At 43.7% G+C, this 70,465-nt stretch overlaps 4 protein-coding genes across 5 annotated transcripts; 2 read left to right on the forward strand and 2 right to left on the reverse strand.

Moving 5' to 3' along the window:
- Positions 1-7,196: 7,196 nt before the first annotated feature.
- On the reverse strand, positions 7,197-12,302 carry TATDN3 (TatD DNase domain containing 3). The gene is made up of 10 exons (XM_059835917.1): positions 12,234-12,302; positions 12,122-12,154; positions 11,956-12,029; positions 11,684-11,768; positions 10,976-11,038; positions 9,759-9,868; positions 9,336-9,391; positions 9,015-9,127; positions 7,765-7,845; positions 7,197-7,409 (listed from the first exon to the last, which is right to left on the reverse strand). Exons 1-10 carry the CDS (start codon positions 12,300-12,302, stop codon positions 7,266-7,268), a joined length of 828 nt encoding a protein of 275 aa, XP_059691900.1. The 3' UTR covers positions 7,197-7,265.
- Positions 12,301-24,627, forward strand: NSL1 (NSL1 component of MIS12 kinetochore complex). Its single transcript, XM_059833913.1, has 6 exons — positions 12,301-12,612; positions 12,871-12,955; positions 16,925-17,055; positions 19,586-19,640; positions 22,425-22,492; positions 23,098-24,627. The coding sequence occupies exons 1-6, from the start codon at positions 12,301-12,303 to the stop codon at positions 23,374-23,376; spliced, it is 930 nt and encodes a 309-aa protein (XP_059689896.1). The 3' UTR covers positions 23,377-24,627.
- Positions 24,628-28,213: 3,586 nt separating this feature from the next.
- On the forward strand, positions 28,214-32,639 carry BATF3 (basic leucine zipper ATF-like transcription factor 3). Its single transcript, XM_059835767.1, has 3 exons — positions 28,214-28,325; positions 29,893-29,999; positions 32,454-32,639. Exons 1-3 carry the CDS (start codon positions 28,214-28,216, stop codon positions 32,637-32,639), a joined length of 405 nt encoding a protein of 134 aa, XP_059691750.1.
- Positions 32,640-60,505: 27,866 nt separating this feature from the next.
- ATF3 (activating transcription factor 3) lies at positions 60,506-69,381 on the reverse strand. 2 transcript variants are annotated; one of them, XM_059833931.1, is made up of 6 exons: positions 69,367-69,381; positions 64,767-64,809; position 64,726; positions 64,566-64,678; positions 63,526-63,633; positions 60,506-62,577 (listed from the first exon to the last, which is right to left on the reverse strand). In XM_059833931.1, the coding sequence occupies exons 2-6, from the start codon at positions 64,803-64,805 to the stop codon at positions 62,380-62,382; spliced, it is 459 nt and encodes a 152-aa protein (XP_059689914.1). In that variant the 5' UTR covers positions 64,806-64,809; positions 69,367-69,381; the 3' UTR covers positions 60,506-62,379. The 2 variants fall into 2 exon arrangements, with proteins under 2 accessions (XP_059689914.1, XP_059689907.1); XM_059833924.1 differs by having other exon boundaries at positions 64,566-64,809.
- Positions 69,382-70,465: the final 1,084 nt, after the last annotated feature.

A 70,465-nucleotide genomic window follows, 5' to 3' on the forward strand; every position in this document is an offset into this window, starting at 1 on the left:
CCTGACTTTCCAAGGCAGGAATAATGACCCCTAAAGAGAAGGGAAGTTATCTAGTGATGCTTTGAATGGAACTCCCCACATAGTGCTCCATTTAACTTCTTCCCACAGTGCTCGCTCCATTTGTTTGCTTCCTCCCCCTTTGTTGTGTGTCCAAAAATGTTCTGAGCACAAAAATGCTCTCTATATATTTATAGCAATAAGCCAGTGCCAATCAGGACTTCAAAGCTGCCCTCTCCAGGCAGTGCACTTCACAAAGGCAGACCTTCCTGACAGATAATCCCAGGTCTTTTCCATTTCATGGGTTCACCAGTGGTCATGTGCTGAGCAGACCCGGGAGGCCCCAAGCAGCAGGTCCAATTCCACCCAGGAGACACAGCATCCAACATTCACACATTCCCATGGAAATCAGTTAACATGGTTGTGCTGCCTCCTAGCCCACATCCACAGCTCACAGTTTTTGACAATGGCCAACAAAATCTGGCAGACGGACAGAGCTCTTGGAGATACAAAGTTCCTACAAGGTTTGTGAGAGTTGGTGGCCATGTAGATGACACCGACCCTCTCCATTCCCCCTCGAGGCTACCAAGAGGAGGCACACACCCAGCTGCTGAGTCTGACGCCAGCAGCTATCCAAACACAACCTACCCAGCTCCGGACTAATCTCAACAGATGCTATTTCTTGCCTAAGTGGCAATCCAACAAGCGCAGGGAGGCAACACAGAAGAGAGCTGGGGAATTACAGGGAGGCCACAGGGACACAGAAGAAAGCCGAGGTACTGTGGTGGGCAGAGCCCAGAGGGCATGCAGAAGAGCTGCTGGTACCATGGCAGGGATCAGGGAGACACACAGGGAGCTGGAAATGCAGCACGGGGAGTGCTGGGCTGTAATGGGAGCATCACAGGACATGGGTAGGAGACTGGGATTGCTGTGGTGAGGCGGTCATAAACCCCTGGGGGAAAGAAGATGTATTGGTTGTGCTGCTTGCAAGATAACTTGTCTTCTATCAACACAGGACACGTGTACTTTATCTAAGCTGCGGTTGGGCACTGACAAGGAGCCAAGTGTCTGTTTGCACACTCTGGTGACAGACTATACAGCCCTGGCACAGTCAAAATAGCGGACGCAAAATCTGAACGTGCATATTAAAGAAGTTAAACCCAGTGTCCACACCCTCTCACAGAAATACAAAATACACGTGGGAAGGAGCCAGGCACCTCACCTGGACCGTGGCGCGGCGTTGCGCTGCCCATCTGCTCCGCTCCGAATCAGATGAACCCCAAAACACACAGTGATGAGCCAGCATGCCTTTGGGGGGCAGGAGGAGGCAGGGACGTGTCAGCTGTTACTCACCAGCAGCAAGCACAGCCCAGGTGCAATAAATGGCAGCAGGGGCAGGGACCTTGCAGCACATGGGGAGGACAGCCGTCACAGTGCCACGGAGCACAGCTCTGCTGCTGTTTAGCACTACGGGCTTCGTTGATGGGGATTAAGCAGGGTTGGGAGCACAAACAGCTCTCCCACCTCTGCAGGCAGGCTTTAACAGCCAGCCCCAGACACAGTCTGTGTGCTGACCCAGCCTGCCTGCCAGGTGATACCTCTGCGGCATCACAGGTTCAATCACACTGCCAATGTTGTGACTTTTCCATGTCTCACCCCCTGCACTTCCAAAACAGGGGGACGTGGCCCTGCTTCCCCCTATGTCAGTGCTGCTTGGTGGTCTTTCAGGCAGCTGTACTCGCTCCCGTGCTGGGAAGCTGAAGGTTTGCTCAGCCACACCGCGGTGCTGGTGCTCTGCAGTGGCAGGCTGGGCTCATCTGTATGCAGCTGCTGACCGCGGACACCACCCAGCCACCTCGCCTGCCCTTGAAGGCAGTGCACATAGACATATTACCTTGCCCAGGCATTGCAGACAAAAATCCGTATCTTTTGATGTTGACTGTCACTTTGGTAGGATATCAGATATATCCCCAAGCCCCGTTGCAGAAGGAGCTTGCTCTTCAGACCACAGCCCTTTGAAAACAGGCCACATCTTCCTGTTCTGGGTATGTGCCACTTCTCTACACTTTTTTTCAGCTTTGCCTTAAGTTGCTTGATGCCACCTGCGCACTTGCTACATGACAAGTGCTCCACGCACCAGTGGCTCCGTGCACTAAAGCCCTCTGCAGCAGCCAAGCCAAACACTGGCACTGCTCATTATGCTGTTTTCTAGGGCAGAGGGGGGCTACACCTTGCTCCTACAGGCTCCTTTTCCCAGTGCCTCATTATTTCTGCTTTTTCAGGTGAACCACACCACCATTTTCATCAGCAGACCCAGGCGTGGTAGTGGCACTGATCTCCTGTGTTTGCATTGAGCACCTCGTTGGCAGCATCCCTTTGTACGCAGCACAAAGAGCATTTGGGGAGATGGGTATCAGTTCCTGCCCCATGCACAGGTTCGTCAGGGCCATGATCCTCCCTATGTTTTCTCACTGTTTTGTCATTCACAGCAGCTCAAAGAGGGGCATAAAAATTTGCCAGGCCCTGGAGGGGATACTTTGCACTCACTGCACAGTGGGGCCACCATGCAGTGCAGTGAGTGTTATGGCCGTGCCCCAACTGATTGACACCAATAGAAAAGCCAGACCCAGCAGGGGAAATGAATGGATGGATAACCACCTGCTGAAGGAGATAATGCTGAGACAACTAGGTGCTATGGCAGTTCGTATCCTTTCTTTGATCTCAGCTGTATCTTTGTACTGCATATAGAAAGCAAGGAGAAGAACAACAAACCTTTCTGCTAAGCCAGTGACACTCTAAAATTCATTTTCCTGCTCTGTAACAGGAACAGAGGATCAAACCCCAGCCTGCATTAATGAAAAAACAAACAAAAGCAGACGTTCATTAGTGATGAAAGTTGCATTTCCAGCCAATTATTTATATGTTTTTGCCTCTAAAGAGCCTATCTATGCATTGCATAGGAGCCTGTTGGAAGCACCTCCAATAAAAGTCTTTGGTCAATTCGTTTAAACTCTTACCACAATAAACAGCAGCATTAAGCAGCATATCATCCACTTGGCCTCATCACCATCTCCTCACATTTTCCCACGTTGAAATCTGGAAAAACTCATCACCCTCGCAGTTTGTCCCAGAGTTCAGCAGATTCAGGCCCTATTAGTCTATTTGAGTGAGCACAGATAGAGCCCTTAGACAGGCTCTTAGCTGTCAGTCCTGAACTCAGAGGGGATTTCCAGGATCTGAGGAGTTCAAGTGACTTACGCTGAACTTTTTAGTTCTACCATACCTACTCTACTCTTGCAAGTCAGTTGGCCGTCAGGCAAAAATCACTTCAGTCTTGTTCCATGAGTCCTGCAAACAGCTTGGCATGGGTGGCGAAAGGGTGACGACACCAGTCAGCCGAGGAATTGCAATTTCAGCATCCTTCCAGCCCTTGCTACTGATTCAAGGTGCTCATTGAACAAGGAACGTGCAAAGTACCTTTGTGTGATTTGGTAGCCATTGACAGCATACACTGGACCACTGTTTTGTCTCTATCAGACAAATCCACTTTAGAAGCTCTCTAGATCTACCAGCTCCTCTTCTCAGCCTATGGAAAGTACCTTCACATTATTACTGCCACCCTGCATCCCCCTCATTATTTATGCCTGGTGTTAAGCTATGCACTCACTGTAAGTCCTTGCACGTGTGGGAGTCCCTAGTGCACACAGTGCATCTGTGTGCATTATTTTAAGCCTGGAAAGAACCGAGCAACATGGGGCTTTTTTTTTTCTGGCAGACGCTGTACCAGCCAGAGCTGCATCAATAACAGAGTACTGACTAACGAGCGAGGCACTCTGAAGGCACTAATTTTGCCAAAGAAATCACAAACCTTTCTTCAATTTTCTATCACTTCATGTACATCCTGCAAGATAAAGAGACATGAGGAGTCATACAAAGCACAATCAGATCTGTTGTTTGTAGCATTCTAGGGAAAGGTGATGGCTAAAGGTATCAGATGGAGCTTGGGACCTACCGATTTCCATACTGCTGCAGACCATCTGTGCCATTCCATCTCTGTGAGACAGAGGTCACTGGAGCTGTTAGTGTCCCCCAAAATTAATGGCATGACTGAAAAGAAAACCTGGGTCTCGACTAACTCTTGTGCTTTCTCTCTCATTTCCGCTCAGGTTTCCCGAAAGCTAAACACGGCATCCAGCTAAATTTGCACTGGGTCCTTCCCCCAGTACATCCCTAGCCACTCCAGTGTCCTATGCTCTGTAGGAGGGGGCACGGCTTGTCCAGACAACCTGAGAGGCTGCAACAGGGTTCAGCAAACACACTTACATTGCAAAGGCCAGCCTCGGTGGGGATGGAGGGTTTCATGGCATGCAGCCACATGGCTCCCCCATGAGTCCTCCTGCCTTCCCGAGCTCCTCTGGACCAGCCTGGGACTGCAGGCAGAAATGCAAGCCCTCTGTTAAATTCCCCTTTCAAGGTAAAGGCACAGGATGATTGCTGAGGGATCAACGATGTTTTGCATCTCGGAAACCACACTTTTTCCCCCCACACATTAGCTACCACCAGTTCCGAGTGAGCGCCTTAAAAAGCTGGGTTTCCTGTGCAAAGCAACGACTATTTCCACCGCCTGCCACTCCCCCTGGCACTGGCTGCAGGGGGCTGGGGCACAGCAAAACCAACGGCACCGGGGAAAGGGTGCTGCTTCTGACCCTTGTTTGGTGTTAGGGATGCCAAGACAGGGTGGGAAGGACACCGTGTTTTCCTTTTCTGGAGCGCCAGGCCACCTACGCCATGACTTAGCTCAGGCGCCGCAGGTGTAAGGAGAAGACAAAGTCGGACTGTTTTGCCGTGGGCACCCTGGCAGGCTCGCCCTACCCATGGCTGCTGCATGCCAGGTTTCTCTCGCCTGGGGGGAAGCAACCCCGTGCCTCCTTCCCCAGCCCCAACCGCACTCCTGTGCCATCGCAAGCACCTCTGGGCCCTGCTGCTGCAGGGACAGGGGGCACAGGCGGTCCCACAGAGTGCCCCACAGCCCATGTGGGGCTGGCCACCCTAAGCAGTGCCCGGCCCAGCTGGGAGCTGCCGGATGTAAGCATGTCTACAGGTTTTTGCAGCGCTGCAGCAGCAAAAGAGATTCAAGAGCTCAGGCCAGGTATCACCTGCCTGTGAGGCTAAGCCTGAACCAGAGCAATGTTACCCCCTTGCAGAGAGAGGGATTTTGAGCAGACTAAATACTTGATATTCCCCTTTTTGCAAAACCAGTGTTTTCATCCAAGGCTAGGAATTTTGTAGAGAATAAGGCCAAAACTCTGCAAATATTTGGACACTGCCTGACTTGTTACCAGGAGCATCTCCATACATAATTGCATTCCCATGCAATACTGGGAGCCTTCCCATCAACACAGGCAGCAGGAAGCACATGTAAGGCTGCCTGGTATCACCTGTTTAGCATCTCCGATGACAACATGATTATTAATCGTTAATGTCAATCACATTAATATTCTTGACTATTGCACACCTGTTCCCTAGCACCATCTGGAGGCAAACTCTGTCCTTCACCCAATTTAGTGGAAATGGTGCCTGTAGATCCAGGATAACAAATGGCTCCAAGTACTCTGGGTCAAACATTCAGCGAAGAGGCAGGTGTTTGCTGCTCTGAATACACGTTGTAAGAAACCAATTATTCAAGTTTAGTTGTTTGCTGCAGGCTGAACACTGTTTAGGAACATGTGTTTCAGCTTAATAAGCTAACTCTAGGCAAAGAGCAGAACAACAGACCTGCTCTGCTGAAGACAGGAGGAAAAACCCCTCAAACTCCTGACTATGTGGTTTTAAGAAATTGGGGGAAAAAATGTAGAGGAAACCAAAAGTTTAAGATGGGTACTTCTTACATTACAAGCTTTTGATCCTTTTGTGGTTCCCCTCCCCTCCATCTGGGAGCTGATACCTTCTCCACCTGCATCCTCCTCAAAACAGGAAAAAAACCAAACCCTTGCCTTGCAGTCCTACACCCCAGAAGGCAAACATCAGATGATTTCAGAACAGGGCATTACAAACCATTCTGCAAAGGGGCAACCAGTAAAAGGCTCTAACCGGGAAGACAGGAAGGCATTTAATCCGAAAAAAAAATAATCACATAGGCACCTAAGACATGGAAGACATGTGCCCAAATCTTAAAGCCAAAATGCTCTCATCATTGGCTGGTATGATGCATGATTTTGTACCTGAGGTGATCATGGACTAAGCTAACACTTGTGTATTTTCTTCACTGAGCTTGTAGAGCTCCCCCTAGGGAGACAAAGCCCTCAGAACAATTGAGTGTCGTATATAACTCCCCTCGTTCATTGCTGGTTTATAGTCAGCAAAATTTTGATCAGTATTTCAACAGGCCCACATCCACACAGGTGCTGTGAGGGAGCACAAGATTCAGTTTTTAGGACACTGGCCAACATAGCAGAATCCACAGCAGACAGGTACCTCCAAGATCTCACAATTCTCCCTTTCACATCCCGTATCTCCTGATACTGAGCAGTCAGAAGAATAAGTCCTTGAAATAAGGCCAATAGACTTTTTCCTTTGAGTATGATTCAAAAAATAAAATACAAAAAAATCAAAGCAAATCCTTCTCAAAATAGCCAAGATCTGAGCAACTGTTAAGTTACGGTATACAAAGGAAAAGGAGAGAAGGAGCAGAAGGACTAGAATTCTTTCCTTCCAACTGTATTTGGAAGGAAATCAGGTGCTGCTTCTGCACCCCTCACAGAGCCTAGCCAACACAACATACAGAGAATGTCCATCCAGCTAGGTTTTTTTAATGGCTCTGAAAGGGACGTGCAGTCTGCAAATCCTAACAGAGGCTTTCATATCAAGAGTGGGCCCACAACCATGATTTTCAGCCAGCAGAAATTAAGGAATGAGGGGGACATTAAGCACTGCTCATTAGCCATCTCCCAGACTAGGAGCAGCTGAGCAAGGAGTCTGAGAAACTAAACTGGCAATTTTATTGTGCTCTTTTTCACAACGTATTCATTCAGAGACATGAGAGATGCAAATGAACAACCTGTCTTTATCATATCCAAGAGATGACAATGGTGCATACCAAAGGTCTTTGAGAAATTCCCTATATTCATCCTATGCATCTATATAACAGTCTGCTCACTTTTTGAACTTTCCAACAGAAAAACTCCACTTCAAGACAAGATGCACATTGGTTTTATTAATTACACCATAAATAATAGTTTCTGCAATACCATATATTTCAGTTTCTGAATCTATATCCGAAGAAAGTTCCGAAGTTTGGGGAATACTTTCAGTGCATTCTGTGTAGTCACTTCTATAACTTCTTCCACTGGAATTCCTTTAATTTTGGCAATATATTCTGCAGCAATGTAAATATTTTTTGGTTCATTTCTCACCTGAAAACAAACAAACAAAAAACCATACCAAATTACAGATCCTTACAGATCACAGGTGTTTCAGATTCAGTTCTTCCTGACACAACTTCAGTCACATTGCGGCATGCGTGCCAGAGAAGTTACACTTATCTATTCTTCTTAGATTACTTTCCCCTTTGGCCATTCCTGGAATTTCTTCTCCCTTCCCAGCTTCAGGAACACTGACTTGTTCCACCTCAAATTTTCACTTGGCAACCTCTTACATCCTTTGTACCCACGCTTACATTACACTTCAGTCTCCCGTGACAGTAACTGACCTCCATAAGGTGTGGGTTTGGATATACATACATAGAAGTCCCTCCTCCCCATCATTTACCTGTTTTTCAGGCCCCAGAGCAGGAGAGTCAGTTTCCAAGCACATACTCTCCAGAGGTAACAGTTTCACAAGCTTCTGCTTCTTGAAGAAAATAAGACAGCTATTAAACGCTTTATGCATTTAGATCTGTGGGAAAAAAATGTATGAAGGGAAGATATCATCTGCACTTAAAAGCAACATCAAAAGACTTTAGTGCCACTGTCTGCATTTTACCAAAAACTTCAGAAAGGAAGCAAGAATACCAGGAGCTGCTCAAGAAGTCCCTTCAAATTAGGATTATCCTGTTTTCTAAATATCTGAGGTACTATTACCTAAACACTGAATCCATTGTTATTTATTAAATCATGTAGTTACAATGCACAAAACACCCTATATTTAGAGTTGCCAATGCAATTTTATTTTGCTATTTTTCTGTATATATTTGTGTACCTTTTCCCCATCTCTGCTTTCACCCCTCAACCCCAGTCTGCTTTCCTCTCTCCAAGTTCCTAACCTCATCCTCATCTATGTTGACCCCTCACATGCCCTCTACTTGAATCATGCCTTTTGCTTTCTTACATTTCCTGAGCTTATCACAGGAAGTGATGATGGTGCAGGATGGAAACAGACTCCTACCCCAAAATAAGAAGTGAGCATAGCTTGCAGCAGCCCAGAGTAGAAATTAAAAGAGCAGTCTCAAATCAAGGGCTTAACCTGACCAATGCTGTCTTTAAGCAATTTAGCTGCTTCTTTGCTGGGGGTACCATGTGATAATCACAATTTTTCCAAAGGTCTGTAACTTAGCCAATTGTGAGCAGATTTCCTTTTGAACAGAAAGTGCCATAGCACTGAGATAGAAACTAGTCCTTTTCCATGTGTCATGTCCCTACTCTAAAACAGTTCAGTGACAGAAGCTTCCGAAGACTTCACCAGAAAGCACATTAAAATAAGAAAAGAATGCCTATTTTCTTAACCCTTGTTTCTCAGGAATAGCTGAAATGTATTAGCCAAAATTTCCCCCTGAAAAAGCCCCAGGGAGAAGTCTAGCCACAGTAAAGATGCACAATGACGTAAGCAACTGAAACTTCTATTGAGACGTGTCAGGTGACAGCAACCATACGTGGGTACTGCTTCAAACTGTACAGACTTAAAAAACAAGCATATTCTTGAGCTGCACCATGAAAAGAGTCATGTTTGCCACCATAATAAGCTGTCAGCTATTACCTGCAATCCCCAAGCACCAAGAATGAGCAAACCCCTTTAAACGTTACCTGTTCACTCCTTATAATGGAAGGAGGAATGGAGAAGAAGTATCCAGCTTTCACCCCTTCCATTGCTACAGATGGCTTCCCATCAAATGCATGGAGCAACACCTTTGTAGCACCTCAAAGAAGCAAACCGAATCATTAGCAGTGTTTACAGTAGGTCTGCGATGTCAGCTTCCAATGGGACCTCGGTCCCATGAAGAATGAACAGAGAATCTCTGCAGCATCCCTCCCAAGTTTCATGTACACAAACTGATGTGAGGACATGGCACAACTGAAGAAATTCTGTTGACAAAAGCCACAACAGAAAATGCATTAAAAACATACCTTGTTCCTTCAAGAGATTAATGGTTGGTCTTCCAGCTGAGCGGGAATGAACATTTCTGCGCAGCAAGGAGAGGCCCAGCATTAGGAAATTCAGCAAAATACTTTTTTTGTAAACAAACAAACTAACAGCAGCTTGGGAAGAAAATAATAAATCTGTATTACACCTTTTATCAGGAAAAAAAAAAATCTAGAGACTTACACATGAATCATTTTAGCTACAGTGAAGATACAGAACAACATAGCAAGGACAGGACACAGAAGACCACCATATTCAAGTGCAAACATAAGGAAAATTCTATAATTAAATCTCAAACTGGAGACTGACAGGACACTAATGCCAGTTAATCCATGGAAGAAAAGTTCTGTGGGCTCTTAGTAACTATAAATTCTGGGACATATTTCCACATGTTACTGAAAACCTACAAAGGCAAATCCAGTCTTCTTGCTAACTCAATCTGCTTGATCAAAACCTGTCTTTGTCCTTCCTTCTGTTCATCCGTGCTGGCAAATCTGGGAGTGAAATCTAGGCCAACCTAGAGTACAAGAAGAGAAGTGAAAAAATTTTACAGACCTAATGCTTGACTAAACCACAATACCATATATAAAGGCAAAAAATGCTTTGAAACTAGAGACTGCAATTAAAATGAGCTCAGCTGTAGCTTAACTCAGAAAGGAATCCATTCTCAACCATAAGCTTTTCAACTGTGAAAGTATTTGTGGGCAGATAGTTACTAACAAGTGCATTTAACATTTTAATCTGTAACTAGTTTTCTGGGGGTTTTATGTTCAATTGAGTATTATTTCAGATTAAATCTCAAATCTGGATCTCCAATACAAGTAGAATTTCTGACCTAAACCTGTAGCTTTAGTCCTATCTCTAGCAAAAATTACCCATTAATTCTATGCTTTTTTTGATTTAAACCTGTTTAGGCAAAATCTAAAGTTTCTCAAAGCAGCCCCATTCACAGTTACACCAACCAAAGTCCTCAATATACAGTACCACATGGCAAGTTTAACTACAAAGCTCTGCCAGTAACTGCTTTTTCTGCAGCCACCGCAGAACCAGCATCAGTCCCTCTGGTACCAACACACAGAAGAGGCAGACTCTACCCTAAAGCTTTCAAGCCTCAATTAGTTTATAAACAAATCTAAGACAGGAGACAACACATGGATACAGACAGATGAGGGATCACAAGAAAAAAGTACCGTACAAGTTGTGTACTGAAATCATAGCTTAGCCTAACTTTGTCAGGGAAGAAGGCAGGAAGGGTCTGAATGAGGATATCAATGTGACTTGACACTTCACTGTGTCAGAGAACAACAGGTCAAAAGACATTTGGGTATAAGATGATAAAGCATAAATGAGATGGTATAAGATGATAAATGCAATTCTTCCTACTAAATCCACCAGCATAAATGCCATCTAATACCTAATAATTATAATGACGGAAAAGAGGGATTCAGGCAAATCTATGAAGGAAAGCACATTAAGAGAATTACAAATCAGACTTAGCGTTTGTTCAGACTGATAGCAATACTTATTGCATACCAAAACCAAGTATTCACTAAGTTTTTGTAACTCTAGTGACAGATACTGCTGAAGCCATAGACATTTAAACAAATTACAGAATTCTACTTACTTCTCCAATCCCCACCAATTTATCTTTGTAGAGTTCTATAAGCGGCAATGCAGCATCCAGATCCTGCAAGGACAAATTAAAGATGCAACCCTCACTGCCCTTACAAGATGGAAGGGGTATGAACTCAGCATTATGATTAAATTGGAGTTTCCTTCATTGTTCTTAAATTCTGTACCTTAACATTTACTATTACTGCAAGTTGTGCAGTCAGACAGATTTTAAAAACCTTCAGGATTTCCCTTCTTTACTTAATGGCCCTTCCTTTCAAGTTATCTTTCCACAAGAGCAGAAGAGGTAATTAAAACAAGGCCCATAAAAAGCCTGGTAACATTAAATGGCTGCAGACAGCTCTCCAAGTTTTTCAGGTCACCTTCCACTTCCCATGCTAACAAAGGGACATCTGCAAACACACACGCATGCTGTTCGCTGTAAGCAAAGCACTCCCTTGGGATTTTTAAAACTGTTTCACTGCAGTAACATGGCCAGATGACTGCAGTGAACAATTCTGCTTTACGATTAACACGGACAAATGGATGTGCTAAGAGACCCTGGGATTTGGTCTGCTGGGTCTTCTGTATTACAGCAGCGCAGAAAAATCAGTGAGCAGATCTGAAGGTAAATCAGGCAGACTAGAGCATCCCATCGTCTGCCCTGAGCAGTCCCAGCAGTACTTTATAGCCGTGCTAATCTAACTTGCCTGCGTTTTACCTTCAAAGTAACGCTGCGCTGCTCCTCTGGAGAAACCTCTTGAACGGGGTGAACTCCCAGGCACGGGAAAACAAACCCTGGGAATCTAGACACGGAGTAGATATCAGTAGTGAGGGAGACCACAGAGAAAACAAGTTTGAAGTAGAAAAAGAATGGCCGGCCTGACCAAGGAAGAGGGCAGCGCGTCCCTCGTCAGCTCCCACGCCGACAGTCACTCCCCGCGGCCGGGACACGGGTGGGCGCCGGGCCCTCCCCCCCCGCCGGCCTCGCACCTCTCCGACAGCGCCACGACGCTCCCGAACTCCCCCGCCTGCTCCGACACCGCCACCAGCGCCGACACCGCCGCCTGCGGCAGACAGAACGCCCCGTCCCGCTGAGGCGGGGCCGGGCGGCGGGGCCGGGCAGGAGCGGGGAGAGGGTCGCTGCCGGCCGCCTCACCTGCTCCGCCGCCCGCACCACGGCCGCCACGTCCTGCAAGAGAGACGCACCGCCTTAGCGCCGGGGCCGCCGCGCCACCACCAACACCCCCGCCCACCCCTCCGCGCCTCACCGTCTGGAAGCACGGCGCGGCGAGGTGGCAGTGGCAGTCCACCGACCCTACCGCTACCGCCACCGCCATGCCGCGCCGAGGGCTGAGGGGAAGAGGGGGGAAGGCCGCGGGTTCCGCTTCCGGGCCGGCATTTTCCCTGCGTCCAAGGCGGGAAATGGCGGCCGGCCCGGCGCCGCCGTTGTTGCCGCCGGTGCCGCCGCCGGGGGAGGCGGGTGCGGGGCCGCCGCTGAGCCCGGCCGCCGGCGCCCGGCGGGACCCGCGGGTGCGGTGCTGCTCGCGGCGCGGCCTGGGCGAGGTGATAGCGCTCTGCGCGCCTTTCGTGCGGGCGCTGGCCCAGGGGCAGCCGGGCGGACCCGCCGCCGCGGGAGACGCGCTCTGGGTGAGGCTGAGGGGGGAGCGGGGAGGGCCGGCGCTGCTGGATCTCGTCTCTGAGCGCTTGTGCCCGCTCCTGCCGGGGGCCCGGCACAAAGCTGAGGCACCCCATGGCGTCAGCCCTTAGCTTACCGCGTTTCTGTAGCTGTTCCCCCCGAGGTGGCCAACCCGGGCAGGGCGGTGAGGCAGGAGGGGCATTTCCAGCGGCAGGTGATGCCTTGCTGTGCCTGAAGGACGGCTTCTCAAGCTCTCCCATGTCTTGCAGAACTTTGAAACAGCGGTACGGGAGAACGTTACCATTAATGGACAGCCCTGGGAGGAGACTTCGGATGACTCCCAGCTGCAGAGTGGTATGTGTTGGTTTCCATTAATTTCCTGCGGGGTGGTTTTGTTTTGGTTTCTGCATGTGGTATTTTTAATTGGGAAGTTTTCCCCCCAGCTGTCTGTGGTGGTAAGGATGCTCACGCAGCAGGTAAGGTCAAACTCCAGCTCAGATGTGCCTGTGTAAAGCTCAGAAGTGCTGCACTGCAGGAGCACAGTTCTTGCGGAGCAGTGTTCATAAACAAAAAGAAGGGTAACCAAGACGTGTAGGGACCTGTATCCAAGAGAAAAGGGAAGGGGAAAGTGCTTTATCTGAAGAACTGTTGCTTGTTTGACACTTCTGTCAAGATCGTTACAGATCTTGAGGCACAAGTTCCGGGTATCACTAGTATGGTGCCTGCCTAACTTAAAGGATCTGCTCTTGACTGCTAGAGAAAGGTAGCTTAGAGACTCCCAGAGTATCTCGTATTAACATGGGAAAATAAAGGTTTAACTAAGTTTAATGGCAGCTGCCTTGCTGGAAAGTCTACAGCAAGCTTGTAGAAAGTCAGTATTTCAAAGCCAGATTTTTCATTTGGGAGATTGAGGAAGAGTGTGTTCTATTTCATCAGCTTCTCTTATCAGAATAAAGGGAATATACAACATTTAATGGAATAGGGTAAGGTGATCTATTTTTAAAGCTAGAACACAGCAACAGGATCCAAGTCCGGAGGCTTCCTGCCCTCTCTGGGCAGTCAGTTTCTGTGTTTGACTGCCCTGGTGGTGAATTTTTTTTCCTGTGGCCTATTGGAATGTCCTTTACTGTAATGTATCTGTTGCCTCTCATCCTTTTGCTGCACACCTCTGAGAAGAGCCTGCCTCTGTCCTCTCTAGAACCAGCCTTTAGGTAGCTGAAGGTAGCAGTTAAATTACCCCCCAGCCTTCTCTACTCCAGGCTGAACAAACCCAGCTCCCTCAGCTCCTTCTCATACATCATGTGCTCCGGATGCCAACCTTCTTGGTGTCCTTCCATTGGAATTGCTCCAGTACTCAATGACAGTCTCCCAGAGCGTCCGAGCTAGGATGTTATGGTGTAGGTAGGGTTTAATTGTTCATACTTTTACCTCAGGGTGGATTACAAGCAGAGTTCCTCGGGTGTCTATTCTGCGATGCATTCTGTTTAATGTCTTTAACTGTGACTTGGAGGAGGAGATGGAAGGTGTCTTCACCCATTCAGGGGAATGTAAACAGGCTGGAGAAACACATCTATGGGAATCTCGTGAAATTCAACAAGGACAAAAAGCAAAGCCCTAAATCTGGGAAGGGGTAACCCCCTGCAGGGGCAGAGAATGAAAAGGACCTGGAGGTCCTGGCAGGCTAACCCTGAGCCAGCCTAGTGTATTGTGTTAACAGGAACGTAGGCAGTAGATCCAAGGGAGCGATTATTTGCCTTCACTCTGCAATCACTAGAGCACATCTGGAGTAGTGCACTCATTTTTTGACTCCCCAGTATAGGGAAATTGTTGATAAACTGGAGTGAGTTCATCAGAGGTTGCCAAGATGGCCAGGGGACTGGAGCACTTGCCCTATGAATTGAGACTGAAGGAACTGGGCTTCTTTAGCCCAGAGAAGACAAGTCAGCCTTCCAGTACTTACGAGGAGGTTACTGAGAATATGGAGCCAGGCTATTTATTGAGGTGCACAGATGCAAGGGTCAGAAATTAAAAGGGGAGGTTCTGAGTTGATGTAAGGAAGTAGTAATTCACTATTAGGATAACTGACCATTGGAAAAGGTTGCCCAGAGAGCTTGTGTAGTCTTCAGCACTGGAGGCTTCCAAGAACCAACAGGATGAAAGTCTTGAGCAACCTGGATTGAACGGGGTGTTGACCCTGCTGTGAGCAGGAGGCTTGACTCAGAAGAGACCGCCTGAGAACCCTTCCAGTCTGAGTGATTTTGTGCTAGGGACATTGGCCAATATCTCTTCCTGTCAAGAGATCCTAGTAGTATGTCTGTTGCTACTATTTAATACACAAATTAAGTAATTTTTTATAGTTATTGCTATATAGTCATATATTTATATGCACTATATACAATATTTTTATAATTACTGTCTTTTGAATAATAGTAGTGGAGATTCTTGCTAGTCTGGTGTCTAAAGAAAATTTCAGTGCAATTCATTTGCTCGCCTGTGTTAGTGTTAGATGTTCTTTGCCTGTAACTTGATGCTTTTTACAGTTGCATAAAGCCGAAAATACAGATATATTGAACTGGCTATGGAGAAGGAGCTCCTTGAACTGTTTTTTGCTCAGGAAGCTTCTGCAGTTGTAGTTCTAGAATGATAAAACTCCAACTCCTTTGACTGCAAAGTCAAAAATGCACTGGTCTCACAATGCAAAATGCTGAACTCATCCAGGCTCACTTAACTAGTTCCAGTTTGTTCAAAAATTCGTAAGAGGACTGTCTTAACAGGAAAACTTTTTCCAGTTGGATGTTATTTTCAGTAAGTTAGCCTTTGTCTGTACAAGTCTAACTTTATGCCAGCTGACATACAGCTGGCCATCTTCCTACAGCTGGCATAATGCAGGTGTAAGGACTGTATTGTGCTTTTTAAATTGACATAAATTTTCTCATTTGCCTATCTCTGATCCAGTTGGAATCACCAAGTGCTCTGGCATTTTGTGCCTTCGGTGTTTACGTTGACCAGAGGCTTAAGTCTTTCCTGTCTATACTTAAATGATTTCATGGTGATCCTAAAACAAACAAACAAAACAAACCCACAGACTCTTAAAACCTTGATTTTACCTTTCTGAGGTTTACAATCACCTGATTCTGCACAGATTGACCAAGAGGGGGAGCTCAAAACCCATTCTTTATCACTAGATTGAAAACCTTGCATGGCTTGGAAGTTGTGCTCTAGACATTAGTGGGGACAGTGAATTTAAATGCTAAGGAGTTTGCAAAATTAAATTAAAAAAATAAAAAAGCAAGACTGTTGTCAATGTTTCCAATCTCCACCAGGGGATTAAAATTATAGGAGTGTGCAGATGGAAGAATATAGAAATATGCACTACCTTTCAGTTAGGATAGAAGATTGAGTGGTTAATTCTGTTTTCTTCTATAACTCTTAATTTTTATAGTTTGTAATGATGGCGTGTGATGTCAAGGCAGCGCAGGCATTTACTAAATTTGAAACCAGTTTTAAAATACTGTCTTAAGCTTTTAAAATTGTTGAGTTTAATTGCAATCTTGAAGAAGCTGAGTACCTGTAGTAGGGTAGCAGTAGTCAAAATACTTCAGTCGAGCTGAAACTACGTTCTAGGTATTTTGATTGGAAAAGCAAGCTATGAAGGTTAGCTTCTACCAGATACAGTCTCTTGGGCCTCAGATGTTGAAAGCAGACATGTTTTGGTTTTTTGCAAACTCCGTATGACTAGTAATTACAGATGTCCTCAGGTTGTAGAGTATTTCTGGGAACCCTGTTTGATTAAAGTGGCATTGCATATTGTCAAAAATTCATTGCTGGATTTTTAAATTAAACTGCATATCTGTGCTCTATATGATATAAAATCAGTTAGGCTTCGAATTACTGTTGGACAGTTGGTGTTTGTTTAAAGCTTGTAAGTTACACAGATAAACCATTTTTCTTGCTGCATCTTGCATTGCTTTTCTTCAGTTGAAAAACAAATTTTCTCAAAAGAAAACCATTTCTTTGTGAGATTTTCTTTATAGATTCAGAGTGCATAGAGAAAAATACATTTTGGGTTTTTCCCCAGATTGTTCCCTGCCTCCCCTGTTCTCACTGGCTCCCTTACTTCAAAAGTAACTGGTCAACGTCAAGTTGTGCTCCAATTTCTGTATCACCTTAACAAAGAGGTCCAAGACAGATGTTTTTATCTTCATTGATAATCACGCGTGATTTCTTATTTCAGATCTAAAGCTGTCTTTCTCCTTATAACTTTGTCTCAAAAAAAATTGTAGGAGAATTCCTACAATAACTTTGTGTGTTTGTAATTTTTAGGTTCCAACATCAAAATTCTTGAAGATCAATTTGATGAACTAATAGTAGAGACAACAACAAAGCGTAAGCAGTGGCCTAAAAAGATACTGATGCATGCTATCCAAACCATGAAAGCAGAGCAAGAGATGTTGGTGAGTAACCTAAGATTTTCAGAAAACCTTTGCATATGGTAGCTGCTGACCACGTGTAACTTGAACAAATAAATCATCAAATGTTGATCTTTAAGCTCCTTCCCATGGTTGCTTTTGATTCTTCGTCATATAATGGAATTGTTTCTTTGTATTAATTTGTTCTTCAGTAAAATGAGGATTACTACAAAGTGGTGTGACTATGAGTGAATAAGCAAATTACTTAAGCAGATTGCTTCAACGTGATGACTCATGATTTACAAGCCAGTATACACCTATTTATCTTGTCAAATCCGGGTTTCTGAAATCCTTGGCTGAAGGCTGGTTGAAGTACTAAATGTTATGATACATACAGATATTATCATGTGCAGTATATGACTTTTTAAAAGATGTCTGTGTTTTCCTAAGCACTTTTGTTGAGCTAATGACTACACTGAGTAAGTACTTTCAGTAAAGAAAGAAAAAAAAAAAAAGTAGTGTGCGTTAATTAATAGGTAAAGTAATTTCTCTGGGTTTTTTTGACACTGAGTGTAAAGTAATTACTGGCATTAAGCAACCCAGTCATGTCCTTGGTTGCTAAATTTCTTCCCTGCAGTTACGTTAAGCCTGCCTTTTGCTTACCTGCTGATTAATTAGGAGTCAGTTTTCTAGGGGAAAAAAAAAGGACAAGAGGTAATGGGCACAAATGGAAATGCAGGAAATTCCATTTAACCATTTAAAAATAAAGATTAAAAAGGACTGTGAGGATAGTCAAACACTGGCATAGGTTGCCCAGCGAGACTGTGGAGTCTCCATCCTTGGAGATACTCAAAACCTGACAGCATGGGGCCCTGCTCTAGTTGGCCCTGCTTTCAGGAGGGGGTTGGACTAGACCATCTTTAGAGGCCCTTTCTAACCTCAGCTATTCTATGATTCTATACTAAAGAAGACAGGGATTTTTTTTAGAAAGTTGTTTAAGAGCCTGTATTGCATTTCTGAGGACTAAAATTGACAAAAGTAAGTAACTCTCAGGGTTAGCCAGGCATAGATGATTTACAGTAAGTCAAAGTGCATGGGTATATGTTTGTCTTAAATCTGATAATTGCTTTTTGTGATCTCTCTGTTTTGTCAATATACCAAGTATGTAAAACAAACAAACAAACAAACAAACAAAAAACTAAAATAAAATATGCTATTGCATAACACCAAGATTTAACAAGACCTTTTAACCTTTCTGCAAAAGGACAGCTATGTTCTACCTGAGTCCCGAAGTGAATTAGTTATTTAGAATGCCTCTCATGCTACCTTTTTTCTGTTGCTGTCCTCTTCAAATTTTACACCACCACAACTAGGTGATTATTTTAATCAAAAGTGTCTGCAAAATACAGAAAGTTTTTTGTTTATCTCTGTAAATGAAGTGGCTTTTTTTCCCCTCTCAGCTACTTCTGCGAAGGTACTAGTGGTTTCTCTGCTTTTGGTTGAGGAATTTTTATGTTCTTTTCTGACCCTAGCTATTCCTGTGATGCATGTTTTCTGAGGCATAAAGTGCAGCTATGAAGACGCGGTAATTAACTGCAGTTTATCTGGAGAAAACCACTCATTTGGTGTGGTGATCTCCCTATAATTGCCAAAGGAAGAGATCATCCTGTAGGTTTTCAGTCAATACATTCTGTTATGTTTGAGGATAATGCAAGCAATGTTTGTTCTTCTGCTTGGAGCTGTTACCGTAAACTTGCTAAGAACATGTGTGAACTGTGAAAAATTTGCTCTGGTAAAACTACAGGGAGGAATAATTTACTTATCTCCTACTTGTTTTTGGTTGAAGAAGGTTGAGGAACAGCTCCTGAAATGGAGAAAAATACTAACTTGCAGATGATATAACTTACGTTCCCATGTCTTTGCTTTGTTTGCTTCTTCCCTGGTAGTTAATTCTAATTCCACCTTTAATATAACTAAATATTAGTTGTATTCATTATTTATTATTAGTTAATGTCACAATTAACTGATGTCAAGTCACAAGACTAACAGTAGAACCAAAAAGCCAGAGAGCCTGGTCGGTGAAGGAGAGTGTTCTTACTCATGTATAAGTAATTGCAGGGCTAGAATGTAGTCATTTAAATAGTTTTCTTTTTCTTAGCTTTTTATCTTAATGTACCCTTTGTTCAAATTTGCTCCTCTGTGAAAGCATACTGTTTTTGTGAATGGCTCCTTAGAAGCCAGAGCAGCTCTTTTTCCTCAGTTGTGCAGCAGGTGGCAATGCTTCTTCCAAAATGCCTGGATTTCAGTTTAGTTGTCATGCTGTAATAATTAGAATTCTGAAAACTAAAGCAGATTTTGGAGACGTGTTTGCAGTGAACTTAACTGTGTTAGCCAGAACACTATTTCCAGTAACAGAGTATCTATAAACAGTACCTCTAATACATTCTTTATCTAAATAATACCACCACCATCTCCTTGTATTAGCCTTTCTCCATTGTTCTGACTGCTGTGTGTATATTAGATATCTATTAAACCAAGAGAGTATTTCAGAATTCTTCTTTTTTTGAATATGCAGAAGCTCTACCAGCCTTTTGTAACACCAGAAGAGATAAGATCACAGCCTTCTCAAGGTAAAGATTCCGCGGGGAGGGCAGCTGTACTGAGGAAACACTGCCTACCACTGGCTAGCTGTAAATGTTTAAGAAGCTTTCTTTAAACTTGTTTAAGATTATTGACTGTTTAAATAATTAATTAAAATAGCTGGAAGTTTGTCTTAACTGAGTGTATTGCTGCATTAGTTTGTACTCATTTCTCTTCTTCTAAGTGCTGTCTGCTGTTAGGCACTGTACTTAAAGGCAAAAGTTGGCTGCTCTGTGGGTATTGGGTAGAAATTGTCACAGAGTTACCCTCAAAAGGTTTTCTTACTTCTTTCCTTCACCACTGGTGGAGGCCATATGGGGAACTAGCTGGATCGCTGACATTATACTTTGACTGGTCTTGTGTGCCTTTTACATGAATACTAGAAATGCTTCAGTCTCTCTTCCTAATCAGTCAAGTTTCTTCAGGGAATTGAAAGCAGTTGTGTAGTACTCGGTGATGGCAGTGTTGACTCTCCTAACTTGCAAAGTAGGCATCAAATTTTATCCTGCCTGTGTCATTTGTAAGGGTTGATGAAGAAACAAAACTGCAAACAACGTCTTAAGTTTGCTACATGCTTTTGAAAGATTCCTTATACAAACTCTTTGGAACAAGGTGGTGTATTTTGCATTTGGTGACTGGGATGTGCTTTTTTGAGGCTGGCCTTAAGAAACTGAAAGTTTCATCTTGCCTGTTCTCAAGTATTGAAAAATGACAGAATTTACCAATGCTGTTCTAAGTTGAAAAGCATGGTTACAGAAGTCTCACTATGGATTACTGCACATGATGTGAAGCTGGTGTAACAAGCAGTGGTGTTAAAGTTTGAGAAGCTGAGCTTCATCTTCCAATTCTGACCCTGCTCATCTGACTTCACTCTAAGCATCGTTTCCTCTTTGTAAACAGGAGACACTGCTTCCAGAAATGCCAGCCTGTGCAGCAGAGCAGCTAACAGGAGCAGTAAAGGGTGTCACTTCATAGCTGGGTTTCTTTTGGTTTCTAGTGTCTGGATCTATGCTTTTCTGATGTGAATTAACTACTTCTTGTAAGTTAGTAACAGCTTGCACTGTGGTATTGCCTTTTTAGGTTTGGTAACGGCGAGGTCCTAGCCAAAATAGCATAGAGTTTGTGCTGAATTTTACTATTCTGTAGTCTTTGGGAAGTTTATGTATCCCAGTTTAGCAAGTACAGTGGCCAGAAACCAGAAATGTTTAGATTACTCAATACCTTTCGTTTCCTTTTTTCATTTCCCTATGTTTTGGAAAGCCTTGAACACTGAGGAATATAATGCTGTCCATGTCAAGCTGAACTCCTGCAGGCAAATTTCATTTAACTGTGTGTCGGTCTTTCTGTATAACTGGAATAATCCAAGTAATTATTTTTACTTTTACTTAACTCCTTCCTTGCCATTTTTTAGAGTCACCAGTCTTCCAATCCCAATACTCTACTGTAAGAATACTTCATTATGGACATACCCTTCTTTTAGAGAATGTCCATTTGTAGGCCTCTGGGGTGTGTTTAAAGAGGCTGCTGTTGGACTGTTTTTCCTTCCAAAGTCTGAATGATGGTGCATTTTAGCATCCATGTTCATACATGGATTATGCGTTCCTAAACCATCTCTGATCAGCACATTGGGCATGCGGACAGACAGTTTAACAAAACATCGTCTCTTGCTGCTTACTGTGTTTCAGCAGGGGATCACTGTGACCCTGTACTAGAATACAGTGATTGACTTAAATTAACTTCAGTAGCACTAATGAGATTGACTTCAAAGCAGAATGCTGTGTTTAACCCGGAAAGGGTTTGGGGGTGTGTGCACCATCTAATGTTGTATCCTACTGCAGGCACTGGTGAAACCCTACAGAAAAATAATAGTAGTGGAGGTGAGGCTGCTTAGTTCCCAGGAGCAGGCTTGCCTATCTGCTGATTCTAAGTTTTTCTTGATGCCATAGCATTGCAGGTGGAATAATGGCGGAGAACATGCAAATCAGTTTTATAATAACTCAAAATAGTTTAACTGTTGAGTAAAGAATTATTATTGCTTGTAAATCAGTCATCAAAAATTTGTATTATGTTGATGATCTTACCATATTGCTACTGAAATCAAATATATGCCATTTTCCCCCAATATTCTGCACCCTGTCTGCTTCAGTGTTCCTGAAAGCTGCTTTTTCTTTCTTTTCTTATTAACCCAGCAGAATTAATGCAGTTCATGCTGTTTAGACTTGGTTCTTTTTTATTCTTGGTATTAATGCTTGGTAAGTTAAGCCAGGAGAAAAACGTAGCCTTTACTGTAAAAACTGACCTGTTGGGGCTGTAAGATTATTTTTTTCCCCTCCTTAAAATGGATTTCCTTCATCTCATTTTCTCCACAGTTGTGTTTATTCTCCTTCTTCTGTACATTTTTATCAAATGTAATATGAGCTTTAAAGGTTTGAAAACTTTTTTTTTCCTTTATAACTGTTCTCTTCCTTTATGTTAAATACTGTCTTTGTGTCTCGTGTTTTGAATAAGCTGTAGGTTTTCTAGTGAAGAACTTTGTGGCTTGTTATAGTTGAGACTACTAGACACTACTACATTTTGAGTGATAAAGAGTAGTAATAGTAAGATAAAACATACAAGCTGTCGTCCTCAATGCTATAATGAAAGGGATGTGTTGTAGGTTGAAGTTTTATACAGGGACTACTGCTTTTCTGTCTGATTTCTAAGAAGTCGATAGCAAGTATTGGGGGAGGGAGTTATGTTTCAGAAGTTTATTTGGGCTTTATGTTTTTCTGTAGATGCTTACATCGCAGATCTGAACCAGGTGGCAGAAATGGCATCCAAACAGATCAGTGGAGCAATGAAGGTGAGATCTCTGTGCTCCAAGAGGATTTTTTTTTTCATTTTCTTGATCTGATAATATGTCACGAAACAGGCATTCTAACTCATCTTGGTGATAGCTTTGTACAAAAAAGCCCACACGTGTACTTTGAAGCAGATACAACTTCAGCAATCCAAACCTAAAGATGTATCTGTAAAGCGTTCCCCCTCACATGGGAGTAAGGAAGATTACCCTGTGGCTATAGGAAATATTTTTACAGAGATTTTAGGACCTGCAGCATCTGGAAAATGAAAGATCTTTTGAAGACCTGACAACTTCATATAGCACGTGACATTTATTACTTCAGTACCAGCTTAGACATGAACTGTGGTGTTCCTGTGATACTTACTCAGCTTAGAGATGTAATGAAGGAACATTTAAACTTGGCGTACTCTTTGCATGGCCTCTGAGCGGAAACCCTGATCACTGTTAGGTTGGTAGCTCTGAGTTCCCAACCTTCACCTGCCATCCTAAGGATCATCTCTACAGACACTGAAGCTTTTGTGCCTGTCAGTCTAATTAACATATTTCATTCATTGTACCCATTACTTTTCCCATTTAACTTGAGATACTTGGGTTTGTTTTTGCAGTCTCTGCCAGCACTAATAGAAAGAGCAGAAGGTTTTTCCCAAGCGTTAACTTGGCAACCAATCTTGGAACTCTGCAAGCTGCGGCAAGAAGTCTTCTCTGGTTGCAAGGCGAAGGAGGAAAATAATGTCCAAAATTTTGTATCGCCAGGAGAAGTCACACCAACAGACGCTGATACCAGTAAAAATCCTTGTGTTGTGCTAAAAAGAAAAAAAGCTGCAGATTCACCAGAAAGAAGACGCTACCCACTTCGACGGAGGAAAATTAGTCTCAGTGCATGAATTTCTCATTTAGTATTTTCAGATTGGAAACTCAGTTCTACTCTTGTTCAGTGTGCTCAGCCTTTTTTCTTGAACCGTCGTCTCCCCTCTAATTCAGTGCTATACATGGCAGCTTCCTTAATTATTTAGTCTTTGATCCTTTTATTTTTACTGTTACGCTGATGGTATATGAAAGCCTACACATACCAGTAGCATCTGATATCCAACAAGTATATATGCCAATTAACTCTCATTCTTTGCTCTTTTATTACAGCCTTTAGCTTGAGTTCTCATGCTTCTCAGAGTTGTGCACATGCTTTATGTATGTGGGCAGTCTTTTAGCGAACCACTAAGTGCTCATTTACATTCAGCATGTCTCTGAAGAGGTTGGAACTGAATGTAGTTCTCCTAATGCACGTTCATTTATTACTGAGTCGGGTGGCTATTTTTTTAATAAATAAATTAAAAAGAAATTAACACTGGAGCATATTGAAAATGCCAGATTTGCTATGATGTTACAGTTTCTAGAAAATCCACACACAAATGTGACATTGGTCCCTGCTATTCCACCTTTCCTGAATTTAGGTCAGCTGGGATTATTTTTAGGCACGTTTGTTTAAACTTGGATTTTTAGCAATTGTATGTATTGACTTGCAGTGTGCTCTTCTGAACAAGGATTCGACCATCCACATGTTACCACCTGATATTTCGTTTCCTGTAATCCAATTATGCAGTCTGGGGGTTTCCTGGACAGTATCTCTACACATTGCAGGATCTTGACTTGGGTCATGTATGCATTTGTGATGTTTGACTGAACTTTAAAGATCAGTATAGGCTACCAGTAAATGGTATTAAGTTGAGATAGCTTACTTTTTTTTTTTTTTACACATTAGTACCTAGACGATTGCACAGTAGTACTAAATTGAGCATTGTGCCTTAACCATTCATAACGTTTTCTGGTTTATGATTGCATGTGCTTGCAGTAAATACTCATGTCTAATATGTAACATATTTCTCACACAGTAGATGGAGGGGGTTTTTTTTAGAAGCTTTGTTAATGAAATGTGCTGTGGTAAGAAGATAGGTCTGACTTAATGTCTGAAAGACTGAAAATTTTTGAGAAAACGTGTGACAGATTTTAGCATCATTTATTTTGTAAGGGGGAGCATCTGTACTGGGACTTTGTATATTTAATCATATGTAAATATTTGTTTCCTGTCGCTCTTGTATATACAAACCTGTGTTTTTATACAAAGTAAATTAAATCAATTAAGGAAGATCAAAGTTTCAGATAATGTTGTCAGTTCTAATCCTGGAATAGATGGTGACTGAACAGTGAGTGTACTTCAGAAGACATCTGTGTTAAATTTTGGCTCGAGTAACTGAAGTAGTTCCATTTACCGCCTTTGAACTCACAACTGTTATTAATCTCAGGGCTACGAAGCGTCTAATGTAAGGGAGGACAGGATGTGAGAGGGACTGGAGCTGCGAAGCTGTGGAACGTGTGACTGGGACGGTTTTTCACACAGCGACTTGCTGTTCCGGGCGCTTTGAGTACGCGTGCTCCGTGCTGGGTTGAAAATCCCCACCATGGCTTCCTTCACCAAGATCCACAGATACTCTTTCATCTGAGTGTTCCTAGACTAAGCTGAACCCTGCAAGATTTAGCATGTCTACCATGACAATATTTGAACATTTTCTATGTTAATAGGAAGATACCTTGCTAGTCTCTCCAAATAATGATCGGTAAGTGCAGAAAATAGTTAGGAATAGGCACATCTCTTTGAAGAGGTCCCATCTAAAATGGCCAAGGTAGGACAAATGCCTTAAGAAGTAAGGAGGGCGAGCACTGCGGATTAAGACTTAATAAGTGAATTAATGAATTCATCCTACAGTGCATGTTAGTGTTAAGAGACTGCAGGACGGGCGGTCTGCACGGGATTTGAAGGAAGCAGGAATGGGTGCCTTAAGCTAGGGCAGTCGGGCCTTGCTCCATCGCCCTTGTTTCAATTGCAGCTGGGTGGAAAAAGAAAAATGCATTTGGAAACACTGGCCAAATAAATGGTGCAAAGAAGGATAAAGAAAACAATAAAGATTCCTCCAAGTGTAGCGTATAAACTGTGAATTTACAAATCTCTGGTGGCCATTTTTTGCCAAGCGGCAATGGAAGGTGTAAATGCAAGTTCTGTGATGAGCTAAACTCAACACTTCAATGTTCAGCTGTTTTATAAAACATTTCTACGGCAAGTGATACCGGCAACTAGCAGTGCCTGGGATCTATTCTTCCCACTGGCAGAAATATATAAAATACTTGATTTTTTTCCCATTCCAGTAGCCTTTTGTCCTTCGGTTAACTTTCATAGAAATCAGCAGTGTTGAGCAAGACAAGTGTCTAAACCGGCTTCTACTGAAATGTCACAACATCCAAACTTCTTATTTTTAACTTGGGGCGAATTGGTATTGCATCAAGAAATGTCTGGTAGTTTTTCTTTATATAGCCTTTGAATTTTGTAAGACAGCTCAATGGTGATGGATGCTTGGGAACAGTTCTAAACAGAGTTTGGATTTCTTGGCTTTTGGGGGCGAGATGGAACATCTCGCTGTTTGTTAGTGTGTACTGTCAGCAACGTGCTTATTGCTCGTGAGGGTGGGCCGTCCCTACCCAAGAAAAACTTGCAAATTCGAGCAGTATCCATGCACACTTTTGCTGTGTGTAGTTTTCGAATAAAGGGGATTATGAACAGCGTGCAGGGAAGCTCCTCTTGCAGAAATCTTCATGTGGACACCGACGTCTCTTTGGAAGCTTGGGCGCACTGGTGCTCTGAAACCTAGTTCTGATACGTGCCGTTCTTCAGAAGAGCCGCGCCGTGCTAAGCTGCGTTCAGCGGCTCTAGTCTGTGCGTGTAGGCTGCGCAGACAAAAATCACTGATAAACTGCCATTATAAAATGTAAACTCAGCTGACTAGGCTGCTTTCTGGGCTTGTTTTCTCTTCTGCATAGAAACACTGTCTTTACTACTGCGTTACCTGGAATTACTGTGTAGGCATTTCTACAGATGTACCAGAGATAGCTTTAATACTAAGCAGAAACTTGTTCCCACAAGCAGATTTTGACTTTTTTATTTCCTTTGCCACTATGAACCAGAGCAAGCTGTATTCAGGCTCAAGGGGAGTGTCCTGTGACTTATCCCATATTTGTGGCATCCTGGAAACCTTACTCTACAGCCACCGGGAGTTATTCAATGAAGTAGATATTTATTTAGTACTAATAAATTCTTGGCTCAGGACCCAATGCTGTTAGATAGCCTGCTTGTGCACTTGCCATTAATGGCAGCATTGCTCCTGGAACAGTGTGAGAGCTTTGTGTGGGGTCAGTTCAAAGTCCCTCTGTGGAAGGGGGCTCTTTGTCCCACAGATCACTCTGAAGGGCTGTTGAGGTATTTCGTCTGCACGGTTCACAGATTTTATTGCAAGAGAATATAGCTGTTCCCTGAGCTTATGAAAATACCAGCTTCTAGTCCTGTTTATTTCAACTGTGCTTAAGCTACAAAGGCAGCAAGGAGCCCAGTGCTCTCTTTTTAAGCAGCTGTCCCAACTAAGTCTCCACCGTGCCCATATTTCTAGTCCTCTTCTTTAACCGCATGATGTGTAGTTAATGCGAGGTTAGACTGTTTCAAAGGCACGGCTGAGAGCAATTCACCCTCTAATCGCTCACCGCCTGACAGCTAGGGCTGCCTTCCAGGAGATGTTGGTTTGAATCCCCTCAGCTGGAGAACGGCGTTGAACCCTCACCTTCTGCCGCCTCCATGAGCACCCCCTTGGCGAGCATCCTGCCTGGTGTCGGCATGTTGGATGACGGAGGAAGGGAGAAGCAAGACTGCTTTTAAAGAACCCAGGGGGCTGGGAACATGCTGTAAGATCCTCGGGAGACCCAGCACGGTCTGGGGACGCAGGTGAGCTCAGGGCACTTTGGCGAGGGTGCCCGTCTGAGTTGTGGGTCCCTGTCACTGTTACGGTGGAGAAGGCGCACAGGTACTCAGTCCTCCGGGGTTGGAGGAGCTGTGAGAAAGCGCAAAAGCAAAGGTGTGGGTAGCCTGGAAGATGGAGACACAAGCTGCTTTGAGGTGAAACAGCTGGGGAGAAGCGCTTCCCACCGGGGAAGTCCTGCTCAGGTTTTTCAGTAACGCTGACGGTCCCGGAGCCTACCAGGAAACCTGTGGCAGAGCGCAGACTTCGGTTTGACTCTTGAACTCCCGGGCAGCGCAGTTCTCTCACCTTCAGCATGAATTATTAGCCAGATCTTCCTGAAAGGATAGTCTATATTTACTCAGTTTGCAAACTTTGTAACCTCATCTTCGTCTAAGCTGGATGACTCAAACTTCTGGGGAAACCAGAAAAATGGGGAAGTATCCGATTTATTAAGATACCTGGGGCGTTATGACTGACTGCCCTGCAGTTTGGGGGCACTTAACGGTTAAGTGGCCCTGCGCTTGCCCCTGTGAGTTGAGCACAGCCAGGAGTGCATGTCAGTTACTGTATGCAGATGCATCTGCGGTAGAGCAAGGGTGTCGCTGAAGTACCTGTCGGTGCAAACGCCTTCCCTTCCCTCAGAGCGGAGGGCCAAGATAACGGTTCAATTAAAACGTGAGGAAAGTGTTTGGAGGGGCAAAAGAAACGTCGTTCAGCCTGTTAACGTACTCCCGACAGAACAGTCGAACAGAGAGATTTTCGTCTGCAGCAACTGTGTTCTCAGCAGCCCTCGCCTGGCTTCGCCTTTACAAGAAGCCTGTGGCGTTTCCTTATTGTTTAAAGGAACAGGGCGAGTAGCGAAAGTGAAAACCGCTTTATCCCAGCACCGATGCCGGGCCCTCACGCCCACGAACCCCGGCTGAGCCGGCTGTCACTTCGCTGGCGCTCACGCCGCGCTGGAAAGCCGATGTCGCAGGAGCGCGGCGGGCGCGAGCGGCCGGGGCCGAGCCGGCCCCCGGCGCCGGGCGGGCTTCGGGCGGGGGGCGCCGCGGGAGGGCCGGGCCCGCTCCCGGGGGCAGCCTGGCCTCCGCGCCCCGCCGCCGGGAAGAGAGCCGGCGAGAGGAGAAACGGCGGGGCGGTTACTTCTGCAGGCGAAAGCACGAACCGGGCCGCCCGGAGCGGCGCCGGGCCCAGCCGCCCCCCGGGGCTGGGGCTCTCCGGGGGATTTTCAGGCAGCTCCTGCCCGGCAGCGCCGTGCCCCGGGGATGCGGGCAATTCCCCCGGCTGCCGGGGGCCGAGCAGTCCCGGGGGACGGGCACCCTTGCCGGCGCGGCGGTCTCAGGGCCGGGGCGGCCGGCCCGGGGGGAGGCAGTGCGGGCCGGGGGGGGCCGGGCGGTCCCGGGGCTCCTGGTTGCCCGGGCGGGGCGGGGCGCGGCGCGGCTGCCGCCATGTGACGGCCACGCGGGCGGCGGAGCGTCCCGCAGCGGGGCGGCCCGGTGAGGCTCCCGCGACGGGGCGGCAGCTCCGCCCCCGGGCCGGGGTGTGCCAGGGGCCGGGGCGGCCCGGGGCGGTGCGTCCCCTGCCCCGCCCCGCCCTCCCCTCCCACCCCCCGCGGGCCGGGGGAGCCCAGCGGCGCCGAGCGCGGCGCCCCGGGGCGGCTCCGCAGCCGGCGGGATGTCGTGCGCTGTCCCGGCGGCGGCGGGGGGCAGCGCGCTGCCTCGGAGCGCGGCGGCCGAGGGCAGCCAGCAGGTAGGGGCAGGCCGGGGGGGGCTCGGCGCTCCAGGCGGGCGGGCATATGCGGCTGAGTCACGCCGGGCAGCGCCGTGTCGGGGGTGCCCGCTCCCCCCGGGCATCGGCCCTTCCCTTTCCGGGAGGCGGCCGTGGCGCCGGCTCTTCCAGGTGGGAGAGCGGGCGAACCGCCGGCGGGGCGCGGGAGGCTCCCTGCCGCCGCCACACGGCGCGGTCCGCGGCTTTTCCCCCGCCGCGGGCAGCCGGGAGGGCGGCGTGAGAAGCGCCGGGCGGGGAGCGCCGCTGGCCCGCGGCGGGGAGGGCGGCAGGGCTGCTCCGCCGGCAGCGGGTGCGGGCGCAGCGGGAGCCCGGCTCTCTCCCCCGCCGCTCGCGCCTCCGTCCCCTCGCTGGCGCCGGGGCACGGCGGGCGTGAAGTGCTGCCCGTCGGGCAAAGCGGGTGCGCGGGTCCCCGCCGTGGGTGGCGGGGGGGGGCCCAGGTTCCCCCATCAGCGGTACAGCGAGTGCCCGCGGGGCTCCGCCGCATCCCCCGGGCATCTCCGCCGCATCCCCCGGGCATCTCCGCCGCATCCCCCGGGCATCTCCGCCGCATCCCCCGGACATCTCCGCCGCCTTCCGACGCTCCGCCTCGGGCCCCACCTGTGCAGCGGGGCGGGGGGATGCGCTGCCCTTTGCGGGCACCGTGCTGTCTCTGGGAGGCCGGGGTTAGGTGCTGTGAAATTGGGAGTACGTGCTCATGCTCAGCACCCCTGATACGCCTGACTTCGGGAGTCTCCACGTGCACCTTAAAAACCAGCGAGATGTTTCTGGCTTATGTCTTCCAGAGCCATGAAGAAGATGACAGGAAGGTAAGGAGGAGAGAAAAAAATCGAGTTGCTGCACAGAGGAGCCGGAAGAAGCAAACTCAGAAAGCAGATAAACTTCACGAGGTGAATGGGTACTTGATGTTTTGCAGGCGCAGCTTGGGTACCAAGCGCAGGACTTTACAATAAATGGGACTTCTTAAGCAGGCGTGGGCCTGTCTTCACGCTAATCCAGCTCAGAGAGCTGTGGGTGTGAGGCAGAGACAGGCATGCCGCAGGGTGCCTGGTTGGGAACTCCCGGACACTGATGCTCACATCGGACCGTGCAGCTCTGCCGTCGGTGACACTGCCAGGGAGAGAGGGACGTGGTCCTGCCCTCGCCTCACCCTCCCTCTTTTGCTATTCCTGTGACCACCCAGTGAACTGGATCACAGGGCTCCTCTGGACTAAAACAAACCCATTTTTTTCTGGATTAGTGTTAAGCTTATCATGTTCGCTATGGCAGTGGATGAACGCTTGCTGCCTTCTGAGGGAGAAGGCGGTGGAGGAGGAGGGGACCGCGCTGTTTAGTGGCAGCGCTGGCTTAAGTAAATTCTAAAACTATGGTGTGAGACAGAAATACCCAGTTGAAAAGGCTTCTTAGGAACTTCAAAACCTCCAAGCGTGAGAGCTCGGTTCAGTTAGCTGTTATACTTGTATGCTCTGATAAATAACAGTGGGTGTTTCCAAAAAACCATGAAAGTAACTGATTCTTCCAGAAACTCTTAATACTTCTCAATATCACAATGTGGTGTAGTTTTCTTGTGTCCCCAGTGCAAACGCTGGAGGACAGGAATCCCCTTTCTCTGGTTTTGGATGTTACCTCACACAACAGTGCTTTTGTTGTAGCCAGGGCTCTTGGGGTAAGTGTTAGTTCTGCTGCTGTGATTGTGGCTGAGTCAGTTGTTCAGCTCTGGAGGTTCAGCACAGGCTCTTCTCTTTCTCAGTGTGGAAGGATCTGCCAACAGTCAGCAGAGGCCAAGAAGGACAGTGTGGGGAGTTTTGGGTTTGGTTTTTCCCAGATCTCCTCTGACTCAGCGCCTGAGAAAGCCAGGTGCGGGGTACTTCTGGAAAGGGGTAACCCCTGGCTTTTGTGGAATCATTCCTGGGCCCTGTGCCATCCTGCAGCCTCTCTGATGTTCCTCCTGGACTTGAGGATCTTCCTCGTGCTGGGAATCTTCATTCTCGGGCACGCAGGTTTTTCCAGGTGCAGGCAGATCTGATTGAATAGGCATTCATTCTTAGCAAGAACAATTTGATAGTCTCGTCCCTGAAAATGGGACAGAGCAATGGGAGAGTAACACTTACTCCAAAGCCCAGCCCCGTGGGGTTTGGGGCAACAAGAGGTGAGCAGAGCCAGAGTCTAGGATGGACAGCTTGGCTGGAGTTTGGCTACAGCAGTGGAGGACCATGCCTGTTTTAGTCTCTGGGTGAGAGGTGGTGGGTGGTGGAAGGGTGGGAGGGAGGGCAAGGGCATCCAAACTTCTGCAGCCAAGGGCAGCAGAGGCAGTGCCAGGCTGCCCAGAGGAGCATTGTTCGAGAGGCTCTCCCTGCTGCCTGGTAAACAGGCCTTTTAAGGCATGTGTAGGCTTTGAAGTTTGCTCTGAAGCTTTCCCGGGGAGGTGAGATTGAGTGGGTGAGCGTTGAGCCCTAGGCCAGCAGCGAGGTGCAGACACCTGCAGGTTTTTCGTGGGCTGGCTCTGAACTTCTCTTTGGGATGAGAAGTCTTGAGAGCAGGGACACTTGAAACATGCAGTTATCAAATGTGACACACGAGTCTCACATCCGTCACAGATGTATGCTGCAGAGCGTCTCAAAACTCCCCTGCAGTTAATAGCAGCTTATTCATTGCCAGAGAAGCCTTAGCTCAAAAGCAGCCTGGGTCAGGGATAACCAAGGCAGCGGTCAGGCCTTCGGGTGACAAAGTGGGGCTGGGAACCAGCTGGCATGACGCTCCCCTCCTCTTGCTCTTGAGTTCCCGGGCATCTGAGCAGGTGGCTACAAGCCCCGTCAGGGCTGGAGGAGAGTGGCTGGCAGCGGGCGCGTTGTGCTAGGTGTGCATCTCAGCCAGCACCTGGGTAAACGGCCTTTCCCTGCACTGGCCCTGGGGCAGGGACTGCCCTTTCCTCACCGGCAATGCCAGGCACCGGCTTTTCCCGGCACCTACCTGCGCTTGGTGCTTCCATTTTCTCTGCTCTGACGGTGCAGAGCTGCCTTCCCAGGGTGGCCCAGGGCTGGAAGAGGCCACCACGGGGACGCAGCCACCCACACCTGCAGCCCTGGGCTGCTGGGGACCCCCGAGGGCCAGCGGCACCTCCTGGTCTTCGGGGTCACAAAAGGAATTGCAGCGTGGTCAGGGCACGGGTCGTAAAGCACTTGCCCTGTTCCAGCACCCAGGCTGTGTCTGTCTCTCCTTAGCATTTTGCACATTGTAATAAGAAACCACACAGTTTTTCTACAGTTACATGAATACACTCAAGGTGGAAGCACTGAAAGGAATGTTTTGACTATGAGTAGGCTTTTTTTTTTTTCTCCTTCCAGGAATATGAGTCTCTTGAGCAAGAAAATACCTCCCTGAAAAGAGAAATCGGAAAGCTAACAGATGAAATGAAACACTTGAGTGAAGTGTTGAAGGATCATGAAAAGATCTGTCCGCTATTGCATTGCACCATGAACTTTGTGACCGTACCAAGACCCGATGCACTCGCTAGTTGCCTGCCAAGATGAGAGCTCTCCTTGATTGCCTTTAAATGTGATGTGTGAAAGTGCCTGTAATGGGAGATTTGAAGAACTGCCTACTTATGGTGCAGGTCTTCTGTCGAAGGGGGCTAGACTTTACCACACAGCTCTTCTCCATGATGAAGTGTTACAGTCTTCTGAATCTCAGGAAAACACCAGTATGGAAAAAAGACAATTCAAACTGCAACTTCTTATTTGGTAGAATCTTCAAGCCACAGTTTTGCATTCAGAAATGTCAAAGTGCGGTGCAGCCCACCATCATGCAATGGAATGTAGACAGGGAAAAGTACCGACCTTGGGCTGGGATGCCTTTCTCCCACACGTCCACTGCCAGTAACCCTTTGTCACTTGTCATCCATGTATATCATGTTCTGGCTGCTGTTTTTTTCTCTAAACAGGTTTGGTTAATAAAAGCGATGTCCCATCTTTATGATGTTCTCCACCTTCTTCAATAATCAATGTCTTTATAACATTTCTACTTCTGTCTTTACTGGTCAAATCCAAAGTCTAATGCTAATCTTCCTGTCGGTTGTTTTATTATTTGTTTATCGCCTCTTCATTGGTTCCTCTTGAAGTGTGTGTAACAAATCAGTTTTCCCAGTCTTTATTTCTTTAATATCCCCAATCATCAGCCCTGGCGACATTAGTTCTTGGAGTGTTTTATGGCCTAAAATATGGCTTGGCCAATTTCTACGGATGATTGTCTGCTCTGTGTGGAAGAAAAGCAAAACAGAGTTTGCTGGTTCTACATGTTGTTTGAAGAAAGAGATTTAAAATTTACTATTTTAATGCACCCACTGGAAATTAACAAGTATCTTTATCCTTCATCTTTCATATTGCTTCCGGTAAATGACGTCCGTGGATAGAACAAATTGAGTCTAGCTAAGCATTTTGTTCTATGTCCACATTGAAGATGATGTTTGATAACTACTTGCAAGAAAAGCATTATGTTTTCTTTAACTTTTTTTTTTTAATAAAAAGGAAGAATTATGACAATGTTAGTGAGAAATATACAGAAAAAATGTGTTTACTTTCTCTGAAGATTCTTAGTAGTGTCAAGCTCTAGAAATTTGAATGCTGTAGCTTCGGATCCAGCAAAGAGTGTTTTTCTCACAGTATTTCCCAGTCAAAGAGCACCGTTGGATAATAAAAAGCTCCACCCCTTTGCCAACTGTTTCACTTCAGCATTTGCATTTTTTTCAGTTCAGCTCATGGGATTAATTTCTCCCCGTCACCACGATCATGGCATTTATCAGCAGAATATGATCTGAAATGTCTGAAAGATTTTTTTTCTTTTTTAGCTTCTTTAGTAGAACGATGCATTGCTGATCACTGCTGAGATAGAACTGGGGAAATCATGTAGACAACTCTGCTTTCTAAAGGGCCCTCTCATGCCATTGTCTTAGGCTAGAAACTAAAGGTAACAGGCATGAGCTGTTGGCTTCTTAAAAGTTTTCATTAGGTTGTCCCCAAGAGAATTTTCAGCATTTGCAGAAGCTATCTACAGCCTAAATGCAGTCTTCAAAGTTTCTTATGGTCCTGTAAGAACTGAGTCATCCTGCAAAGAAAATCTGGTGCAGTCCCTGCCAAGGAAAATTAAAGTTTCAGGACACTTCAAAATACGTATTTTGGATAATGTCCTTGATACAATTCTGTGTGTCACCCTTAAGAAAGGAAGCTATCTCAAGCATCTTCATCCACCCACCCACATTCCTTAGGCCCTGGATGCCACTGTGTGATTTGGGCAGAGTAGAGGTGTAATGGAGAAGGAGGAGCATAGTCGAAATGAACAATATGCACTCCAGGAAAATTCATTATAGCTTAGGATGGAGGGAGAGTGAGAGAGGATGTCTCACATCTTTTAACTAGGTACGTGCAACTGAGCTGAGGCTGGGAATGGAAAGTAGCTAGTTGAGGTCAGGGCTGGTGCAAAAGCATGGTCTCTCCTATGGAGCCCTGCAGACCCTCAAACATGGGAGGAAAGATCAACCACCCTGTCCAAGACAGTCCATCCCATCAGAGTCCTTCTAAAGATTTTTATCCTACAGATGCTTGCTTCTAGAAGTAGACATCTAGTTCCCTGCGTAAAATCCTCCTCCTTACACATTTATTCTTCTAAACGTCTGTCTAGAAACAAGCTCCAGCTTATCATTTGGTAGTCCACGTTCTATTGCACACTCTTCATCAGTAAGCACTATTCTTGTTCTGTGATGCAAGCTTTAGTCCACTGTTTCTGCGTTGGAGCTTATTGGTTTATTAACTGTATAATGTCAATGCAGAGTGTACAGGGGAAGACAGCTGTATTCACAGCAACATTGCGTGCTGGCAACAGCAACCTACGTCCAAGGTTATGCTGCTATTCCTTGGAAGGGCTGGGAGCCCTGCACGGGCCCTCATTGCCACCAGTCCCTTCCCACAGCTGCAGGGTATAGCCCCAGCATGTGCATCATGTCCATTAGTAACAGCGGGCTTTGAACCCTCTGGGGCCTGGGCTGCTTCTTCCCCCTTCATCTATTGCCTCACTTTTTTCTCCCACTATTTCCAAAGGGCCTCATGCATCATTTTTCTGTTTAATAGATTAACCGAGGCATTTCTCACAAACAGTATATTGTGTGACTAATGTTCAAAGGCAGCTGGGAACCCCAAGCAAAAGAAGTGAGCAAAATGAGTGTCCCAAGCCAAATCAACCCAACATTCTGATATATTTATAGATTTAGTGTCATAGCTGTTGAAAGGGACAATGAACTGTTAAAGCACAGGCTTGTGTATCCCTCAGCAAATGATACGCATACAGGCTGATTACACTCTTTGCAGGAGCTGTTCGTAAGGATATTGATGTACAAGGAGTTTCAAAACCGAAAGTATGTTCTGGAGCCTGGGATAATTGTTACATGAATAGGGAACCAGAAAGGAGAACAGAAAGGAAAAGGTCTATTTGTTAAGGAAGCAAGAGAAAGTTCTTTTTCAAATCCAAACCTCTCCTTTTGCAGCAGGGTATTACACCATCACAAAAAATGTTTCATACCTATATATGGTTAAAATACCGATTGATGTATTCTAGCTTCAGAAAGCTTCCAGTTAGTTTGACTTGTTCCCTATGAATGTGGTCTGTATTACATTCACATGATTTTCAGATGCAGGTATATAGGGAAGATCTTTTCTATTTTCAGATGGTGGTTCATGTGAGGAGTACTGTGAATTGCAGTTTTGTTTGTGGATGCGTAATGTAGATGAGGGTTGCCAAGAAAGATGGATTTTGCCTCTTAGGTTCACAATGAAGGATGCAGTTTGTCTCGATTTGGTTGGTGTAGATTTCCTTTTTGTGTTTTCTCTCTAATGAAGAAGCAAAATGCTCAGTGCAAACTTATCCACAGATAAAAGTATTCACTCCAGAAGCAGACTGGGTCCAATTCAGCTATTTGTCTATTCATTTATTTCAGTTGTTGTTGGGTCAGATGTAAACTGATCATATTTTGAAAAGATAATTTTCACCTCCAAAGGTAAAAAATCAACAGAAAGACAAAGTCAAGCTTCCCAAAACTGCTAGTATAATAGGGATCAACTATTATGCCTCAAGAGAGCTGATTAGAAAGTCTTGCTCCTTCCCACTGGTGTTTTACATTCATATCTGTGAACATTTGTAAGTGTCTTCATGTACTTATCCAGACTCTTACTAAAAATACATCTTTTAAAAAACATACATTAAACAGCCTATTCTACAGACTTTCTGTTCTTTTCCCTGGTACCTTTTACTGTCCTCTGCTGCTCCTTCTGTAATACCTGCTGATCTCATCTGCATTTGGTATTTGCATTCTTTGTATTTTCTTACCATTTTATTTCAAATGCCACTTTTTTTCCTTCTTCCTGTTTCCTTCTGTTCCTGTGTAGCTTGGTGACAACATCGCTTAATGTTATCGGTATTAGAGGAGCAAGGCTAATCTGTAGTAGCATATAGAAATTGAACTTCAGTGGTACACCCTGTATATATGATTAAAGGCTTTTATGTGTGGCTAGTTTTGTCAGTTGAATATTAAGGAAGGTGTCTGTGCAGCCTTTTAAAATGTGCTTAAAAGTGACATAACCTTTACTCTAGCCTATAAAACCCATACTGTTTCCTGTCCATAGATGAACGCTTTGCTGCATGGCATTTGGGGTTTCCATCTGTGAATCAGTCTAGAATTTCTGCCTCAGTGAAAGTGATAGATAAAACAACCATTTAAAAAAAATCCCTTTTCTCTTCTTCCCATCAGTGCAGTGATATAATTCCTGTCACAGGAAGGAAGCACGTCTCATAAGCAGGAGAAGTGGTGGGTTTATTTACTGTTATGAAGACTACCTACTGTTACTCTCTTTATAGGAGGGTAGGAGTTTTCTGTTTGTAAACCCTGGGTTACTGTCAAGTGGTCACTGGAGTAACATTTTACATGTACCTACAGTGTGTGGTGTGGGCACACTTCCATAAGGGAGTGAAAGAATTTGGATTAATTCTTTGCAGAAACATGGGGTTTACATTGATTTTACTGGAAGTATAAACAGTCCTACAGCTGCCTCAGAGGACATGTGGCACTATGCTTACTAGCTTGAGTAATATTTAACTCAAGATTCGCTACAGGCTAATTTGAAGTGGGTAATTCTTAATAAGGAAACCATAGTAACAGTCATCCCTGGGATTGTGTGCTCCTTTACTCGTACTCATTCAGGTTTTTTCCTAGATAGTTCCTATGGAAAAAACCTGTAAGAATAGAGTAGGAATTTTTTCTCCCACTGTAGAATTTTTAAACCATGACATCAAATGTAAGGGCTTGACTATTCTGGAAATAGCTGGCATAACTTTTGCAAATAATCTGTTCTCTAATAGTTATGTGTTTGGTCTGCTCTAAGGGAATCATTATAGTTCTCTTCAGAAGTGGGTAAGCTAAACCACAAAGGGCTGTCTTGGTATAGAATGAAAACATTCATTTGAGGAGTTAGAATGACTACTGTGCTTCAATTTCACAGCTTATCTCATCCTGAAGCAGCTCCTTCATGTAGCCAAACAGAAAATGGTATCTCTAATAGGTGTGTTTGTTCTAAATCTGCATTACAGGAGCTTTTATTGTATGTGTTTAGTAAGTTCTATAGACTGCCAGTATAGCTTGCTGCACTCATCCAGGTACTGTGCAATTAAGTCTACCACAGACGTTCCCCTCAGAACTCAGTTCTGGATAGATGTCTCCAATTATCTGGAAGGATTTTCTCTTTTAACTGGCTCATAATGAAACTGTTGTCATGTTTTCATTATTCTAAATTATTAAAATGTCAAAACTCTTGAGATTCTAAGCAAGGGTCATAAGTTGTCTCTCTTGGGATAAGCAAACTATTAAGGTTTGTCTTCCCATTGTAAAGTAAATTTTGAGCATATTAATTTGTTATCTGTCTTAGGTAAAAGAATTGAGGATAAGGAATAAGCGACAAGACTCTGCTTAAATATTTGATGCAATGCTATACAAGATACAATTACTTCATCTGGAGATGATGTGAAATAGTACAAGAACTGAAAAATAACCAGAGAACTAGCTGAAGGAAAATGGCAAAAGTTTGGTTTGAAAAGGGAACTGTGGTTTACGGTAAAGAATGGTTTATACGTGAAGGTTCTCAGGGATTGATCACAGACCACTTGTATTTAGTATCTTTGGTAAGGACTTTGGATACAAAGGAACCATCAGCACAGAAGAAGATTGAAATATCACGCAAAAGAAACTGCACGACCTTGCAGAAGAGAATAGAAATGCTATGATAATTAATCATAGAATCATAGAACAGCCCAAGTTGGAAGGAGCCTCAAAAGATCATCTGGTCCAACCTTTCGTGGGAAGGGGAACCTAGATGAGATTATCTAGCACCCTGTCATGATGCAACGTATACAGTCACACTTGAAGAACTATTAACAAGAATTTCTGTCACAAGGTGGATACTCATCAAGTGGAAATGACAATGGAATGAATAAGCAAAGACGTATTTGTCAGTAACAGATTCTGAGGCACCAATGCAGTGGGGCAAAAAAGAAGTTACATAAGAACTCAGATGCGTAGTAATGGGGCTATTTCTTTATTTGTCTATTTGTGTTCTTAAAGAGAGAAATACCAATGTAATTATGCAAGGGCCTGGCAAAACCTCATCTGGAATTCTGCATACATTTCTGCTCAACCATGATAAAGAAAGATGAACCAAAACTAGTACAGGTACATGGAAGGGCTACTAGGAAGACTAAAGGAATGAGGAATCTACTTTTTTGAGACTTCGTTTTAGACAAAGTCTGAGAAGTGGTAGGATCACTGTCTATGTAATTATAGTGGGGTAAAGACCATGTAAGGGAAAGAGCTATCGTAAATAAGAAGTAAAGTTAGTAGAAGAATAAACAGGTATAATTTGTACATATTTTTGAGCTATATATGTGAGGAAGTTTCTACCTGTCAGAAGAAAGATGTTCAGGAATAGCTTTCCAACAGAAATGGTGTATGTGAGCAATTTTGTAGGTAGGCATGTATGCATGCAACTGGCTTAGTTTTAGGATGAAGCTTGATTATTTGATGTGAGACCAACTGAGTGTACTGGTGATCCAAAATATTTCCTCCTGTCCCATGTCCTTATTCTCTTTGGAGAAGGCTTACAACTGATCTTCAGAAGCAAGAAGATCTTAAAACAAACCAAACAAACTGAACAAAAGCAACACCCTGAGGTCCCTGGATCTCACATCATTATCCAGAAGCTCATTTTGACAGGAGAGCTAACACAGATGTAAGGTTTTGTCAGAGGCAGAGTCTCTTATCAAATTTAAATCTTTGATAACATCCAGGTAAGGAAAGAGCAGAAAAGAAAGGGATTTTTTTTTTTTCTAAATGCCTACTATTGAACCATGGTACGTTCCCAGAAAAATCAGAAAACTGTTCACAGAGAAACAGAAACAAAATCTAACAGGAATTTGGGGAATTTCCCAAACTGTTTAGTTGTTCACTTTAAAAGCTGAGTTACTCCAACTTTGCAAATATGCATTTTATAGTGGATTGGAGGCAACTTTTGTTTCTCTTACATCCAGTTCATTGATTAAATATATAAACAGGATGTCTTTAAGAGCAGAAGGTTTTAAAACAGGATTTGATACTAAGCAAGAGATCTGCTAGTTCCCTTTTAGCTATTTGAGTTTCATCTTTGCTTATCAGAGCTGTTTTAGGGTACAGTAATTTCCAAGTGCACTATTGGGTTGCGAGGTAAATAATCTCTAGAGATGAATATTTTTTCTTTCTTTTTTACTGTAAATGACAATAGTACATAGGCGAGAAATTTCCCTTGTAAATTCTGGTCATCCCATTTGTTTGCTAAGTTCCAGTATGGACTCAGGACCTATTCTGTCAGTGCAGTGAGAGGTTATGCACCCTTGCTCATGCCTTTCTAGGGGTAGGTGATCCATCAGCTGTGTTTAAGGACTTGATGAATGGCCAAGAGCCATCAAATCTGAAAGAGAATTTTTGTTCATACAGTTGAGGAGATTAATGACAACCACTTACGCGGTGTTTATATAAGAACAGAAGTCCCTTTTCCCAGGTGAATAAAATGCTGAGCGACGCTGCCTCGGTTTGAACCTTTGTCCTGCTGGTAGTTCCACACTTCTCCTGTCTGGGCTTTCAGGTAACTCAGGGAGTCTTGAACAGTCAGCGAGGTCAGCCCACGCAGAGCAGCTTGCAGCAGGGACAGGATCTAATTGTGGATACAATTCAAGCAGAAGAGTATAAATATGGATATGGGTGATTGAGAGCTGTAATATAAAGTTACATGACTACTCATGCTTTTTATGAGCAATTCTAAATGACACTCACATGTGAACACATCTGTATTTTTACCATCATGTTAAGAAACTATGTGATCAACACATTTTCCCCATAAATTATTAGATTAGCAGCTTTTTATATCAATTTGATTGATATTTTACAAAATTCAAAATATTCTACTTAATTCATATGAAAACCAATTCCTACAGTTTTCACTAATTGGTTTTCCATCGTTATTTGTTTCCATTTATTTTCTTTACATTTCCAACTACAAATTCAGCAAACAAAGTAGAATTGTAGATAATTACTTTGAAGTCAAGTTATAGCTTTTATAGTGGTTGGGAAGAATGAAATTATTTTACTTTTTAAATACCGGCTATATACATTCAAAAGAAAAAATGGATGATGTGTTTTCAATTTCACTTTTGTCGCAATATGTGACATCAGATGCATATGGAGAGACTCTTAGCTGTCATTTTCTTCGTTTGTTCTCACAAACTTGAAGAATATAGTATTACAAATGATAACACAAGGATATTAAACTGTTGCATGATTTATTAATAAAAATCCCATTACACAGTATGCATACTTGTCTTATACCTAAACAGTAGTGTTTCAAGAGCAGTAATTCAGTTAACTGAATGCATATTAAAAATAACAGTGAGTGAGAAAGCAATAATCTATCCCAAGTCAATATGCAGTCTCTACTCTTTGCTTAGAAACATTCCAATTTCCCTAATAATAATAATATAATAATTACTTTTTTTTTTTTTTTGCATTATGCTATACATTTTTAAAATGCTGTTTAGTGAAGAAATGCTCTTCATTCAGGTCTTTCATGCTTTGCAAGGTACATTGCTGTTGGTCATTTATCAGGTAAAATATATCTCTTTCCAGCACCGTCTGCCCATTTTACCTACTAAGAATATAATTTCTTCAAGGCAAAGGATTTGTTGCAACGAGTAGCCAATTCAGGGAAATGTTCCAGTACTTTCCTGGTCTTTCCATGCGCTGATACACTTGAACAAAACTCCTCTGCTATTACTCATGCTTTGTCATGCAATAATGACAGCTGTGGGAACATCAGGCTGTATCATGTGGCCTGAAATGGTCGGTTCTGTGTTTCATGGGTTGAGGCTTCCTAATAATTCAGTGATGCTTTCCAAAGCCACTTGTCTTTTTATTAGCCATATGCCCTGCCTTGTGACAGCTGATCCCCTGTACATTTTGATTTTAGTTTTTCTGACCATCCCTTCACAATACATAGTATCTGTTCATACTTGGCTCAGGTTGGGATATTTGAACTGTAATAATTCAACGTGATTTTTGTTTTCACTTTACTGAAATATTTTCTTAACTACAACAGAATTATGTCAGTGTTACGCACATGTATAGTGCATATTTCCTCAGTTTAACTCCGCTCTTACTTGGAGCCCCTTCACCATTGAGTTCAGTGAGACTGTCATCAGCCCCATGGCACCCAAAAGGCAGACCATGGAACATGGCATCTCATGTACAGTGATTACTACATGTTTAAAAAAAGTGTCTGGTCCTGCAGCACATTCAAGAAACTCGGCGCATCCCCATGGTGGTCTGTATAGGTAGAATCTACTGCTCCGTTAAAGGAGCATAGCCTGAAAGGTTATGCCTTAATGTGAGAAATGAAAAACATAATTTTCTGCTTCAGGGTTCCTTTTTGTAGTGTAGCAGCTAGATTCCTGTGTTGTATCTGTTCTCTCTGAAATGCTTTTATAACATGTTCTGTTTGCCAGCACAATATTAAGTGGTCCCCAGACACTGTTTTAACTCACTCGTCATGTTTTCTACACTATACCTCACTTGGTAATTACTGCCTCCCATTGCCAGTAATTCATGCCCTCCAGAAGGCCCTGTTTAAGACTGAGTAATAAAATACTGAGAGATTAATATTCAGTTGATGACAGATCATTTAATGCAACTCTTACCAAAACTCTCCAGCATCTAGGAAATTGGCAGAATATCGCTGATGGCTGCTTTCTGATGTCATTCAATTAGCAACCAAGGGTTAGTTCTCTGAGGTTATTCTACAGAGTTTAATGGAGCACATTTCTTTTTAATCTTCAGTCCTCTCAGGGAATTGTACGAGGTGAGTTTAATTCATGTATATTTGGCATGAAAGTGATTCTTCTCAGATTGCACACCAACACTTGCATTACTGTTTCAACCCTGTAGTTAATAAATTTAAATATTTTCATTTAATTGTCTGCTGATACTCCCAGTGAGAGCACAAGAGCTTCATCTGCATGGATCTATATTCAGGTTCTGAAGTTGCATGTTGCAGTCTAGATTTTCTCAGAATCTTATGGGAAATTGTAAACAGCTGCATATGTTGCCAAGCACTTGGATGATTTGCCTTACTGATTTCAAAACCGTAGTCCCAACAACTTAACTAATATGATAAAACATCACACCTGTTTCTTTCCCTATACTCCTCCTTTATGCCATCTTGGCAATAGGAAGGAATTTTAAAATGGGTGTGGATGACATTTATCTAATTTACAAGCTGATTTCAGTAAGGGTGTTCATCTGGGTACATTCCAGCTGAGTAAGAGTATGGGTAAATTGGCTCTGGTAAATTTAGCAGCCACAGTTTTCAGTACATGGATATCACTCTGCTCTTCTGCTATTAATTGCTGGAACTGACAGAAGGTGACATACCCCTGCTTAACCTACTTCAGTTCTCACTCAAATGCTTTGGTCCTTTTTGAAGGGTCACTGATGCTTTAAGGTAAGACATTGCAGCATGCTTATTTGTGTTTTATTACTGATGGAGTCAAAGAGCGAGAAGCTTTGGTTTCAAACTTGTGAGAAGTGCTGGTGTGAAACCTGCTGCTCCCCACCCCCAAGTCAGTTGGATTTGTCATTGTGGACTGTCTTTCTGCCAGGGTTTCAACCAAGGTGTTCAGTTCCTACTCAGCGTGGGGAAAGAGCAAGGGAAAGGGTAGAGACTTCAGACATCCGGAGGGAAAAACAAGCTTTGGTTGCCTCTGAAATCCACCTAGGCTCGAATTTCATGCCATATTAGCACTGTTTGAGTGTATTTTTGGGGTGTATGGATGTAATGTGTAAAATCACTAACAGCAATCCTTTGAGAGAGTAGGTGTACAGTTTTCTGGGTGGCAAGACTGTCTAAAGCAGGTCTCGCCTGCTCACCCCCACCCTTCTCCTATATTGCTGCCCTCCCTGTGGTGCCAGTACAATGCTTATGGGCTGCATAATAAACCTGGTCAGTGAACTGTAGCTGGTTGATAAGTAATCTTGCGTGAAAAAAGAGCCTTTTTTTGATTGTCAGCCCTGTTCACAGAATGGCTTGACAAACAGCAGGAATGGCACAGCTGGAAGAGGGGAGCTTGCCATGACAAAGACAGAAGTAAAGGTGGGGGAATGCTTCGAATTGGTAGTTTTTGGTTGCTGCTGAACACTTGTGTCATGAACCCCTTCATCCTCATTTGGCATCCAACATTTGTATACATGAACAGGACAGATTATCTGTCATTTGATAGCTGCATATGTATCTCAGCTGGCTTGTTAACATGCTTTAGTAATAGCTGAACTCTTGGACATTAATAGGCGGTTGTGATGCTATCACTTGTTTCCTGAATTGACCACTTTCATGCCGATGAAGACAAGCTGGTTACTCAGAACTATGTTCTTAATGGTTATCATTTCTCTGGAACTTTATTGATTCAGATGTAAAAACGTGAAAAGATTCCTCTCCTTCTCCACTTTCATTTGGGAATAAAAAAAGGTAGAAAAATCATTGGAAGAATTCATGACTGATTTTGAAGTTTCTCTGTAATTAGAATGATGACTTTTTTTTGATCCTGTATATGGAGATATTCTTTCTGGTAGTATTATCTTGGCTATCTTGTGAACCTTTGGATGTCACACCTGTCTTTTTATTTTTAAAGAAATTCATGCCTTCAAGAGAAGTCATTAAGTGATAAATAATTTTCACCTCTATCTTTGTACTTGCTAAAGCAGTACTGGTTGACATGCAGTAAGAGATTACTCTTCATAATTGTTTTCAGCATTTCAAAACCCTAACCTAGCCTTTGCAGTAATGTAAGCACGATATGCCCAATGTGTCTGAATCCCATGAATCAGGCAGGATAGGCAGTCCATCCATACATCAATTCACTCTGTAGAAAGGTGTGCCATCACCAATAAAATGGAATAATGCCATTGGAACTGAGTGCTTCTTGTGTTTCCTCCTACTGTTTTTATTACAGAAGGAGTTGCATAATGTACAGTAGTGGAAAAATAATGCCTTGCACAGCATCTGATGTACAGAACAGCGGTTCCCAAGCAATGAGGCAGAGTTCCCAGCCGAGACGCGAGGAATGTGCTCCACAGGATCCTGTGAGAGCTGCCAAACATTAACAATTTTCTCAGGTGAGGTTTAGCTCCCAAAAAGGCCACTTGGAATGCTAAGCATTCTCACTGAATCATGTGTACTTTCCCCTATACACGCCATATTTCAGTTCTTCCTCATCTTTCTGGTGGTACTAATGTAAAAAATTAAACCCATTGGCTAGTATAAATTCCTTCAAGACTTACCCTTCCTAATACTGGTTAAGGGTTTGGAACAATCACATGAAAAGCGATGCCCGGGGAACCCCTCCTGTGTTTACACTAAACTCACTGCCCTGGGGGACAAGGCTTTGCGTGGTCAGCCTCTGAATGTGTAATATTCTTGCTGAGTAGGCGTAATCAGTACAGTCTGGAATTCATGCACCTAAGAAGACTCCAAGCATTGACCGAAAGAGCAGTGAATGAGGTGTTGGCTACAGATTGGACAAGTAGCTGTAAAATACTTTAAAAGCCTTAAGATAAAGCTGTTCAAAAGGGAAATTGCACCTGATATAAAATATTTTCTGCTTCCAGTGGAGAGAGAATGATTTGGGGTAACTTTTTTCCAAAAGTGCATAACCATTGTGTTAGTGAGTTTGTGAGTTTATGTGTCTGCTTTTTAAAAGATGTTACACATTGATGTTACATGATCAGCATTTCAAAGACTATGTGGCTTAAGTTGTGGGGGCTATTCCTGTCAAGATGACCTCAGAGATGTTTGTTACCACCTTCTTGCCAGAAGTTACCAGTTCTATAGCAGAATCAGCAGAGCAGATTATTCTAGTCTATAACCAATGATCAAACTATTCCTGGACCTGCCTCCCAATCTTTGTACTAAAGTGGCTACAGGCAACTTATGTGATTTGCTATACCTACTCTCTTCTGGGTTGCTTACTCCTTAAATCACTGTGCATGCTTGCTCTCTGAGTGCATGTATAAACCCAAGAGCACATGTGTGTGGCACAACGCAGTGTGCAATAAATGAAATAACTTTGGTACAGGAAGCAATACAGATGAATTGGCAGGATGGGATAGTCAACCTTGCTGAGCAGCAGAGCTTATTGTTTGGATTCTTCTTCTTTTACATCGCAACAGTTCTGATGGGGAAACTGCACGACTGTACAGCGTTTTCACCGTTATGTGACTTCACCAAGATCGATGTGCCGCAATCCTCTTGTGCTGTAAGAGTCGGTGCTTGCTAAAATGACCATCCCATTTTGGGGATTTGAGTAGCGCTCTGCGTGTGCTCCGAGGACACATGTTAAAGGTGTTGGCTGAGGGTTCTTCAACAGCTGTCTGTAACTCTGTGGTCCACCCCTTTCATTCAGCGTTTGCATATAGCAATAGCTGTGCGGCTATGGTTTGAAATGCTCGGTATAGCACAAGTGGCTATGGTATCTTACCCGTGCAGCGAAACAGGCTCAATGGACATAGACTTTTTCTCTGCCTGTCACTGCTGTCATCTTTGTGTTCCACTCTCATCAAAGCGGCTCACTGGGCAATACCTGAAAGCCATCAGAAAATCCCAACGACCGTATTTCATTAGTCATGAAATACGGTCTATAAATTGCCTTCAGGGACTCTCCATCCAGATAACTAGCAGGGTCAGAATTTTCATTTACAGGATCTGGGCTCGCTGAAACGAGGGGAAGTCCCTGCGCATACCATAACGCTGCGCGGGTTCGACATGCCTGGAAGTTACACACCGAGACGTGCAACCCGTCTACGCTCTCTGCCTCCACGCCGCCGCCAACCCACTCGCACGGGACTCAACCGGGCGGCGTTTGGACACCAGCCTCGGGCCCGGCTGCCCCGAGTTACCGGGCCGGCGCATCGCGGGCAGAGAAGCGCACGGGCCGGCAGCACCGCGCCTCAAACACGCTCTCCCCTCCGGCGCTTCTCGGGCCGCCCGGGACCCGCCGGCCGCCCCCCGCACGCGCTCCCAACGGCCGCGGAAGCCGCCTCCCGCCCCGCCCCGCCCCGGGGCAGCCCCTTCCCCTCAGCTGCCGGCGGCTCCGAGGGGCCCGGGCGGGGAGCGACCCGCCGGAGGGGTGGCGTGGGCCTCGCGCGTCTTCCTCGGGGGAAAGGTGTGCGCTCGCTGACGGGTGGTGAGGGAAAGGCCGCCTCGCAGCTGCAGGGAGACGTTGGGGTCGCACGTAAAGCCACACCGAAACCCGATCTAGCTACATGGACTGCAGCAGCACGCTGGCTCGCGGAGAGCGCGCCTGCATCCCCGCTGCCGGGGCCGGGCCGCTCGGCAGCCCCGGGCGCACCCCGCCGCTCCCCCCTGCGCCGCCGCCGGAGGGGGCCCTCGGGAGGCGCCGCGCGGCCGAGGTAGCCGGGGCCACAGTGCCCCCTAGCGGCCAGGCGCCCGCCGGGGCCCGGTGGCCCGCAGAAAGTGAAAGCCTTTCAGTTGAAGTCTATAGAGTTTCGGGATGAGGATGAAGAACCCGATACGTGCCCGGGCGCCTCTTTCTGGCGAAGCGCAGGAGGAAAGCACACGCCAAGCCCCGGTCCTGCACGCTGGACCCGTGAGCGGAGGGTCTCCCTGAAGGCGAGGGGGCTCGGCACGTCCCTGAGCCGCTGACAGGCGAGCTGTTGCAGGATTTGGGCCGAAGTAACCAAGTTTTTATTGTCAGATAAAACCAGAAAATGTATAAACTGCTTTCCAGCCTGCCTGCTTCGGTTTATGACGTTTGGGAACGTGTTGGGCTTAATGGTCCGCTACTGACAATGCCGCCCAGCCTGCTGAAAGCAGCCAAACCCAGCGCTCTTATAAGAGAATAATTATCATTCCGATATAAATTCCAGCAGTCTTGGTGTCACTAGTCTGCGTATCTGCTTAATGTTGGCTTACCATTAAAGAGCCAAATTCGGTACAGCTTGCTACATGCAATGCTGTTTCAGATCAACTAAAATACGAGAATCAACTAAAATACGAGAATCACATCAAGGTGATGCAAGATAGACTCATAGTTTAATGCAAGAAATGCGTAAAGGTCTTGCACAAGCCATGCAGAATAACTGCATCTTTTTGGCGCTGGTACTTGTCACTTGCTGACTCTGTGCTGAGTTAATCAAAGAAGTAAAACATGTAATGTTTCAAATAATTGTGCTTGTTTGGAGGATGGGAGAGGAAACAGAAAGGCTGGTTACACTTGGATATTAAGTGTTAATGCACTGTCTTATCTTTAGTCAGTGGGGGAGAAGGAATGGAGCTGCTGTGATTAAAGTGCATTTGAAAGCTTGTTTCACTTCTGCTTGGTGTTGCCTACTATCCAGCCAGCAAGTATCTGGTTACTGCCTTTGAGCTGTTCACAGGAGCTGATCTGGGGACAGTTTGATTGAGAAACGTGTACTGGAAATACCACATCTCATAGGAGACAGTGAACAGAAACCCTATGTTTGGGCTCTATCTTATTTCTCGCTATCCATACTAGAAATGAAATACCCAACAGCTTTGTGATTCAGTGTTGTGCTACTCATAGCATGCTCACAGTTCACGTTGAAGCAGTGGAAGTGCTATGCATATATGTGAGTTAAAAGGTGTCTGTATGAGCTAGGCACTTCTGGGTTTGAGCGATCAAATTATGTACAAGAACCAAGCTGCTCATTAGAGGACTAGTAAAAGACTAGATTGCAAGCATTGAATTTTGCCTTTTGTTGTATCTGTTGGAATCGGCCATCGGGTTCATTCATGCTGAAGTCTGTGTTACTAGAGGCAGAAACCTTCATCCTTCATGTTGCCTACGAAAAGAACAGATTCCAGATTTTGTTCTTCCCCTCTAATTGACCACTGTCCCTGATATTTCCTTTCATTATCTTCATTCCTGTGGATGGTGACTGTTTTCCTTAGAGAAGTCGAGAGGTACAAGCAATTATCTTCCACAGGCTGTGTACGCTGATCTATGACTTATCAGAAGGTAGGATATTCCAGGGAAATCCTCTCTCGGAATCATCTGGGAATGTTAATTTCTGAGGGGGCTGTGAAATAATTTTTTTCTCTCTTTTTATGTTTTTCTCTTATTTTGTCTGCAGATTATGTTGCTGTTTATCTCTGTTCCTATTTAAAAAGCAGACGAATGTATTTTCCTCTGCCTTAAATAGTCTCATAGCTTTTTGGCACAACTTCCCCGGTCCCCACTGTTAAATCGGGAATTGGAACAACTCTTTGTGCCCTGTCTTTTTCTAAGCAGGATTTTAGCACTTCAGAGAATGGTCCATTACTTTGTATTTGTCTGCTGTATGGTGGTATGAGAAAGCCACAAATTCATGTGCGGTTTCTAAGCAGTGTTTATTACGATGCATACTGAGACAAGTTTAACAATGACTTAAATCACTGTGTAAGTTTCTCATTGTATGCAAATTCCTCCTAAAAGAAGGGGGGGGAATGCAGTAACTTGAGCTAATTCAGCACTCAGCAAGCATGCAAAACAAGTGTAATGGAGATGTTGAAGAGGAAGAAGTGTGGGGAGATACACAGTTCTCCCCAAATACATAGGTTAAGATTATAACTATGTTTAGTTATTCATGTCACTACAGGCTGGGCATTAGGTGCTTCTGGAATAATTGCCATTAACGATGCACTTGGACTCTCAGCAGAAGCTATAGAGCACATGCTGAGTGCAGCAGCACTGGAAAGTGTGGCTGAGTTTGAAGGAACTGGTTAAGCACTGGGTTGAGCTGGGAGTCTTGGGAGATCCAGGAAGATCCAGGAAAGAGAATCAGTTGATAGATGTGCTGGTGGTTTGTGTTTTGAGTAGGAAGGTGGGGGCCCAGAGTAGGAGGGGAGGCTAGGATGAGGCTAGGGCTGAAAAAGAGCCAGAGAGGGAGAACTGTAGTTTTCTAACTTCTCTTACCCTTTACTGTAACACTTCCAAGTCCTGCTCATCCAGAAAGACAGAATGCAAGAGAAATGCTTTACTTCCCTTTTGGCCTTCAGCTTTCTCTGCCACAATAGTTTTTGTGATGCTCTTGGGATGAGAGAGTATTTATTTTTCAGTTTAAAACTGTAGCTTACCTGCTGAGGAGGGTAGATACATATAATCGAGATCTCGGAGGGAAAACCTTTAACCCACTCTCACAAGGCTTGTTCCTGAGGCTGCTTCTGCCAACTATATTGTTGCTTTCTTCCATAAGGGAGATAATACTCTATTCATTTCACAAGCCAGTACGTGTTAAGTTTGTGCGGGTCACTGCCCAGCACCTATCTGTGAACAGTTTATATTACCTGTAAGTTGATTCTCATCTTGTGTACTCTGAAGAATAATCACTGAAATCAATGATTTGCTTCTCTTAAACACCAGGATTATAGTTTGTACCACTACTTAGTCACTGTTAAATTTGACCCATAAAGTGTTTGGAGATACGTATGCCTACCCTGCTTCAGAATTTAGCTTGCTGCACTCTTACTAAGTAAAAGTCTGGAAGGAGTAAAAAAAGACCTCCCTCTGAAATTTAATCCAGATCACACACGTGGTACAGTACAGAACAAGAACCACAGGGTCTTTGCCAGTCCTAGATTTCATAAAATCTGAATGTACCAATAATCACTGAGGTTATTTTTAAATGTTTAACATGACTCTTGAAGGCACATACACATTTAACATCTGTATCTTTTTAAAGTGTTACTTATTCTAATATATCACAGCTCTGGCAGTAATTTTGCACTAATTGCTCAGAACAGGCTGAACTTCAGGGGATTATAAATTTAAGTATGACATTTACTGTGGGTGGTTTTTTTTTTTTTTCAAATTTACACATACTGAATAGTCAACTAACCTGACATCATTGGATGCTCAGGATGGTTGGTGACTGTCCATTTCACTCCACAAGTGTGGATTTATTACCATGAGTCAGAGAAATAGAATTACCTTTTCATGAGGTTGGAGTGATCTGTCTTTCCATATAAGATGCTACTATGGTAATGTTGGTCGTGTTACTAGGGTGACCTAAAAACATTAACTGAGTGTTTTACACAGAATTCATTTTAAAGGAAACTGGGCATTACCTTCTGTTCCCTTCCTAATGCATATGCTTATTCATACTTAGAAATACTCTTTAGTGCTTGAATTTTAGTTCAAGAACCAAAGCACCTTTAATGGTGCTTAAATCCTTTTGGGGATTTAAGCACCATTAAAGTCACCAGAATTCCAGCTCTCTGCTGCCTAACCCTAAATTTCTGTTCAGCTGGGGATGCACAAACATCAGGATTAATCATCTGCATCTTCATTCTGTGTGGTTGCACAGACCCGTAGCTCTAGCAATATGCTCTGAGTGGGAATTTGCCTGCTTGTCTGACCATCAGGATCTAATGTGGCATTCATTCTGAGCACACACACATTTCATAGAATCATAGAATGGCCTGAGTTGGAACGGACCTTAAAGACTGTCTTTTTCCAACCCCCCTGCCATGGGCAGGGATGCCTCCCACTAGATAGGGTTGCTCAAAGCCTCATCCAACCTGGCCTTGAACACTTCCAGGGAGGGACATGGAGCTATGCCATGGGAGCTATGTGTGTATTTAGAAGGCTCGCTTAAGGAATTCACCCTCAAATGGTTTTTCCACAATGACTATGTAGATGGCACATGGCAGAGGCTGGGCTGTGGACATTGAAATCTCCCTTTAAAACCACAAGGGTCTTTATTAACACTAGCAGGTTTTTTTTTGGTAGGATGTCTTGTCCAGTCCTTGCAACATTCATATCCTTCTTGCATTTGCATGCACAGGAGTAGTACACTAATGTTTTCCTACCTGAGGAGCAGTCTGAAATGCCAGCCATAATTGGATAGCCTCTCAGCAGCTAGGACACTGATTATATGTCTGTGAGCAGCAGAACTAGAGACTTGGTAAAGAGAATAGGATCCTATAGCGTATTCAGTGTCTGTTGTGAACATTGAGTGAAGGGATCAGTTATGAAAGAATCTCTCCCCGTCCCCCCCACTTTTGCTTGTGACAGATCAGCTTTTAGAGGGAATCCAGTTTCCAGGACATAATAATTGCATTGTTGTTTCTGAGCTATTAGTGTACAGAATGACCTCCTCTGTGCTTTAGAAAATTGTCACTAACCAACTATTCCCGCAATTATGAATGCTGGTAGGGCACTATGCAAGCAATCTGGATCATGAGACAATTACATGCATCTTAAAGTGCCTGAAAAAAAAAAATACTCCGAGTGTCTTTAAATGATGGCACTATATTTTTGGGAAGAGATAGAACGTGGTCAGATGGCCATTTTCAATGTCCTTCTTCTCTGATGCACTTAATTGCTGTCCATGGAAAGTATCGTTGTTACTCTGGAATTTAAATGTGTCATATGTGCCATAGTCATTAGGCTGGAGTTTCTAGGGGAGAGAGAGATGAGAAACCACACAAGAGGGTGATTCAAATCTGTCGCCCTGCCTAGCCCCTTACCATTTCCTTGACAATCATGCCAATCTTTTATATGGTTTTTTCATTGCATAGGTGCTTCTGCCGCTCAGACATGGCCTTGGGTATACTGATGCCTTAGGCAAATGTAGGATTGTATCTGATCTCTCCTGTGTCCCTCTGTCTCAGAAAACACTTGTCCCTTGAGTCAGCTCTTCCTCCAAGAGGGCTTTGTGAGGCTTGATACTCATCTGTCCGAAATGAATGTCTTTGGTTCCCAGACGCGCCCTGGGAATGGGTGCCTGCAGCTCATAGAGCTGTTCAGTGACACAGTGAAATGAATCTGCTGTTCCTGCCTCAGGATGGAAGGGTGATGGGCTGATTGACTGCACGTGTAGGTCTCCTGTATGGAGGTACTTGAAGTTAAGAGCTGACACTGCTCAGTAGTAGTTTTCTGTCTCGTTTTAGAGGTGGTGCTAAAAGTAGTCATCATCTTACCTTGTGCTAGCTGCTTTTGCTGCTGTGGTCACAGTGTCAAGGAGGACTGAGGAGCTAGAGCTGCTTCTTTGGAAAGAAGATACAATTCTTTGTTTAGTTTATTGTTACCTTTTTCTCATCTGTGGTTTCTGCCACAGTGACCTATTATTATATCCCCTCTCAAATGTTTTCACGGAATTCTTGCCTGTGCTGAATAGGACTTGGACATGTCTTGCAAAAAAAGACATTCGCTCTCACACTGATTGAAATCATTACCAGTCAAAGCATTCATTTTCCCAAAGGCATCCAGGACACCTTCTGTAATTTAGACATTTATTTAGAATATAATTGTCAATTATGTGATGCCTTTGTGCTGCACGAACTTTTGGGTTTATTGTAGTCCCTTGCAAATCATTTAGAACCCTAAGTGTGCGGATACCTGTTCATCTGAGTTTGTAACTGCGGTTTTCTTCAGTAAATAATCTCATTTAGGAGCTATCTGTGAACTTATGTGCATGTCAGTAAGAATCCTCAGTCTGTTTGTGCATTGTGTGTAGACATTTTCCTAAAAGATTTTGTTCGCGTTACACACAGAACTGTGCAAGTTACTGCACATGCAGAGAAGGACAAATGTGATATATTATCTTATTTGGAAATACTTAGTCATACAATTAGAACATATTTCATCATTCATGTGTAAGATAGCAGAGTTGAACTTCTGCTTGCACTCTCAACAATGGCATTTCCTGCTTTTGAATACATATTTGTGCAATTTAATATTTGCTTTAGCTTCCTGTAAAATAGTTTCTCTTCTTTTCAAGGGAACTATTATGCTGTGTGCTATAAACCAGCTTTGTAACATTCTGTTCATCTGAGTAACGACTTCTAGAAATACGGGAAGGGAAGGGTCAGTGCACAGAGGGGTAGGAGGGTCAAAACATTTTGAAGAAATTCAGATGAAAGTAATAACAGATAAATGTGTTTTACATTTTACATGTTTGCTGCTTTTTGCTAGATGCAGAGGGGCATGGTATTACTTGAAAAGCAAGTAATTGTTTTAATTAATCTCTCCTTCATCATGTTATTAATTCTAAGGATTTGTTTCTTTGAACCTTATATTGGTAACCCTTCAGAACTAGCACTGATAACTGGTTTCTCTAGTCACCCATTCCTCTGTCCATAGATGGTTTTGCTGTCAGCAGGGGAATGTGATATGGCCAAACACAGACATTCAAAAATCCTGTTTAAAGAAGACCCCCTATGCACAAACAAACCAACCAGAACATTTGTTTCTAAACAGAAAATGTTAACAGTTTAATGCATTAAACTTAATTTATTTTCTCTTGGTTTCTGAACAAGTTTTACTTGAACTACACAAGTAATTTCTAAGGCTTTCCCTACGGTCACGAGGAACAAGGTTCTCACCCCATCATGTGTATTTCGGACCCGGGGCTTCAAGAATGCGTGATAAAACTACAGGGATTAGCTACAAATGTGGGAGTTACAAGCCCCGTGTGATTCAGTTTTGATGGTTATACTAGATTAAAACAAGAGGGGAAGTTCTTGCCATGCCAAGCATCAGCAGGCTATGCTTATCCAACCCAGACGAGAAAGGATCCCTGTGGTAGCTGCACTCCATTTGGTGGAAGAACTATTGTATGCTCAAGTTTTTCCCAACTAGTTTCTCTTGTTCTGATCTCAACTCTTAACCAAGGAATTGTCAATGGATTGAGAATTTTGACTTGGAGTAGCTGTTTGGATAAAGGCATCCAAGGCACACGTGCTCTCTGTCACAGAAAAATGTGTCTTCTAGGTGTCCAGGAAAACTCTGACTGAGCTATTCTAGTTCTATGTGTGGGTGATTCTGTATATAAAATAAATGCTATCTTTTCCACTTACATTCCAAAATAGCCTATAACTCTACTGTAACCCTGGTAACTTAAGCTGTATTTGGGGGGGGGGGGTTTGAGGATTTTTTCTCTTTTAATGTATATTTGAGTCATGGCTTGTTTACACCCATGGTGTCACTATTGCTGTCAAAGGCAATAAGTGTTAAAAAACAAAACAAAAAAATCCCAACAACAAAAAACACCACTACCACCCCAAAAACAAAAAAACCCACCACAACCAAAAAAAACCAAACCCAAAAAAACCCAAAACCAACTAAATGTATTCCTGTGTTTGAGTGGAGTGCCATTTATTACAGGTGTTTTGGGTGAATTTATGTGAATGTAAGCGGTAATCACATGGCAATAAAATTTACCTTTCTGTTAAGTAGCTTTCTAGTGACTTAGCACAGTTTTTTAGAACAAGTGTTGCGAAGATCCACAAAGACACAGTCTTCAAGAGTAAGGCATTTTATTTTTCTTGGGATGAAAGAATAGTGCTGCTATAGCTTTTTATTTGAAAGAAACTCTCAAAAGAAGGCTATTGTTAGATAATTTTTGATACTGTACTACTTTATAATTGAGAAAAAAATCATGACAGTTTTCCTTTGATGTCAAAATGCTTGGAAAGGAAGGTATCAGTCGTTATTCCTGTCTTCCAGGTGGAGAAATTGAGGCATTGGGTGGTTTGTGTGTTTAAGTCACATAGCGTGGCAGGGATTAAAATCTGGCAATTAGATGTGTACCTGTGTTATGACTTCTTAATGCTACGCAAAGGCTTGGAGTGACTGACAGAGACTCTAAAAGTTCCAAATGTGATTGAGGATGATGAAGACTCTGTTGCAGGGGACATTCAGGAGATAGCACTCAGGGCAGAAGCAGCCTGTCAGAGGCCAGCTGAGGGAATAGAGTAGCTAAAGGAATTGAAATAAATGCTAAATCATCCTTCAGGTATATTAGTAATAATTAGCCTATTATAGTCTAATGCCAACTGATGATCAGGGTACAAAGGGAACACTTGGAAAGCTGAGAAGCTGAAGAAACAGAGGTCATTCCCCAGCCAGAACCCTCTTCAGGATGGGGCAAAGGGAAGAAAACCAGCAGAGGATCTGTCTGAAACTGAAGTGACTATGGGTGGAGTTTTAGAGAAAAATCAGCACTAACCAATTGAGTTTTCAGCCAAAGCTCAAAGAAAACAGAAAGAGAAAATTGCTGAAATACTAAAAATAATGTGCAACTCTCTCACTGTCACTCTAACTTAATCTTCTGTGGTATCTGAGGACTGGCGTTTGGCAAATGTGTTGCCAACCTTTACGAAAGGTTCCAGGAGGATCCAGGGAACTAAACTGCCTGTCAGATTACAAACCTAAATGGGAGTTAAGATAAAGGAACTATGAATTGGTAGGTACCTAGATAAATACAGTCTACTTGAAGAGAGTCAGCATGGCTTTCGTAAAATTAAATTCAGGCTTACAGACGCATCTGGAGTTCTTTGAAAGGGTCAACAGATGTGTGGATCAGAGAGATTCAGTAGATGTAGTTTATAGAGACTTCTAAAGAGATTTCAGTGAATTTAGTCACCAAAGATTTTTGAGGAAACCAAATAGCTATGAATAGAGAAAATGCATATGTCTGCATAAAGACTTGATTAAAAGGTAGAAAGGAGACTAGGAGTAAATTATGAACTCTCTTAGTTGGGGCAGGTTATCCAGCGGAGTTCCACAGGAACCTGTGCTGGGACCTGTACAGCTCAACATTTTTGGAAATGATCTGGTAAGAGGGTGAGTTGTGTAGTGAGAAAGTGGATGATGGTACAAAACTACTCAGTATAGCAAAGAGAAAGGCAGTTTAAGAAGATTTGCGTGAAAACTTTATACTTGCAGTTTGGAAATTAAAATGGCAGATAAAATTCAATGCAAGTAAACACAAGGTAATGTATACAGGGGAAAATCGAACCTGGCATCATATATGGAATGTTGGGTTTGAGTTTACCATTACTACTCAGGAGGGAGATTTTGGGGTTATGATAGATCGTTGCATTGCATCAGACTTAATACTTGGCAGTCATCAAAAATGCAAACCAAACCAAATTTTTTGAGTTATTAAGAAAGGGACAGTGAACATCAAGATCCTACTGTATTAACCCATGGCTTGACCACACCTGGAAAACTGTAGTTATGGTCCCTTTATCTTGAACTACAGGAAAAACCACAGTTTTCCTAGAAAAACTGGGTAACAGGAATGATCAAGGGTGTACAATGGCTACCAAAAAAAAAAGTGATTGGATAGGCTGGGACTCTTTATGTTGAAAAAGAAACAACACAGCAAAATATAAAATCACGTGGCATGGAGAAGATGGATAGGTGTTCACTCTTCCAATTTCAGAATGAAGGGCTGTCAAGTAGAGTTACGGGAAACAGGGTCAAAAGAAAAGGAACTGTTTTCTTCTAAGTGGTGATAGCCCTATAGAAATTGCCACCAAAAGTTACTGCAGATGCTGATACTGTGGATGAGAAACTGGTCAAATACTTAAGAAAAAGATCTATGGAAGGCTACTACCTAAAGGAATCATGTCAAGCTTGTGTGACTCACGAGCTGAAAATCGTCAGAGTGTGGGAAAGGACCCAGAGGAAGCATACTTGCGTTGTTCTTATTCTTCCTTGGGCAGCTGCTTTTGATCACTGCTGTGGAAAGGAAACTGGGCTGGGTGAACCTTTGGTCTGAACTGGTGGAGTTGTTTAGTTGGGAATGCAGGCAGCTTCATGACATATGCTAACCTGAGGAGCTGAACGATACCCGAGCTGGCTTTAAATGAGTTACCTCAGATGCCAATAGCAGCCTGTCCTCTGGCTGCACAGAGAGCTCATCCTCTCAGTGGCATCAATCAGCCTGTGCTGAGTTTCTTGCTGTCATCACTGGGATGTTCTCAGTACTAAGCTAGCTTATAGAAAAGTGTTGCCATATGACACTACTGTTTGCTGTGTCGGCATACCCACTGTTTAAGTGGGCATGGTGGTGCACCAATTATTGTCGCGGAATCTACAAATATGAAGTTGCTAAATTCTCAAAAGCAGGAAAAAAAGGATTCCAGCTTCAACTCTCAGTTTGTTTCCATTTTCTGTTTATTCATTTCACAGGTCTAATAACTTTTCTGAGTGTCAGCTCTAGTACACTTAGCTTGGGGTCTGAAAATAATTAGATTTTTTTTTTTTTGGTTCATGCATCGTTGTCAGCAATAGTAAAGATATGCAGCCAGAACTGATGCTGTTTCAAGAACAGACTCCAATGTATTCTCTTTTAACCGTGATGGCTCTGAAGATCTAATAGCACTGAAAATTAGTAAATAACTTTTTTTATCACTAAAGTCTGCAGTGTCCACTAAGGAAACAAACTTTGAGTGACAGGATTTTTTAAAAAATATTGTCACTCTTTATGTTAACATACACTTTAAAAAGAAATGATGTCTATTATAGAAATGAAAATAGTGTATTGGTGTCATTACAAACTAATGAAGAAAAAAAACCAAGGAAAATGGATGTGAGATACAGTTGTCATTGCAGATTTAGGAATTTTTTAAGATGAAGTAGATCTCGTTTTCGAGACTCTTTTGCTACTAACAAACAATTGTACTGTTTTATTTTCATTACCCATAAATCATCCAGTTTCTTTTGCAGAACTAAGAATCAGTGATTTTAAAACCATCCCCTTAATCAATAACTTCAAATTGTTATGGGCCCAGGTAGAAAAGTTATTGTAAATTGAAATTTGTTACCATTTAGTTTCATTAAATGTTTCCACCTTAACATAAATCATTGGCTCTGCCTACCTTCAATATTGCTATTTATTAATTTACATCAATGGAAGAGCTAGAAAAAAAGTAGGTGATGCTCCTTATTAATATAGTGTAAAGCCCAGCATGCTTTAAGGTCTGCGTGGGCCTGTACACACACAGATTTAGCATCTAAAACATGACCCAAGGAGAAAATACTATTTATTATTTTGTTCAAGGAGTATCAATCATGCTATTAGGAATATGTCATAGAGACCAATCGTGGTTTCATGGTTTCAACTCATACCATTTAAAGAAAATATTATAAAATACCAGTTCAGGAGTTCATAGCCCTAATTTTGTTGATAAAGTTTTCTAAAACAGGCCAGGCAGCTGATTTATAAATTTACCAAATTAAAAGCGAATCGGGTATTCAAAAGTAAAATTTGATAGCAGGTATAAAAGAATGCATGAAAGGGTGAATATCTGTATTGGGACTGCACATCTGTAAATGGACGTACCGATAAGGAAAGTAAGCATTCAACATTGCCAGGCTCATGGTAGCCTAGATCTTCTTTCCAGCTGATTATTTTAACTAGATTTTGCAACAGTGCAATGGATTTCCTGGTCCCTGGAGCTCCTGGCCTCCTGTCTTACAAGTTATGACTGCTTGCAAAGGATTGAAGCCAAAATTTTTTGTCCACATCACTGGCTGTCAAAACACAGGTACTTCTGTCTGGGTGTAGATACTTGGTTTTGGAAAGGCAGGAGAGAACATATTGTTCTTCTTTCCTCCTGCTTCTCCATGCACACACATGCACATACCCCAACAGGCAGACACACAGAGAAACAAACCAAAACCCTAATCATGCTATACTTCTTTAGTATCTTCTATGTAACCATAGAAAGCAATCTATAAATATTAAAGCTTCACAGCAGCAAAAGCATTAAACCCATTAGGTAGTCAGAAAACTGAAATAACTATCAGCTGGTTGGTTGCAAAGTTGGGAAAGGTTCAGGAGTTCTAATTTCCAGTCCTTTAATCTAAGCCCTAGGCCACAAATAAGAAATTAGCCTGGAATTCATGATCAACCTTGAAATAACAAAACTTTGTTTATACCTTGACAAGCAGTGAACAGTACCAATTTCACTTTCTAAGACACTTATCATTGCAAACCTATAAAATGTGTTTGCTTTTTAATATCTCAGTGTTGTTTAAAGAAAATGAAGTTGCTTCTGGACCTTGAAACTTAGAATGAATTAAGTGACACGTGAATAAATATATATTAATTCTTTTTTTATTAAAGTATCAAAACAAACTTGAGAATAGAAAACAAACTGCTTTTAATGCATTTTAAAGGTTCTCCTGAATAAAATATACTTTTAGAAAACTCATGCAACATACTGGTCCTGTCTAGCTTTTTAAACACTCTTTTCCTGGGCACAGTCAAACAAATTCGAGTACCATCATTTCTACAGTAGCGTGCAGGAGCACGCGTGCACACACACACACATACAAGCAGTAGAAAGCAGCTATGACTGCAAATATAAAGAAATAAAAATAGATTATCTTCTGACAATAGTAGTGGTACCATATTAACATTTGGCATGCCAAGTAAATAACATCAAGCAACAAAAGTATGACGCCTGCGTCACCAGGGATATGGTTAAAAGTAACCATACAAATTTGCTAAGGGAGACATATGAATTCTGTCATTATATTCTAGTCTCTGTGGTAACATTTTATAACTATAGGAGGCAAACAGTTTTGTCTGTTGGTATTTGATGCGCAAAAGGCAAAGCCAAGGTGTATGATATTGGGATGATGCCTCGGTTTTGTATTTCCACATTACAGAAGTCAAATACCAATGAACATAGTTTGACAAGTTTATTGGAACACACTTCATGTATATCCATTCTCTGATAAACAGCTGCCCCAGTTCCCTGTGGAACTTGCCCTCTAAGCCAGGGAAGTCACATCAGAGGCTCCAACCTCTGCCTACAGGGCATGAATAAAACTCTCATTGAAGTCAATGGAAGCTCCTTCCAACATACAGAAAGACAATGGATTCTCAGGACAGAATCGGACCTAGTATATCATCTTTGTAATACATTCACTTTTCAGATACATGAAGTACATATCTTTAAAATGTGATATAGGACATTACAATATATCCAGATCTTAGGAAAATGTACTAAGAATTTCTGTTGCAGAATATAACAATCATAGAGGGATCAGGTATGATATATGATAGACTCATCTGGGACTTGTAGGGTAAGAAGCTTATGGCTGAGGTATCTTTAATTTTAGCATTTAGAACAAAACCACAATTTCAACACTGCGTAACTGGTGTAAAATATTATGTACTGTAATCTCCATTCTTATTGTCTGCTTCACTTAAATTGTGACATTGAACAGCTAGACACCACTGGTGGAGGTACAGAATTTTGCAAGGTATAATCTCTGCACCCAGTCATTCAAGATACTCAGTGCCTCATCTGTGGAAAAGATGAAGGATAAGTGTTTTCAATAGTGGTGTCTCAAATACAACTGGTGAAGTTTAGGAATATATAATATTTAACACCAAGAGATAAAAGTAAAAAGACAGCGCAACACTTGTGTTTTCAGTTTTATCTTGCTCGCAGTATTTATTAACTTTACTCATTATGATATTAGTGATAAATAAGGATAGTATTTTCTTTTACAAAAAATTGTAAGGATATATTTGATAGGATTAAACAATCTGAGAATTTCACAGAAACATCAGAATCTAAACACTCATAGCTCCAACTGTTTTGTCCAGTAGCTCTTCTACCAGTTCAAAAACATCTAAGGTTAGTATTTAATAAAAAAAAAATATTCACTACATCAAAACTCTTGGCTCCTTTAGACTCTAGAGTAACACTTTTGCTTGACTGTAGTTACCACCCAAACATAAAAGTAGCTGCAATCATCATTTTTCCCTCTGAATCACCTGGCAAAAGGAAGTAATCCTGACCACGATGGAAAAAGCTTTGTCAAACTCTTAGGCTTGTAAGAGCTATCTGCATAAGCAGACCCAATGAAGTCCATGGAACCTCTTCTGTGAATGAGGGTCAATAGCATGAATTAAGGCTTGTAGGATTGGATCCTAGATGAAGTTTGTTTGTTTTTTTTTTAACTTTTCATGATTCATGAGCCTGGGATTCAGTCCTGCAGTTCTTTACATGGATAAAACCTGTATCAATACCCCTCTATAGTTAGTTTCCTCTTTCCAGTAGGTCCAATTCACTGAGTCACCAAGTGGTGGTACAAGCTGCTCTTCAGCAATTCAAGGAAAAATTGTAGTCCCCAAAGGATAGTAGGTGGGGTTCCAGCTCATAAAATACAAACTTAGCTACGTGGACATTTTGCAAGAAACATTTCTTTGTCACACCTACTAGACTTTTCAAATTCGGTCTCCGAGATGTGTAACTGAAAAAACCCACACAAGTATTGTGGAAAAAAGACAAAGCTTAGTTGGAACTACAGGCTTTTTGTGTGTTTGTGTATGTGTGTGTTAGGTTAGAATGCAACATTACGTATCAGTACATTCTGCCAGAAACCATCCTCCTGGAAACTTCAAAACTTTAAAAATACTCTGTCTGCTTTCCCTACCAGCAACAAGGAAAAGTAGTGTCCATCCAGCACAGCTGTCTGTACCATGTGCATCATCAGAAGTCATAGTGTTCTAGCACAAACGTCGTGAGTGCAGATACTGTATACTAGCAGAGAGCTAAAACTTCTGAAGCTGTTGTCTGTAGCTCCTAGGAACAGCAAGTATAACAGGTGCAAAACCTATATCTGAGGCAGAAGACTCTTCAATTTGATTGAGACCAGATCTTCCAAGGTGAAGAATCGCTGTCAAGCCAAAATGATTCTTTCCACTTAAAGCAATCTGCCCTTCCTAAAGGCTCTTGACTAATAGAATCCTACACATTATGTCAAATCCTCCATGGATTCTGGTAGTTGTTAAAAACACTATAAATATTTCCACGTTTGCCATATCACTTAACCCTGTAATGTGCCTTCTTTGATCTGTTGAATAAAAAGATTCCTTTCATCTTCAGGTGTCCTTCCGTTTTGTGCCCGAACTATACAAGTGGGCCTGTGGAGATTTAGCATGTATATCAAATGCTGCTTCTCATTCTTTAGCTCTTCGATCTGGGCTTTTAATTCTGCATTGATAGTTTCCAGCTTTTCTGATTCCTAGTCACAAAGAACAGATACAACTATTAGACTGAGTAGTTCAAATAGTTAATTGCAATGTTTATCTAATAGTTGCAGTCTTCTATTGGTGGGAAAGCATATAGCTAGCAGAGAAAGAAATTGCATGTTCTTAGTGTGCTGTAATGATGAAACTATCATCCCCCAGTCGATAATAGTCTAAAAACCAGATTGACAGTTACGTTCTTTGGCCTTTAGAGAAGTGTAACAGAAGTTGAAAAGCCAAATCCAGACTCTTATTCACTTACAATGACAGGTATCCAAAGCATTATTGATATCTTCTGCAAAATTATTCCAAACTTTTTGGGTCGAAAATTGACCCAAAATGATCTACGCTTCTTATTAACTTCCTGGACCATCATGTCGCATATCTGTAAAACCATGTTAAGCTAGTAAAGTAAGGACATAGCTTTCCCTACCCACCCACCCCTGTATATAGGAACAAAGACAAGCCTGATGCTGCTGGAATATAGTTGTATATCGTGGCAGAGCAGGTGAAGACACTACTGGGGCCTTAGGCCAGAGAATTCTGGGCTAAGCTACTATGCCACTCATTTCATAAAGAATCGGAGATTGCTTATGGGTGTTTGTAGGCTCTTGGTCTCCACAATGGAGATTATATTAAATGAGATTTTACTATTTTATGTTCAGTGTAAACATTTAAATTCATATTATCCCCATAGACAAGATTGGTCACTGAAAGAGTGATCTCTTTTCACTGCTACCATGCTTTCACTTTTTTCCAGTTTTAACCAGATTTGATTTAATATATAGCATGTTCATTTTTTTTTTTTTATAACTAACGTTTTGATGGGTTTACAGAGTTTTGGGTGACATCCTTCTGTATTTCCCATTATGACAGTACCCCATGCTATCTGTTTTGATCCTGGCAGGATGACAGATTACGAACAATTCAAGCCAGTCACTTACTTTCTGCAAACATTCTGTTTTTTCCTTCTTTTTGTTTCGGCACTTTGCAGCAGCAATTTTGTTCCTTTCCCTTCTTCGCTTTTTTCTTTCATCCTCTTCAGGAGAAAACTATCCCATAAACACAGATACACACAATCCATCAGATGTCGTAAATACATGACCTGTATTCTGCATTTTTACAAGCAACACAGATAGTGTTGTCAGTGCTCGCATAATGAGTTACATAAGAATGTGATTCTGACCTTGCTTGCCATACAGTAAAGTGGTAGTAACTCCATTAGAATTGTCAATAAAAACCTGACTGGAGTTTGGATGGATGTAATCCATGTGATGGCTCATTTTAAATCAATGGTACTCAAAAAACTTGCCACGCATCTCCCCAGGCTGACTCCCACACCTCCATCTCTTCTCCACCTCCCAAAGAGGAAAAAGAGCGAGGGGCACGGGAAGCAGAGCGGAGGATGCGACACGAACAAGGCAGTGAGAGTGCAGCGAACTAAAGGCAGTGCCAGAAGGGGGATATTAGCACACTCCTTCAAGTTTTGTTTTGTTTCCTGTGAAGGCTCAGACAAAGGTGTAGCTATTTCCCGAACTTAAGCTATTTCTCCACTTTATAAAAGAAATATTTTTCACGGAGACTACTATCTTAAAGTAAAAACCTAGTGTGGACATAGCATGGCCATGTCTACCTCAGTGTAGCCCACGTGGGTCCTACTGCACTGTCCTCACTGAAATAAAGCCGCAGTGACTTATTCCAAATTCAGCCACAAGCAGGCAAGGAAACCAGATTAGCGTTTGCTCTGATCTCTGCAAAACATTGCCCTTAGTTCATAATCAAAAATAAAATACCCAACTACAGGCCTCACTGGAAATGAGAAATACCAGAGGGTTTCCCAGAAGCACTTAACAGAAAGCCAAGCAGCAGGCTTAAAAGAATCAAGTATGGTGGAGAGGGTTGTCTGATATAATTACTGGCCTTGTGGTGAAATTTTATTAGAGAATTAATCATTCACACTGAAATGCTGTTTAAGAAGTCATACCTCTGTTTTCATGATTGATGTTTCAATTGGCCTTTCAGAAACTGTCACTGTGTCCAATGTAGAAGACATCCTGTGGGACTGACGCTTATGCTGAATGGCGAACCTCAGTTCCTCTTTCACCAGTGGGGTTAAATTTGTGAAATCATCAAACCCCAGTGACCCTGCAGGGGACAAAGTGGGAACAATTGCGGAGGCGCTGACTTCTAATGCAGATACCTGGCCTGAGTGTTGGACCATCATTTTGCTGAAAGGTAAAAAGAGATAATAATAGTCTTTCAACAACTTTATAAAATATACCTCTAGGAGATATTATTTGCCTTTCTAATGTGAAATAATACTGTATTTCTTACATCACTTCAGTCCCCATTCCCCATCTACCCCAATCTTTCACTAGAGCCAAGCAGTTAAGAATTTGGTCACTAGTAAAAACATCTACTTTAGGTTAACTTCAAGTTGGTATTTAAAAATAATAGTAGTATTAGCACATCACGCAATATCTAGGTCCTTCTGAAACTTAGTATGGAAAAAAAATTGTGTATATGTATGTATACTTCAAAGTTTTTAACTGGTAATGTGTGGCAAATGAGAATTGAGTGACTAGGAAGAGAAAAAGGAACAAAAATCAGAAAGGAAAGGAATATTATTTAAAGCACAGGAGTTTGAGAGTATCTCCGTTGTCAGAGCTATACCACCACAGATTCCAGCTTCAAATGAACAGTGTACCTTGATCTCAGCTACGTTTAGGCACAGCTCAAACAGTTCTCCTAGAAGCTGAAGTTTGCTAACCAAGACAGAATCTGTCACAAATTATCATGCTCAATTTTACACGAAGTTGTAGATCTGGTTATAAACTCCTGAAAAATGGTTAACAATACAAGACGGCACAAAGGTAAAAGTCTATACACACTCTGGGGCTTCAAAGAACAGGCTGAGTTGGAGGGATTGAGTCATGAACAACATGAAGCTGTTTGTTTCATTCCTTTGCTCTTGTAAAATCTGAAACTGTCCTCATGTGCCCTCAATGAGAGGTTTGAAATTCTTAAATATTTATGGTCAGATCTCCTGCTGATATAAAACAGTGTGACTGAAGAGACTTCAGGGGAATTATGCAAATGGACACCCATGGATGAACCTCATTTCTAGTAGTTTTCCTAGGAAAATGAACCTACCCAACAGTGCTCTCTACTTTCCTCTTTTTAGTCATTCTTCTTTTATTTTCGGCCCATTTTGGAGGGAGAGAGGCCCCCTGTGCGCTTTGTGAAAATTGGTGACCCCACTTAGGGAGAAGGAGGCAAAACTCAGCAGTCAGCCGTCCAAACATCGTGGGCAACCTAGCTCTGCATGACACAAACCATCTCTCACCCCGAATAGGTGAGATAAGAGGTCTGGAAGAAAGCTGAGCACTTTTTGTGGGTGGCCCAAGAGACAAAAGGTGCAAATCCATAGGAAAAGAGATTACATTACTTCCCTTATTCATAAAGCAACTTGTGTTAAATTGAATTTTACCACATTGGTTTTCCAGCTTTCTTTGGTGTGTAGGTTTTGGGGTATTTCTTATAGCTGTATGAGTAATTACAGTATGCGTTATCTACTCTTGATTAGAACTGCAATAATTACATCAAAGTAAATTGTAATTAACTTAGTGCAGGTAAGCAAATAGTTGCCTCGGGGTGGCGGTGTGGGTAAGTTAAATTTCCACATCGTCAACCCAGAATCGCACAGTTCCCCGTACACTACTTCTGTAACCCAGCAAGAAATGTTTGAGGTCACGTGCCTTGACAAGAAGATAGATTTTGCTCAGAGATATCTAAAAATACAGTGTAAATCCACACCGGCGTACATGAGCCATGAACCAGATTCTACTCTAAGTGAGGTAAATATAAAAATGTGAGGGCAGCGAATTGCCAGTTGGTAGAAAATGCCACGTCCAGCTTCAGAGACTTCCTTACTTCTTCCTCACCCAGTGACCACTGAAGAGCTGAAGATTTCCCAGAGTCTGGGAGTGAAATCCCGAACCCGCTGAAATCAAGAGGACTTTTTCTGTTGACCTCAATGGGGCCAGGATTTCACCCGTAGTTATTAAAGATGAGGAAATTATTTGGAACAATTTGTTATTCAGAAAGACCTTGGGAAATTTATGTAATTCTCTTCAGAAAGCCCCTGCTCATGAGTCACATTTAAAGTACTGATACGGTTTAATCCTATAATCTCAGAAAGCTAGCAGTTACTCTTTTCCAACAAGTCAGAAACAGCCCTATAGTTTCCAGCTGAAGTCCTCCCAGCATTATTTACCATCTAGCAATGTTCAACCATTCAACTAATTTAAACAGGCTAATTTCACATGACACCGAACCCCTCATTGCTAGTAGAAATTTCAGCTATTTTCACTGAATCGGTCTCCTTGGCTGCCAGCGATGACTTCATTCAACAAAGTTAGTTCTGTGTAATTCAGTCAAACCAGGAGTCTTAAATTAACAGTAGAACTGTTTCTCCAGCCTACAGAATAATTAATTGAGCTAATCATTTTCAAGCTCTGGCAGTTTATTCAATTATTTTTCAGTTTAGTTGAACTTTTAATTAAGGTCAGCAGCGGCACCAGAAGAAACCAAGAATGTTTGTGCCTGAGAAATTGTGTCAGTTGTGGATTTCTACTAGTTAGTGCTAAGTGTACCATGAGCACCAACAAAACCCTACTATAATGTCCTCAGGTACTCTCATCCATCTGTCATTAGCGTGGGGGAAAAAAAAAAACCCAAAACAAGAGTGGTAGGGTGCCCACAGGGAGGGGAAGTACGGCGGGGAAAGTGTCCTTGACCACAGAAACTTGCTGCTCTCCTGCCTGACCAGCTCACTGACCTTCCAGACATCCTGAAAGGCATCTCTCTTTACTCAGACTTTAGGGAAGGGAAGGCCTAGCAGGGGGCTGAAGCTTGTGTAAGGATTTCTCTCGTGAGCCGAGTCCCGTTTTCTAGAGCCATTTGCCACTGGTTTGCTTTCCTGGGGCTCTTTCTTGGGCAGGGCTTCTGGACAGTGAGTAGTAGGGTAGGCTTCCAGTCTACCACTGAGATCGTTGGGAGTCACCGTGAAACAAATAACAAAAATAATCAGCCTTGTGTCAAATGTACTCAGTAAGCTGGATAGATTTCCTTTTCGTAACATCAAGATAGATGTTTTCCAGTTTCTGAGGAACAAATCTGCTTTTAGAAATGTTTTACAGGAATGAAAATTAGATTTTGCTATTGAAAAAATGCAACAGATTGTACAAAAACTGGGGAAAAAGGAAGGGCAAACTGTACCTTTGTCTGTAAGCCATCAAGAGCACACTCTCATTTTCTCTGGGGGAAACAGTAGGAATAAGAATATCAAGCCTTAAAGTATGATTACATGTGGGCCTTTCTGATACGATCTCTGTTTATTTTGTTAGACCATGCACATGGACCTCAGCTCCAGGCTGGTTTGAGTCCTTCTGGGGTTACTGACATTGAAGGTGCTGAACATTTCAGACCCGCACTGGAAAGGCACAGCTTGTTCCCAGTGTGACTTAATGCTTCGTTACTTTATCCTCAGTTTTGGAATTCTCCAAAGAGAACAGCTTTTCTATTAATGGTACCCTCCCAATTCGGGTGAATTCAAACAACTTTAGTCATTTGTTCTACCCCTGCTTTTTGTTTGTTCTTTTGCTGATGATGCTTTCCATCTACAGTGAACTTTTACATCTCATCTGACAATATTTTAATTTCAGGACATTCTTCCTAGCTGTGCATTTCTGTTATTTAAGGGTATTCCTGTTTAGTGTTAAAAAGGACTACTTTCAGTCTTTTCTTTTCTGCTTAGCTGCAGATGGCTGACTGTGCCTCTTGGTTTTATTTCTTCATATGAATTCCTTTTCCTCTGGTGCTGATGCAATAAACCCCGATAACCATTGAGGTTAATCTTAAACAGCATTAAGAGCCATTACAGTTCACAACCTCCGTGCACGCTGGTTGACCTTAAGTTTTCTGACATCCCACATCATTCCCGAAGCATTTTCTGCTGCCTTCCAGCTTCTCAAAATGCTGTTACGAGGAGGAAAATTGATTTCCAACAGGAAACTTGTTCTCTGAAACAAGTTTGCTGTTGTGTCACGCCTGACTTGATTAGGCAACAGTTCGGCAACTGATCTTCTTCATGTCAAGGCACGGGGACAGAAAGAAAAGTGGATGTCCCTGGCTCACACCGAGAGTTCCCGCGCGTTTTGTCTGGGCGGAGTAGATACACGCGTACGGTGAACGTAGGGGGTTACTCCCGGCCTGCCCAGCCCCGCGGCGGCTCCTCCGCCCCTGCCCCCGGGGACCCTCCGGGGTCGCGGTGCCGCCGCCGGCTGCCTCCACCGCCCGGCCGCGCTCCGCCACCCCCGCCGGTCCCGGGGCCGGCGCCGTCCCTCCGCCGAGGCCGCCACCGCGCGGTGCCGAGCGGCGCTGCCGGCCCGGGGAGCGCCGGGGCTCGGCGGGCTCCCTCCCGGCGCCCGCATCTGGCGGCAGCCCGGGCAGGGGGTTCCCCCAGACGCCAGCGCCGGGGGAGGGGGCAGCCGCCGGCGGCGGCGGGCGGGGGGCTCCGGCGGGGGCTCGGCGGGGCCGGGGGCTTTCCCGGGGCTCACCGGAGGCGGCGGCGGGACCGCCGCACCCGCCTTCGCTCGGGCGGCGAAACTTTCCCGGCCCGCGGACCCCGCGGCGGGCATCTCTCCGTGGCGGGCCAACCTCCCGCGGAGCTCAAGCCGCCCGACGCGGAGAGTCTCAGCGTCTCCCCTCCCGCTCCCACCTACCTTCCTCCCGCTGCTGCTGCTGCTGCTGCTGCTGTTCTGGCGGCCGGAGGGAAGGGGCTCCGCACCCCGCCGGTCCCGGTGGCCGTCCCCTCTCCTCCGGGAGAGCAGCCCTCGCCGCTCCTCGCTCCTCTGCCTCTCGCTTCGGTTGCATCACCCCCCTTATATAGCCGAGCGGGCAGCGCTGGTATTTACTCTGGCGGCGAGTCCCGGGCTGATGTCATGCTATTAATAGCCTCCCCGAAAGAGAGGGAGGGAGGAGGGAACCGAAGCCCGGGGCGGTGATGCAAGGCTTCCCCGCCGGCACGGCTCGGCACGGCGCGCGCCGCGCCGTACCGACCCGAGCCGAGCCGTGCCGTGCCGTGCCGTGCCGAGCCGTGCCGAGCCGTGCCGGGCGGCATCGCAGGTCCCCCGCGGAGGAGCCTCCGTCGGCACCCGGACAGAGCCCTTCCTCTCTCCCCTTTCCCCTTCCCTCCCCGCCCCCCCTCTTTTTTTAAAAATGAAGGCGCCCGGGGGGTTCTTTCTCCGGGCCGTTTTGCTGCCGAGAATAAATCAAAGTCCCTCTCACGACAAAAAAATACTAGTAAGTGGAGATTGTGTCGTTTTCGAAAGGACTGAAAAATGGGATCTTATTCTACAGGAAGGAATTGTTTAGCGCCGCCCCCCCCCCCCCCCCCCCCCCCCCCGTGCTGCTTCAGATGACAGCTAAAAGTTCACCTTAAATGAAGAGGAAGACTTCACTTTTTCCTCTGAGGAGGAAAGACCCGTTTAATGAAACGAGAGAAAGCTAAAAATAATGTTGTTTGGGGGTTTTTTGTTGTTGTGGTTGTTTTTATCTTTTCTTAAAACACAACAGCACATGATTTCCTTATGATTTCAGGGAAACCCAGGGAGTCCCTATAGGACACAGGGAAATACGGTGGTGGCTGTGGTGAAGGGGGTTTTGTTTAGCTCTTTTTTTGTTTCCACAGCTTCCTGGTTTGTTAAGCGACAGAAATTGCCTTCTAACAGCCCCCAGAGTGCTAGAAAAGAAGACGTGTCAAAACCCCATTTACCCAGGAGAGATGCAGAAGGCTTACAAAGAGAGATGCACAGTGTTATC

Source organism: Gavia stellata, chromosome 2 (genome assembly GCF_030936135.1).
Source record: "Gavia stellata isolate bGavSte3 chromosome 2, bGavSte3.hap2, whole genome shotgun sequence".
Classification (NCBI taxonomy): Eukaryota; Metazoa; Chordata; class Aves; order Gaviiformes; family Gaviidae; genus Gavia; species Gavia stellata.

Coding starts and splice junctions, on each gene's coding strand:
- ATF3 (XM_059833924.1), bottom strand. CDS start 64,805: ATGATGGTCCAACACTCAGGCCAGGTATCTGCATTAGAAGTCAGCGCC. Junction 63,634..64,565: donor CATCAATCATGAAAACAGAG/GTATGACTTCTT, acceptor TTTATGGGATAG/TTTTCTCCTGAAGAGGATGA. Junction 62,578..63,525: donor AAACAGAATGTTTGCAGAAA/GTAAGTGACTGG, acceptor CTTTGTGACTAG/GAATCAGAAAAGCTGGAAAC.
- NSL1 (XM_059833913.1), top strand. CDS start 12,301: ATGCCGCGCCGAGGGCTGAGGGGAAGAGGGGGGAAGGCCGCGGGTTCC. Junction 12,956..16,924: donor TGACTCCCAGCTGCAGAGTG/GTATGTGTTGGT, acceptor TGTAATTTTTAG/GTTCCAACATCAAAATTCTT. Junction 17,056..19,585: donor AAGCAGAGCAAGAGATGTTG/GTGAGTAACCTA, acceptor TTGAATATGCAG/AAGCTCTACCAGCCTTTTGT.
- BATF3 (XM_059835767.1), top strand. CDS start 28,214: ATGCCGGGCCCTCACGCCCACGAACCCCGGCTGAGCCGGCTGTCACTT. Junction 28,326..29,892: donor CGGCGGGCGCGAGCGGCCGG/GGCCGAGCCGGC, acceptor CTTATGTCTTCC/AGAGCCATGAAGAAGATGAC. Junction 30,000..32,453: donor AAGCAGATAAACTTCACGAG/GTGAATGGGTAC, acceptor TTCTCCTTCCAG/GAATATGAGTCTCTTGAGCA.
- TATDN3 (XM_059835917.1), bottom strand. CDS start 12,302: ATGGCGGTGGCGGTAGCGGTAGGGTCGGTGGACTGCCACTGCCACCTC. Junction 12,030..12,121: donor TGGTGCGGGCGGCGGAGCAG/GTGAGGCGGCCG, acceptor TGTCTGCCGCAG/GCGGCGGTGTCGGCGCTGGT. Junction 9,128..9,335: donor TAATCTCTTGAAGGAACAAG/GTATGTTTTTAA, acceptor TGCTTCTTTGAG/GTGCTACAAAGGTGTTGCTC.